Here is a 71,685-nt window from a genome sequence, read left to right as displayed (position 1 = left end):
TTTGCTGGCCCTCCTCCTCCTCTTTCTCCTCCTCCCCCTCCTCCCCTACCAGACATCACAGAACACCCTCCTCTCCTGCTCCTCCTCCTCCTCCTCCTCTAGCATACAATTGCCGGCCTTCCTCCTCCTCAACCAGACATCTCTGCCCTCCTCCTTGTCCTCCTTCTCCTCCTCCACCAGACATCGCTGGCCTCCTCCTCCACCTCTTCTAACAGACATCGCTGACCACCCCTCCTCCTCCTTCTCCTGTACCAGACATTGCTGGCCCTCTTCCTCCTCCTCCTACTCCTCTACCAGACATCGCTGGCCCTCCTCCTCCTTCTCCAATTCCTCCTCCTCTACCAGATATTCCTGAGCCTCTTCCTCCTCCTCCTCTACTATACTTTGCTGGCCCTCTTCCTCTACCGGACATCTCTGGCCCTCCTCCTCCTCCTCTCCCTCTACCAGACATCGCTGGCACTCCTCTTACTCTTCTACAAGACATCTCTGACCCTCCTCTTCCTATATCAGTCATTATTGGCCCTCCTCCTCTTATGCCGGACATCTCTGGCCCTCCTCCTCCTCCTTCTCCTCCTTCTCCTCCTCCACCAGACATCACTGGGCCTCTTCCTCCTCTACTGCCAGACATCACTGGCCCTCCTCCTCATCCTCCTCCTCCTCATCCTGTACCAGACATTGCTGGCCGTCATCCTCCTCCTCCTACTCCTCTACCAGACATCCATGCCTCTCCTCCTCCTCCTTCTCCTCTTCTTCCTCCTCCTTCTCTACTAGACATCACTGGCCCTCCACCTTCTCATCCACCTCCTCCTCTTCCTCTACCACAAAATGAGGGCCCTCGTCCTCCTCCTCCTCTACCAGACATTGCTGGCCCTCCTCCTCCTCTACCAAACAGTGCTCTCCCTCGTCCTCCTTCTCTACCAGACATTGCTGGCCTTCCTCCTACTCCTCGTCTACCAGATGTTGCTGGCCTTCCTCCTCCCCTCCCTCGTCTACCAGACATCACTGCCTCTCCTCCTCCTCCTGCTCCTCCTTCTCTACCAGACATTCAGGGCACTCCTCCTCCTCCTCCTCTACCACACATTGCTGGCCCTCCTCTTCCTCCTTCTCCTCTTCCTCCTTTGTGAGACATTGCTGGCCTTCCTGCTCCTCCTCCTCTTTCTCCTCCTCCTCTTTCTCCTCCTCCTCCTGATCATCATCAACATCCTCCTCCTTCTCTACCAGACATCGCTGGCCTTCCTCCTCCTCCTCCTTCTCATGGAGTCCATGCAGGAGGGTCAGTGATGTCTGGTGGAAGAGGAGGAGGAGGGGGAAGAGGGCCAATAATGTCTGGTACAAGAGGAAGAGGATTAGGAGGAGGAGGATGGTCAGTGATATCTGGTAGAAGAGGAGGAGGAGCACCAGCGAAGTCTGGTTTAGGAGGAGGAGGAAGCGGAGGAGGAGGGCCAGAGGTGTCTGGTAGAGGAGGAGGAGGGGCAGCAGTGTATGGTAGAGGAGGAGGAGGAGATGGAGGAGGATGGCCAGTGATGTCTTGTAGAGGAGGAGGAGGAGGAAGAGGAGGGCCAGCAATATCCAGGAGAGGAGGAAAAGGAGGGTTAGCGATGTCTGGTAAAGGAGTAGGATGAGGAGGAAGAGGGCCAGCCATGTCTTGTACAGGAGGAGGAGGAAGAAGAGGAGGAGGAGGTGGAAGATCAGCGATGTCAGGTAGAAGAGGAGGAGGAGGGCAAGTGATGTCTGGTAGAGGAGGAGGAGGAAGGCCAGGAATGTATGGTAGAGGAGGAGAAGGAAGAGGGCCAGCGATATCTGTTAGAGTAGGAGGAGGAGGGTCAGCGAGGTTTGGTACAGGAGTAGGAGGAGGAAGAAGAGGGCCATCAATGTCTAGTGCAGGAGGAAGAGGGGGAGCATGAGGGTCAGTGATGTCTGGTAAAAGAGGAGGAGGGCCAGCGAAGTCTGGTGGAATAGGAGGAGGAGGATGAGGAGGAGGGCCAGGGATGTCTGGTAGAGGAGGAGGAGGGCCAGCAATGTATGGTAGAGAAGGAGGAGGAGGAGGAGGAGGAGGAGGAGGAAGGCCAGCGATGTCTGGTAGTGAAGGAGGAGGATGTGCATGAGGAAGTGAATGGCCACCAACGTCTGGTAGAGGAGGAGGAGAGACAGCAATATCTGCTAGAGGAGGAGGAGGACGGCCAATAATGTCTGGTAGAGGAGGAGGAGGAGGAGGAGGGCCATCAATGTCTGGTAGAAGAGGAAGAGGAGGGCCAGTGATGTCTTGTAGAGGAGGAGGATGAGGATGAGGATGAGGAGGGCCAGCAGTGTCTGGTAGAGGAGGAGGAGCAGGAAGGCACGTAAATTTTGGTTGAGGAGGAGGAGGAGGACCAGCAATGTCTGGTAGAGAAGCAAGAGGAGTAGGAGAGACAGTGATATCTGGTAGAGGAAGAAGACCAAGGGGAAGGCCAGGAACATGTGGTAGAGGAGGAGTAGGATGAAGGCCAGCAAGGTCTTGTCAAGGAGGAGGAGGAGGGCCAGCTATGTCTGGTAAAGGAGGAGGAGGGCCAGCAATGTCTGGTAGAGGAGGAGTAGTACGAGGGCCCTCATTGTCTGGTAGAGGAAGAGGGAGAGGAGGAGGAGGACTAGGAGGAGGAGGAGGTGGAGGGCCAGCGATGTCTGGTAGAGGAGGAGGAGGACGAGGACGGGGAGGGTCAGCAATGTCTGGTAGAAGAGCAGGAGCTGGGCCCGCGATGTCTGATGAAGGAGGACGAGGGCCAGAGATGTCTGGAAGAGGAGGAGGAGAGCCAGCAATGACTGGTAGAGGAGGAGGAGGAGGGTCAGCGATGTCTGGCAGAGGAGAAGGAGGAGGACGACGGGGGCCAGGAATGTCTTGTACAGGAGGAGGAGGAGGAGGAGGAGGGTCTTTGGTGTCTGGTAGAAGAGGAGGAGCAGGGCCAGCGATGTCTGTTAGAGGAGGAGGGGGAGTAGTAGGAGGAGGAGGGCCAGAGATGTCCAGTAGAGGAACAGCAGGAGGGCCAGCAATGTTTGTTAGAGGAAGAGCAGGAGGAGGAGGAGGAGGAGGAGGAGGAGGGAGGAGGAGGACGAGGCAGAGGAGCCCTAGCAATGTCCGTTAGCAGAGGAGTTGAAAAATGGAGAGGATTGTCCCCACTGTCTGGTCGAAGAGGACGAGGAGGGACAGCAATGTCTCGTAGAGGTGGAGGAGGGTGAGGAGGAGGAAGAGGAGGAGGGCCGGCAATGTATGGTAGAGGAGGAGGAGGGTCACTGATGTCTGGTAGAGGAGGAGGAGGGGTAAGAAGTCCAGCAATGTCTGGTCCAGGAGGAGGAGGAGGGTCAGTGATGTCTGATAGAAAAGAGGAGGTAGGCCAGCGGCATCTGTTAGGGGAGTAGGAGGAAGAGAAGGAGGAGGAGGACTAGGAGGAGAAAGAGGAGGAGGAGAAGTGCCAGCGATGTCTGGGGGAGAAGGAGTAGGATGAAGATGATGAGGAAGGCCAGCAATGTCTGGTAGATGGGGGGGGGACCAGCAATGTCTGGTAGAGAAGGAGGAGGAGGAGGGCCAGCAATGTCTGGTACAGGAAGGGTAGGAGGCTGAGGAGGGCCAGCAATGTCTAGTTGAAGAGGAGGAGTTGGGCCTCCAATGTGTGGTAGAGAAGGAGGAGAGGAGGAAGAGGAGGAGGACGGACAGAAATTGCTGGTAGAAGAGGAAGAGGGCTAGCAATGTATGGTAGAGGGGGAAGAGAAGGAGGAGGAGGGCCCACAATGTCTGGTAGAGGAGGAGAAGGAGGTGGAGAAGGAGGACGAGGGTCAGCAATGTCTGGTAGAAGAGGACGAGGAGGGCCAGCAATGTCTGGTAGAGGAGGAGGAGGGTCAGTGATGTCTTGTTGAGGAGCTGGAGGAGGTGGAAGAGGGCCAGCAATGTCTGGTACAGGAGGAGGAGGAGGAAGAGGAAGGTCAATGATGTCTGGTAGAAGAGGAGGAGGAGGGCCAGCGATGTGTGCTAGAGAAGGAGAAGAAAAAGGAGGAGGAAGAGGATGAGAAGGAGGGCCAGAGAGGTCCACTAGAGGAGGAGGAGGAAGGCCAGCTAAGTATGGTAGAGGAGGAGGAGGAGGGGGACACACAATGTCTTGTAGAGGAGGAGGAGGAGGTGGTGGAGAAGGAGGAAGAGGGTCAACAATGTCTGGTAGAAGAGGAGGAGGAGGGCCAGTGATGTCTGTTAGAGGAGAATGAGGAGGAGGAGGAGGAGGAGGGGAGCCAGGGATGTCTGGCAGAGGTGTAAATGGAGGGCCATCAATGTATGGTAGAGGAGAAGGAGGAGGAGGCAGAGGGTCGGCGATGTCTGGTAGAGGAGGAGGAGGACCAGCGATGTCTGGTAGAGAAGAAGGAGGAAAAGGGCAAGGGATGTCTGGTAGAGGAGGAGGTGGAAATCCAGCTATGTATGGTAGAGGAGGCGGAGGAGGAAGAGGGCCAGAGATGTCTGTAAGAGTAGGAGGAGTATGGTCAGAGAGGTCTGGTAGAGGAGTAGGAGGAGGAAGAAGAAAGCCAGCAATGTCTAGTACAGGAAGAAGAGGAGGAGCAGCAGGGCCAGCAATGTCTGGTAGAAGAGGAGGAGGACCAGCGATGTCTGGTAGAGAAGAAGGAGGAAAAGGGCAAGGGATGTCTGGTAGAGGAGGAGGTGGAAGGCCAGCAATGTATGGTAGAGGATGAGGAGGAGGAGGAAGAGGGCCAGAGATGTCTGTAAGAGTAGGAGGAGTAGGGTCAGAGAATTCTGGTAGAGGAGTAGGAGGAGGAGGAAGAAGGCCAGCAATGTCTAGTACAGGAAGAAGAGGAGGAGCACCAGGGTCAGTGATGTCTGGTAGAAGAGGAGGAGGAGGGCCAGCGAAGTCTGGTGGAGGAGGAGGAGGAGGATGAGGAGGAAGGCCAGAGATGTCTGGTAGAGGAGGAGGAAGGCCATCAGTGTCTGTTAGAGGAGAAGGAGGATGAGTGCCCTGAATATCTGGTAGAAGAGGAGGAGGATTAGTAGCAGGAGGAGGAGGAGGAGGGCCAGTGATGTCTGGTAGAGAAGGAGGAGGAAAACAAGGGGGAGGAGGAGGAGGAATGCCAGCGATGTCTGGTAGAAAAGGAACAGGATGAGGATGAGGAGCTGGAAGGCCAGAATTGTCTGGTAGAGGAGGAGGAGGAAAACAAGGGGGAGGAGGAGGAGGAATGCCAGCGATGTCTGGTAGAAAAGGAACAGGATGAGGATGAGGAGCTGGAAGGCCAGAATTGTCTGGTAGAGGAGGAGGAATTGGAGGAGAGCCAGCAATGTCTGGTAGAGGAGGAGGTGGGCCAGCAATGTCTGGTAGAGGAGAAGGAGGAGGAGGAGAAGGGCTAGCGACGTCTGGAAGAGAAGGAAGAGGATGAGGAGGAGTAGGAGGAAGGCCAGAGATGTCTGGTAGAGAATGAGGAGGAGGAGCATGATGATGATGAGCAGGAGGAGGTGAAGGAGAAGGAGTTGGTGGAGCAGGAAGGCCAGCAATGTCTGGTAGAGGAAGAGAAGGAGGAGGAGGAGGAGCAGGGCCAGCGATGTCTGCTAGAGGAGTAGGACGAGGAGGAAAAGTGCCAGCCATATCTGGTGCAGGAGGAGGTGGAGGAGGAGTGTCAGCAATGTCTCATAGAGGAGGAGGAGGAGGGTCAGCAATGCCTGGTAAAAGAGGGGGAGGAGGGCCAGGGGTGTCTGGTAGAGAAGCAGAAGGAGGAGGAAGAGGGCCAGCAATGTCTGGTACAGGAGGAGGAGGAGGGGGAGGGTCAGTGATGTCTGGTAGAAGAGGAAGAGGAGGGCTAGCGATGTGTGTTATAGAAGGAGAGCAGGAGGAGGAGGAGGAGGAGGAGGAGGAACAAGGCCAGAGATGCCCAGTGAAGGAGGAGGAGGCCCAGCAAAGTATGTTAGATGAGGAGAGGGAGGAGGGGAAGGAGCAGGAGGAAGGCCAGCGATGTCTGGAAGAACAGGAGGAAGAGGGCCAGCAATGTATGTTAGAGGAGGAGGAGGAAGAGGGCCCTTAATGTCTGGTAGAGGAGGAGGAGTGCCAATGATGTCTGGTAGAACAGGAAGAGGAGGAGGATGGCCAGCAACATCTGGTGGAGGAGGAGGAGAAGCAAGGCCAGCAAAGTCTGGTAGAGGAGTAGGAGGGGGGCAGGAATTTCTGGTAGACCAGGAGGAGGGCCAGCAATGTCTGGCAGAGGAGGAGGACAAGTGCCCTGAATGTCTCATAGAGTAGGAGGAGGAGGAGTAGCAGGAGGAGGATCAAGAGGGCCAGTGATGTCTGGGAGAGAAGGAGGAGGAGGAGGAGGAGGAAGGCCAGCGATGTCTGGTAGTGAAGGAGGAGGATGAGGATGAGGAGGTGGATGGCCATCAATGTCTGATAGAGGAGGAGGAGGACCAGCAATGCCTGGTAGAAGAGGAAGAGGAGGGCCAGCGATGTCTTGTAGAGAAGGAGGAGGATGAGGATGAGGACGAGGAAGGCCAGCAATGTCTGGTAGAGCAGGAGGACGAGGAGGGCCAGCAACGTCTGGTAGAGGAGGAGGAGGAGGAGCAGGAGGGCACGCAAATTTTGGTTGAGGAGGAGGAGGAGGGCCAGTGATGTGTGGTAGAGAAGGAGGAGGAGGAGGAAGAGGAGGAGGATTAGAGCCAGAATTGTCTGGGAGAGGAGGAGGAGGTGGGCCAGCAATGTCTGGTAGAGGAGGACAAGGTGGAGAAAGAGGAGGAGGGTCAGCAATGTCTCGTAGAAGAGGACGAGGTGTGCCAGTGATGTATGGTAGAGGAGGAGGAGGAGGAAGAGGAGTAGGAGAAAGAGGAGGGCCAGTGATGACTGCTACAGAAGGGGCAGGAAGAGAAGGAGAAGGAGGAGGAGGAGGAGAGTCATAGATGTCTGGAAGAGGACGAGGTGGAGGAGGAAGAAGTCCAACAATGTCTGGTACAGGAGGGGGAAGAGGAAGAGGAGGAGGGTCAGTGATGTCTGGGAGAAGAGGAGGAGGAGGGCCAGTGATGTCTTGTGCAGGAGGAAGAGGAGGAGGAAGAGGAGGAGGAGGAGGAGGGCCAGAGATGTCCGGTAGAGGAGTAGGAGGAAGAGGAAGAGGGCCAACAATGTCTCATACAGGAGGAAGAGGAGGGGGAGGGCCAGCGATGTCTTTTAGAGGAGGAGCAGGAGGAGTAGGAGGAGGAGGAGGTGTCCCTCCTCTTCCTCTTCCAGACATCTCTGGCTCTCCTCCTCCTCCTGCTCCTCCACCTGACATCGCTGGCCCTCCCTCTCCTCTTCTACCAGACATCGCTAACCCTCCTCCTCCTCCTCCTCCTCTTCCTGTACCAGACATTGCTGGCCATCTTCCTCCTCCTCCTCTACCAGACATCCATGACTTTCCTCCTCCACCTCCTTCTCCTCCGCTTCCTCCTACTTCACTACCAGACATCACTGGCCCTCATCCTCCTCCTCCTCGACCAGACATTGCTGGCCTTACTGCTCCTCCTCCTTCTCCTCCTCCTCCTCCTGCTCATTCCCATCCTCCTCCTCCTCCTCCTTCTCTACCAGACCTCGCTAGCCTTCCTCCTTCTCCTCTTTCTCATTCTCCTCCTTCTCTACCAGACAACACAAGTGCTTCTCCTCTTCTTTCTCCTCCTCTACCAGACATTGCTGGCTTTGCTCTTCTGCCTCCTCCTTCTCTGAGATATTGCTGGCCTTCCTCCTCCTCCTCCTCCTCCTCCTCTACCAGACATCACTGGCCTTCCTCCTCCTCCTCCTCTACCAGATGTTGCTGGCCCTCCTCCTCCTCTTTCTCCTCCTCCCCCTCCTCCCCTACCAGACATCACAGAACACCCTCCTCCTCCTGCTCCTCCTCCTCCTCCTCCTCTAGCATACATTGCCGGCCTTCCTCCTCCTCAACCAGACATCTCTGGCCCTCCTCCTTGTCCTCCTTCTCCTCCTCCACCAGACATCGCTGGCCCTCCTCCTCCACCTCTTCTAACAGACATCGCTGACCCTCCTCCTCCTCCTCCTTCTCCTGTACCAGACATTGCTGGCCCTCTTCCTCCTCCTCCTACTCCTCTACCAGACATCGCTGGCCCTCCTCCTCCTCCAATTCCTCCTCCTCTACCAGATATTCCTGAGCCTCTTCCTCCTCCTCCTCCTCCTCTACTATACTTTGCTGGCCCTCTTCCTCTACCGGGCATCTCTGGCCCTCCTCCTCCTCCTCTCCCTCTACCAGACATCGCTGGCACTCCTCTTACTCTTCTACAAGACATCTCTGACCCTCCTCTTCCTATATCAGTCATTGTTGACCCTCCTCCTCTTATGCCGGACATCTCTGGCCCTCCTCCTCCTCCTTCTCCTCCTTCTCCTCCTCCACCAGACATCACTGGGCCTCTTCCTCCTCTACTGCCAGACATCACTGGCCCTCCTCCTCATCCTCCTCCTCCTCCTCCTCCTGTACCAGACATTGCTGGCCGTCATCCTCCTCCTCCTACTCCTCTACCAGACATCCATGCCTCTCCTCCTCCTCCTTCTCCTCTTCTTCCTCCTCCTTCTCTACTAGACATCACTGGCCCTCCACCTTCTCATCCACCTCCTCCTCTTCCTCTACCACAAAATGAGGGCCCTCGTCCTCCTCCTCCTCTACCAGACATTGCTGGCCCTCCTCCTCCTCTACCAAACAGTGCTCTCCCTCGTCCTCCTTCTCTACCAGACATTGCTGGCCTTCCTCCTACTCCTCATCTACCAGATGTTGCTGGCCTTCCTCCTCCCCTCCCTCGTCTACCAGACATCACTGCCTCTCCTCCTCCTCCTGCTCCTCCTTCTCTACCAGACATTCAGGGCACTCCTCCTCCTCCTCCTCTACCACACATTGCTGGCCCTCCTCTTCCTCCTTCTCCTCTTCCTCCTTTGTGAGACATTGCTGGCCTTCCTGCTCCTCCTCCTCTTTCTCCTCCTCCTCTTTCTCCTCCTCCTCCTGATCATCATCAACATCCTCCTTCTTCTCTACCAGACATCGCTGGCCTTCCTCCTCCTCCTCCTTCTCATGGAGTCCATGCAGGAGGGTCAGTGATGTCTGGTGGAAGAGGAGGAGGAGGGGGAAGAGGGCCAATAATGTCTGGTACAGGAGGAAGAGGATTAGGAGGAGGAGGATGGTCAGTGATATCTGGTAGAAGAGGAGGAGGAGCACCAGCGAAGTCTGGTTTAGGAGGAGGAGGAAGCGGAGGAGGAGGGCCAGAGGTGTCTGGTAGAGGAGGAGGAGGAGGAGGGGCAGCAGTGTATGGTAGAGGAGGAGGAGGAGATGGAGGAGGAGGATGGCCAGTGATGTCTTGTAGAGGAGGAGGAGGAGGAAGAGGAGGGCCAGCAATATCCAGGAGAGGAGGAAAAGGAGGGTTAGTGATGTCTGGTAAAGGAGTAGGATGAGGAGGAAGAGGGCCAGCCATGTCTTGTACAGGAGGAGGAGGAAGAAGAGGAGGAGGAGGTGGAAGATCAGTGATGTCAGGTAGAAGAGGAGGAGGAGGGCCAGTGAAGTCTGGTAGAGGAGGAGGAGGAGGGCAAGTGATGTCTGGTAGAGGAGGAGGACGAAGGCCAGCAATGTATAGTAGAGGAGGAGAAGGAAGAGGGCCAGCGATGTCTGTTAGAGTAGGAGGAGGAGGGTCAGCGAGGTTTGGTACAGGAGTAGGAGGAGGAAGAAGAGGGCCATCAATGTCTAGTGCAGGAGGAAGAGGGGGAGCATGAGGGTCAGTGATGTCTGGTAAAAGAGGAGGAGGAGGGCCAGCGAAGTCTGGTGGAATAGGAGGAGGAGGAGGATGAGGAGGAGGGCCAGGGATGTCTGGTAGAGGAGGAGGAGGGCCAGCAATGTATGGTAGAGAAGGAGGAGGAGGAGGAGGAGGAAGGCCAGCGATGTCTGGTAGTGAAGGAGGATGTGCATGAGGAAGTGAATGGCCACCAATGTCTGGTAGAGGAGGAGGAGAGACAGCAATATCTGCTAGAGGAGGAGGAGGACGGCCAATAATGTCTGGTAGAGGAGGAGGAGGAGGAGGAGGGCCATCAATGTCTGGTAGAAGAGGAAGAGGAGGGCCAGTGATGTCTTGTAGTGAAGGAGGAGGAGGAGGAGGAGGAGGGCCAGCAGTGTCTGGTAGAGGAGGAGGAGCAGGAAGGCACGTAAATTTTGGTTGAGGAGGAGGAGGAGGACCAGCAATGTCTGGTAAAGAAGCAAGAGGAGGAGGAGAGACAGTGATATCTGGTAGAGGAAGAAGAGCAAGGGGAAGGCCAGGAACATGTGGTAGAGGAGGAGTAGGATGAAGGCCAGCAAGGTCTTGTCAAGGAGGAGGAGGAGGGCCAGCTATGTCTGGTAAAGGAGGAGGAGGGCCAGCAATGTCTGGTAGAGGAGGAGTAGTACGAGGGCCCTCATTGTCTGGTAGAGGAAGAGGGAGAGGAGGAGGAGGACTAGGAGGAGGAGGAGGTGGAGGGCCAGCGATGTCTGGTAGAGGAGGAGGAGGACGAGGACGGGGAGGGTCAGCAATGTCTGGTAGAAGAGCAGGAGCTGGGCCCGCGATGTCTGATGAAGGAGGACGAGGGCCAGAGATGTCTGGAAGAGGAGGAGGAGAGCCAGCAATGACTGGTAGAGGAGGAGGAGGAGGGTCAGCGATGTCTGGCAGAGGAGAAGGAGGAGGACGACGGGGGCCAGGAATGTCTTGTACAGGAGGAGGAGGAGGAGGAGGAGGGTCTTTGGTGTCTGGTAGAAGAGGAGGAGCAGGGCCAGCGATGTCTGTTAGAGGAGGAGGGGGAGTAGGAGGAGGAGGAGGGCCAGAGATGTCCAGTAGAGGAACAGCAGGAGGGCCAGCAATGTTTGTTAGAGGAAGAGCAGGAGGAGGAGGAGGAGGAGGAGGGAGGAGGAGGAGGACGAGGCAGAGGAGCCCTAGCAATGTCCGTTAGCAGAGGAGTTGAAAAATGGAGAGGATTGTCCCCACTGTCTGGTCGAAGAGGACGAGGAGGGACAGCAATGTCTCGTAGAGGTGGAGGAGGGTGAGGAGGAGGAAGAGGAGGAGGGCCGGCAATGTATGGTAGAGGAGGAGGAGGGTCACTGATGTCTGGTAGAGGAGGAGGAGGAGTAAGAAGTCCAGCAATGTCTGGTCCAGGAGGAGGAGGAGGGTCAGTGATGTCTGATAGAAAAGAGGAGGTAGGCCAGCGGCATCTGTTAGGGGAGTAGGAGGAAGAGAAGGAGGAGGAGGACTAGGAGGAGGAAGAGGAGGAGAAGTGCCAGCGATGTCTGGGAGAGAAGGAGTAGGATGAAGATGATGAGGAAGGCCAGCAATGTCTGGTAGATGGGGGGGGACCAGCAATGTCTGGTAGAGAAGGAGGAGGAGGAGGGCCAGCAATGTCTGGTACAGGAAGGGTAGGAGGCTGAGGAGGGCCAGCAATGTCTAGTTGAAGAGGAGGAGTTGGGCCTCCAATGTGTGGTAGAGAAGGAGGAGAGGAGGAAGAGGAGGACGGACAGAAATTGCTGGTAGAAGAGGAAGAGGGCTAGCAATGTATGGTAGAGGGGGAAGAGAAGGAGGAGGAGGGCCCACAATGTCTGGTAGAGGAGGAGGAGGTGAAGGAGGACGAGGGTCAGCAATGTCTGGTAGAAGAGGACGAGGAGGGCCAGCAATGTCTGGTAGAGGAGGAGGAGGGTCAGTGATGTCTTGTTGAGGAGCTGGAGGAGGTGGAAGAGGGCCAGCAATGTCTGGTACAGGAGGAGGAGGAGGAAGAGGAAGGTCAATGATGTCTGGTAGAAGAGGAGGAGGAGGGCCAGTGATGTGTGCTAGAGAAGGAGGAGGAGAAAAAGGAGAAGGAGGAAGAGGATGAGAAGGAGGGCCAGAGAGGTCCACTAGAGGAGGAGGAGGAAGGCCAGCTAAGTATGGCAGAGGAGGAGGAGGAGGGGGACACACAATGTCTTGTAGAGGAGGAGGAGGAGGTGGTGGAGGAAGAGGGTCAACAATGTCTGGTAGAAGAGGAGGAGGAGGGCCAGTGATGTCTGTTAGAGGAGAATGAGGAGGAGGAGGAGGATGCGGAGGGGAGCCAGGGATGTCTGGCAGAGGTGTAGATGGAGGGCCATCAATGTATGGTAGAGGAGAAGGAGGAGGAGGCAGAGGGTCGGCGATGTCTGGTAGAGGAGGAGGAGGAGAGTTAGTGTTGTCTGGTAGATGAGTAGGAGGAGGAGGAGGAAGAGGGCCAGCAATGTCTGGTACAGGAGGAGGAGGAGGGAAAGAGGGTCAGTGATGTCTTGTAGAAGAGGAGGAGGAGGGCCAGAGATGTCTTTTAGAGGAGGAGGAATGCCAGCAATGTTTGGTAGAGGAGGAGGAGGAGGAGGAGGGCCAGCAATGTTTGGTAGATGAAGAGGAGGAAGCAGAAAAGGAGGGCCAGTGATGTCTGGTATGGGAACATGAGGAGGACGAAGAGGGCCAGTGATGTCTTGTAGAGGAGGAGGAGGAGGGCCAGCGATGTCTGGTAGAGGAGAAGGAGGAGGAGGGCAATGGATGTCTGGTAGAGGAGGAGGTGGAAATCCAGCTATGTATGGTAGAGGAGGCGGAGGAGGAAGAGGGCCAGAGATGTCTGTAAGAGTAGGAGGAGTATGGTCAGAGAGGTCTGGTAGAGGAGTAGGAGGAGGAAGAAGAAGGCCAGCAATGTCTAGTACAGGAGGAAGAGGAGGAGCAGCAGGGCCAGCAATGTCTGGTAGAAGAGGAGGAGGACCAGCGATGTCTGGTAGAGAAGGAGGAAAAGGGCAAGGGATGTCTGGTAGAGGAGGAGGTGGAAGGCCAGCAATGTATGGTAGAGGATGAGGAGGAGGAGGAAGAGGGCCAGAGATGTCTGTAAGAGTAGGAGGAGTAGGGTCAGAGAGTTCTGGTAGAGGAGTAGGAGGAGGAGGAAGAAGGCCAGCAATGTCTAGTACAGGAGGAAGAGGAGGAGCACCAGGGTCAGTGATGTCTGGTAGAAGAGGAGGAGGAGGGCCAGCGAAGTCTGGTGGAGGAGGAGGAGGAGGAGGATGAGGAGGAAGGCCAGAGATGTCTGGTAGAGGAGGAGGAAGGCCATCAGTGTCTGTTAGAGGAGAAGGAGGATGAGTGCCCTGAATATCTGGTAGAAGAGGAGGAGGATTAGTAGCAGGAGGAGGAGGAGGAGGGCCAGTGATGTCTGGTAGAGAAAGAGGAGGAAAACAAGGGGGAGGAGGAGGAGGAATGCCAGCGATGTCTGGTAGAAAAGGAACAGGATGAGGATGAGGAGCTGGAAGGCCAGAATTGTCTGGTAGAGGAGGAGGAATTGGAGGAGAGCCAGCAATGTCTGGTAGAGGAGGAGGTGGGCCAGCAACGTCTGGTAGAGGAGGAGGAGGCGGAGGAGAAGGACTAGCGACGTCTGGAAGAGAAGGAAGAGGATGAGGAGGAGGAGTAGGAGGAAGGCCAGAGATGTCTGGTAGAGAATGAGGAGGAGGAGCATGATGATGATGAGCAGGAGGAGGTGAAGGAGAAGGAGTTGGTGGAGCAGGAAGGCCAGCAATGTCTGGTAGAGGAAGAGAAGGAGGAGGAGGAGGAGCAGGGCCAGCGATGTCTGCTAGAGGAGTAGGATGAGGAGGAAAAGTGCCAGCCATATCTGGTGCAGGAGGAGGTGGAGGAGGAGGAGTGTCAGCAATGTCTCATAGAGGAGGAGGAGGAGGGTCAGCAATGCCTGGTAAAAGAGGAGGAGGAGGGCCAGGGGTGTCTGGTAGAGAAGCAGAAGGAGGAGGAAGAGGGCCAGCAATGTCTGGTACAGGAGGAGGAGGAGGGGGAGGGTTAGTGATGTCTGGTAGAAGAGGAAGAGGAGGGCTAGCGATGTGTGTTATAGAAGGAGAGCAGGAGGAGGAGGAGGAGGAGGAGGAGGAGGAGGAGGAGGAACAAGGCCAGAGATGCCCAGTGAAGGAGGAGGAGGCCCAGCAAAGTATGTTAGATGAGGAGAGGGCGGAGGGGGAGGAGCAGGAGGAAGGCCAGCGATGTCTGGAAGAACAGGAGGAAGAGGGCCAGCTATGTATGTTAGAGGAGGAGGAGGAAGAGGGCCCTTAATGTCTGGTAGAGGAGGAGGAGTGCCAATGATGTCTGGTAGAGCAGGAAGAGGAGGAGGATGGCCAGCAACATCTGGTGGAGGAGGAGGAGAAGCAAGGCCAGCAAAGTCTGGTAGAGGAGTAGGAGGGGGGCAGGAATTTCTGGTAGACTAGGAGGAGGGCCAGCAATGTCTGGCAGAGGAGGAGGACAAGTGCCCTGAATGTCTCATAGAGTAGTAGGAGGAGGAGTAGCAGGAGGAGGATCAAGAGGGCCAGTGATGTCTGGGAGAGAAGGAGGAGGAGGAAGGCCAGCGATGTCTGGTAGTGAAGGAGGAGGAGGAGGAGGAGGAGGTGGATGGCCATCAATGTCTGATAGAGGAGGAGGAGGACCAGCAATGCCTGGTAGAAGAGGAAGAGGAGGGCCAGCGATGTCTTGTAGAGAAGGAGGAGGATGAGAATGAGGACGAGGAAGGCCAGCAATGTTGGGTAGAGGAGGAGGAGGAGGAGGACCCACAAAGTATGGTAGAGGAGAATTAGGAGGAGGGCCAGCAATGTCTGGCAGAGGAGGAGAAGGAGGAAGAGGAGGAGGAAAGCCAGCAATGTCTGGTAGAGGATGAGGAGGAGGAGGAGAAGGGTTGGCGATGTCTGGTAGAGAAGGAAGAGGATGAGGAGGAAGAGTAGGAGGAAGGCCAGAGATGTCTGGTAGAGAATGAGGAGCATGATGATGATGAGCAAGAGATGGAGGCGTAGGAGAAGGAGTTGGTGGAGCAGAAAGGCCAGCAATGTTTGGTAGAGAAGGAGGAGGAGGAGGAGCAGGGCCAGCGATGTCTGCTAGATGAGTAGGACGAGGAGGAAAAGTGCCAGCCATATCTGGTGCAGGAGGAGGAGGAGGAGGACTGTCAGCGATATCTGGTAGAGGAGGAGGAGGAGGGTCAGCAATGTCTGGTAAAAGAGGAGGAGGAGGGCCAGGGATGTCTGGTACAGGAGCAGAAGGAGGAGGAAGAGGGCCAGCAATGTCTGGTACAGGAGGAGGGGGAGAGGGAGGGTCAGCGATGTCTGGTAGAAGAGGAGGAGGAGGGTCAGCAATGTGTGGTACAAGAGGAGGAGGAGTGCCAGCGATGTCTGGTACAGGAGGAGGAGGAGGAAGAGAAGGAGGAGAAGGATGGACAGTGATGTATGGTAGAGGAGGAGGAGAAGGAAGAGAAAGAGGGGGAAGAGGAGGAGGAGAAGGAGGAGGCGGAGGGTGAGCGATTTCTGGTGAATGTGGAGAAGGAGTGTCAGTGATGTTTGCTAGAGGAGTAGGAGGAAGAGGAAGAGGGCCAGCAATGTCTCGTACAGGAGGAAGAGGAGGAGGAGGGCCAGCGATGTCTTTTAGCGGAGGAGCAGGAGGTGTCCCTCCTCTTCCTCTTCCAGACATCTCTGGCTCTCCTCCTCCTCCTCCTGCTCCTCCACCTGACATCGTTGGCCCTCCCTGTCCTCTTCTACCAGACATCGCTAACCCTGCTCCACCTCCTCCTCCTCCTCCTCTTCCTGTACCAGACATTGCTGGCCATCTTCCTCCTCCTCCTAATCCTCTACCAGACATCCATGACTCTCCTCCTCCACCTCCTTCTCCTCCTCTTCCTCCTACTTCTCTACCAGACATCACTGGCCCTCCTCCTCCTTCTCCTCTACCAGACATTGAGGGCCTCGTCCTCCTGCTCCTCGACCAGACATGGCTGGCCCTCTGCCTCCTCCTCCTCCTCCTTTACCAGACATTGCTGGCCCTCCTCCTCCTCCTCCTTTAGCAGACATGTCTGGCCCTCCTCCTCCTCGTACTCCTCCTCCTTCTACACTTCTACCAGACATCATTGACCCACCTCCTCCTCTACCAGAAATCACAGGCACTCCTCTTATTCCTCATTCTCCTCCTCTTACAGTCATCGCTGGCCCTCCTCCTCCTCTACCAGACATCGCTGGCCCTCTTCCTCCTCTTCTACTGGACATCACTGACCCTCCTCCTCCTCTTCTACCAGACATTGCTGGCCCTCTTCCTCCTCCTCCTACTTCTCTACCAGACATCACTGACCCTTCCTCTTCCTCCTCCACCAGACATCACTGGCCCTCCTCCTCCTCTTCTACAACACAGTGCTGACCCTCTTCCTCCTCCTCCTCCTCTTTACTAGACATTGCTAGACGTCTTGTCTTCCTCCTACTACTCCTCTACAAGATATCCATGCCTCTCTTCTTTTTCCTTGTTCTACTCCTCCTCTTACTCCTCCTTCTCTACCAGACACCACTGGCCCTCTTTCTCCTCCTCCTCCTTCTCCTCCTCCTCTACCAGACACTGAGGGAGGCGGAGGAGGGTTAGTGATGTCTGGTAGAGGAGTACGAGGAGGAGGAAGAGGGACAGCAAGCTCTAGTGCAGGAGGAGGAGGAGAAGGAGGGTCAGCAATGTCTCATAAACGAGGAGGCAGAGGGGCAGTGATGTCTGGTTAGGGAGGAGGAAAATAGGAGGAGGAGGTTGAGGAGGAGGGACAGAGATGTCTGCAAGAGGAGGAGGTGGGACAGCAATGTCTGATAGAGAAGGAGGAGGAGGAAGAGGATGGCCAGCGATGTCCGGTAGAGGAGGAAGAGGAGGGTCAGCAATATACGGTAGATGAGGAGGAGGACGAGGGACAGGGAGGTCTGGTAGAGGAGGAGGAGGTTTGTCAGCAATGTCTGGTAGAGGAGCAGGAGGAGCAGGAATAGGGCCAGCAATCTCTGCTACAGGAGGAGGTGGAGGAGGAGGAGGAAGAGGAGGAGGGTCAGTGATGCCTGGTAGAAGAGCAGGAGGAGGACCTGCAATGTCTGGTAGAGGAGGAGGGGGAAGAAGTGGAGGAAGAGGAGGACCAGAGATGTGTGGTATAGGAGAAGGAGGAGGAAGAGGAGGAGAAGGAGGGCCAGCAATGTCTGCTAGAAGAGGAGAATGAGGGTCAGTGATTTCTGATAGGGCAGTAGGAGGAGGAGGAAGAGGGCTAGCAATGTCTGGTACAGGAGGAGGTGGAGGAGGAGGAGGGTCACTGAAGTCTGGTAGAAGAGGAGGAGGAGGGCCAGCGATGTTTGGTGGAGGACGAGGATGGCCAGCAATGTATTGTAGAGGAAGAGGAGAAGGAGTGTCAGCAATGTCTGGCAGAGGAGGAAGAGGAGGAGAAGGAGGAGGATGCAGAGGGCCAGCGATGTCTGGTAGAGGAGGAGGAAGAGGATCAGGAATGTATGCTAGAGGTAGAAGAGGAGGAGGAGGGCCAGTGTTCTTTGGTAGAGGAGGAGGAGGAGGGTCAGTGATGTCTGGTAGAGGAGGAGGAGGGCCAGCAAGGTATTTTAGAGGAAGAGGAGGAGGAGGGCCAGCAATGTCTGGCAGAGGAGGAAGAGGATGAGAAGGAGGAGGACGTGGAGTGCCAGCGATGTCTGGTAGAGGAGGAGGAATAGGATCAGTAATGTTTGGCAGAGGTAGAGGGCCAGCGATGTTTGGTAGAGGAGGAGGAGGGTCAGTGATGTCTGGTACAAGAGGAGGAGTAGGAGGAGTAGGAGGGTCCGTGATGTCTAGCAGAATAGGAGGAGGAGGGAAAGCAATGTGTGGTGCAGGAGGAGGAGGAAGAGGAAGAGGAGGAGGTGGAGGGCCAGAAATGTCTGGTAGAAGAGGAGGAGCAGTACTAGCAATGTATGGTAGAGGAGGAGGAGTTGGAGAAGTGGGAGGAGTGTCAGCAATATCTGGTAGAAAAGGAGGAGGAGGGCCAGCGATGTCTGGTAGAGGAGTAGGAGGAGGGCAAGAGATGTCTTCCAGAGCAGGAGAAGGGTCAGTGATGTAGGGCAGAGGAGGAGGAAGAAGGTCATCAATTTCTGGTAGATGAGGAGGAGGAGGTGGAGGGCAAGCAATGTCTGGTATGGGAGGAAGGGGAGGAGGAGAAAGAGGATGAGGAGAGCCAGCAATGACTGGTAGAAGAGAAGGAGTAGGAGGAGGAGTAGGAAGGCCAGTGATGTCTGGTAGAGGAGGAGGAGGACAAAGGCCTGTTATATCTCGTAGAGAAGGCGGAGGAGGAGAAGGAAAGGCAGCAATGTCTGGTAGAGGAGGAGGAGGAGGAGAAGAGCTAGCGATGTCTCCTAGAGAAGGAGGAGGATGAGAATGAGGAGGAGGAGGAGGAAGAAGACCAGTCATGTCTGCTAGAGAAGGAGGAGGAGGAGGAGGATGAGCAGGAAGAGGAGGTGTACGAAAAGGAAGAGGTGGAGCAGGAAGGCCAGCAATGTCCTGTAGAGGAGGAGTAGGATGAGAAGGAGGAGGAGAGGGAAGAGTAATAGGAGGAGAAGGAGGAGGAATGCAAGCAATGTCTGGTAGAGGAGGAGGACGGTCAGTGATGTCTGGTAGAGGAGGAGGAGGGCCAGCCATGTCTGACAGAGGAGGAGGAGGAGGAAGAGGAGGAGGAGTGCCAGTGATGTCTGGTACAGGAGCAGGAGGAGGGCCAGCAATGTATGGTAGAGGAAGAAGATTAGGAGGAGGAGGAGGAGGAGGAGGAGGGAGGAGGAGGAGGAGGAGGAGGGTGGTGGGACAGTGATGTCTGGTAGAGGAGGAGGAGGGTCAGCAATGTGTGGTAGAGGAGTAGGAGGAGGAAGAAGAGAGCCAGAAATGTCTGGTACAGAAGGAGGAGGACGAGGATGAGGAGGTGGATGGTCAGTGATGTCTGGTAGAAGAGGAGGAAGAGGTTGAGCATTGTCTGCTAGAGGAGGAGCAGGAGGAAGAGGAGGAGGAGGAGGAGGAGTTCCAGAGATGTTTGGTAGAGGAGGAGGGCCAGCAATGTTTGGTAGAGGAGGAGAACTAGGGCCAACAATATCTGGTAGAGGAGGAGGAGGAGGAGAAGGAGGAGGAGGAGGAGGGCCAGCCTTGTATGGTAGAGGATTAGGAGGAGGAGGAGGAGGAGGAGGAGGAGGAGGAGGAGGAATGCCTGCGATGTCTCGTAGAGGAGGAGCAGGAGGGTCAGCGATGTCTTGTACAAAAGGAGGAGGAAGAGGGCTAGAAATGTGTGGTACAGGAGAAGGAGGAGGACGTCAGTGATGTCTCGTAGAAGAGGAGGAGGAGAGCCACAGATATGTGGTAGAAACCGATGAGGAGGAGTAAGGGGAGGAGGAGGAGGAGGAACAGAGATGTCCAGTACAGAAGGAAGAGGAGTGCCAGCAATGTATGGTAGATGAGGTGGAGGACCAGGGCCCTGAATGTCTGGTAGAAGAGGAGGATAAGAAGCTGGAGGAGGAGAAAGAGCTGTAGGAGGAGGAGGGTCAGCAATGTCTGGTAGAAGAGGAGGAGGAGGGCCAGCGATGTCTGGTATAGGAGCAGGAGGAGGGGCAGAAATGTATGGTAGAGGAGGAGGAGTAGGAGGAGGAGGAGGGACAGCAATGTCTGGTAGAGGAATAGCAGGTGGAAGAAGAGGGCCAGCAATGTCTGTTACAGAAGGACGTGGAGGAGGAGGTGGGTCACTGATGTCTGGGATAATAGGAGGAGGAGGAGGGCCAGCGATGTCTGGTAGAGGAGGAGGAGGAGGGCCAGCGATGTCTGGTAGAGGAGTAGGAGGTGGAGAAGGAGAAGGAGGGTCAGTCTGGAGCAGTTGTCTCCTGCCCAACAAGGGTCAAGGGCAGAGGCACATGGACTATAGCTATGAAAGCCCACCAGTAGCCCCTGCACTGCACACAGGTGGCGGTATTGAAGTCTCGACCTCTGAAACAGGAGCTGGGCTGTAAGAGGGTCCCATGAGTGACCTCCCTGGCAGGACACATGGCTCCTGCTAAATTCTGGCTCTGAAACATTAGAGCCACTACTCCACGACCGACCTAGGAGACGACACCGCTCAGGCGCAAAGAAGCTGGCACCCGTGCGGCTCCTACTCACCCCCCAGGCTCAGCTCCCCCTCCGTTTCCGCCCAAGTCGCAGCCGCCCGCAGCCACCGCGGCTCTCAGCTCCGAGACACTGGGCAAAAGGTCCCGTGCTCCCACCACAAACGGACGGCTCCCTGCCTAGCGCGCTAGGGGCACACGCAGGCGCAGGGGGGCGCGCACGAGTCGGCGCCAGGAGCCCTGGGAGTTGTGGTCCAGGAGTCTGCATCTTTGCTGGGCGTCACCTCCATCAGCCAGCAGCAGGTGCTCCGGCCTTTCTCGCTGCTTCCTCTGTCTCAAGGACTCGTCTTCCACTCCTGGATGATGGAGGAGCGTTTCCACGAAAGACCTGGACCGCCCCCCCCCTCCTTCTTGGCATTTCCCACCAGCGTTCTTCAAGTGTGGAAACGGTGGGTCACTCCTGTAATCTCAGTACTTTGGGAAGCTGAGGCAGGAGGATCTCAACGTCAGCTCAGCTGGGGCAACTCAGTGACTGCGTAACACCCTGTCTCCTGATACATCTACATACATATGCATGTATAGAGGCTGTGTGTATATATAGATAGATATATAGATATATCTATATATATACATTTATGTGTACACGTATATATACATTTGGACACAAGGTGTCTCTCTCTCTCTTTCTCCCTCTCTCTCTCTGTACATACACACATAGGCTGGGGATGTAGCTCGGTGCAGAGGCCCTGGGTTAAATTCCAAATATTGAAAAACAATTATTTCAAAGTGAGGTACTGGGACCAGTAGCTTCAGCATCATGTAGGAACTTGATAAAACTGCACATTCTCCTACCTACCAAGGCTATTTTGTTTTTCTTTTGTTGTTTCTTTCTTTTGGCGGCACTGGGAAAGGAACCCAGGACCTCACATTGCCTAGGGAAGAACTGTACCACTGAGCTACACCTCTAGGTCTACTTGGTTTGACCGTATTCAAAGCTCTGAAGGGGGCCAGGGATCCACCTCAGTGGTTCCGCTGCTTACCTCACAAGCAGAAGGTCCCGAGTTCCACTGCCAGTACCAAAACAAACAAACAAACAACAACAACAAACTCTGAAGGTGGGGCCCACCAATCTACAATGTTTTGCAGGCACCTCAAGTGATTCTGACTTGGAGAACTTGACTAAGCTTCCCCCTGCCCGCTCCAAGGAGCTTATGAGTCCTATGGCAGTACTGTTATTACATACATACATACATACATACATACCTGTGTGCCCCTAGGTAAACTGCAGGAAAACCAGGAATTTACATCCCAGCCAAAACCTGTCCTCTCACTCTATACCATGTCCAACAACATCTCTAGCCTGCGTCCAAGACACCCACAACTCAAGGTCATGAAAAAACCCAGGATGCTCCAGGGCCGGGGATTTCGCTCAGTGGCTCCGTCGCTTGCCCTGCAAGCTCAAGACCCCGAGTTCGATGCCCGGTACCAAATACGAACCAACCAACCAACAAACAAAACACCCCAGGACTCTCTACTTCCCTCAAGCTGGTTCTCCTCCAATGGGCTTTATGATCACCATTCTGAAGGACAGTCTCTGCACTTATACACATGGACCCCAGGCAGAACTACCACGGCAGGACCTTGAGTCACATCTGAGGGAGCAAGGATCAAACAAAACCAACTCGGGCCAGGGAATTAGCTCAGTGGTGCCGCTGCCTCCCTCGCAAGCGCAAGGTCCTGAGTTCAATCCCCGGTACTGGAGGGAAAGAAACATGTGAGGCCAACAAAATGAATTCCAAGACCTTGCCTGGTTCAGGAGGAGGATCAACTGGTTAAAGAAATGATTCCAGTTTTCGATTCACAAGGCTAGAGCTTGAACAAAGTAAATTTAAACGAAGTAGAAAGATAAATAGTAAGAACAGAAATTACTGATGTAGAAGGATAAAAATCAGCAGCACTCACCAAGAACTCCCAAAGCTGGTTCTTCAAAAAGATTAATAAAATAAGCGATCGCTAAGCACGTCTGGCCAATAAACACTAGTGTGGAAAAAGGTAACATCACAGATACGTGACTTTCTTTTCCTCCAACGAACTATACAAAGCATTGTGCTACCATAGGTTGAAATTCAATGACACTAATGGCTTTCTACGACAATGAAAAGTACCAAACTGACTTTGAAGAGATCGAAAATCTGAAAAACATCAATGGTCATGGAAGAAAGCTAAACGGCAGTTAACTTTCCAAAAGCAGCAGCAGGGCAGGGGGTGCGACTCGGTGGTAGAAAACTTGCCTCACTTGGCCTAGGCTCTGGACTCAATCCTCGGCACCGCAAGACAGAAACCAGACAAAACACCGGCAGTCTGCAGTCAGGTTCTGCCAAACGTCCAGAAGCAGATTATCCTTCTGTTGTAGAGCGCACAAAATGATGACAAGTCTCCCGATTTAATCACCAAGGAGAGCATAATTCTAACGAGGAGCTCACAAAAGTACGGGAGGAAAATGAACTATACAATCTCACTCATAAATATGGATACCAATGCTCTAAACAATCAGGTAGCACACGGAAACTATCAAACTAACCAAAACTGCCTTTGAAAGTGTCCCGGGATTTGAGAGAGAGAGGAAAGAACAACACAACCTAGCAATGTAGTCGCTTATGTTAATTCTAACAAGCAAACCTACATGGTCATATCGATGCAAGCTGTACAAATGCATTTGGCAGAAATAAACACTTTAAAACGGTTAGGGACTATGGATGAGTACAAACTCGACGCGATGGAACATACAGGACTTAGTGAGTATAGAAAGGAAAGTATTTTCCTAGAACCAATCTCAACACGAAGATGTCCTACTTAACCTTCAAAGTCAACAACATAGAGAGGGTGACCAGTGGACAAGCAAAAATAAGGATAACATGAGAGAGACAGAGATATGCTGCTGCGAGCAAACAATAAAATTATCTACCTGGTAGAGTCAAACCAATCAACTGGAAAAACGACCATGAAAACTGAGTCCGAGTTTGGTGTGGAAGAGGCTCTGCTTCTCATCTACCAAACGAAACGTGCTTGCTTCTGGAGTTACTCGTGCCGAGCTCTTTTCTGTAGAGGAAGTCAACAGGATTGACAGATTTGTGCCCCACCCTCCTTCCCCACCTTAAACGTCGAAAGGACACACTGTTCGAAAGTGCGTAACCAAATCTTCCAAAACCAAAAATCATTCTGAAGGGCTGCACTGTGACTCGACTCAAAAACGCTTTCTCTCTGGCCTCAGCCACGGCAGTTACTAATGGCATAAACACGTCAGCCAGTCCAACGTAATTCGGCCCCTAGAGGCCAAGGAAGTGCACCTTCAACAAGCACTGTTCCATTGCAACGCGCACACTGCCTGGCCTCTAAATTTGCGTGCTGTCAAATGGAGCCCCCACAAAATCAAAAGAAGACACTCAGAGCCAAACTCGCTTTTTACCAAGGGAATACGCATGGACAACTACTTTTGTTGGAAAGGCACTTGGGAAAGGGGGTTGTGGCTGTTGCCCTCACGACAGGCTCCGCATCAGCGGGACACCCGCAAACACCCCGAAGGGGCTCACGGGTGGACCGCGGCTGTGGCACCGCGCCCTTCCCGGTCACCGAGCTCCCAGGACGCGACGATGGCCAAGGGCTTGTCGGTCCCTGACACCGCACAGCGCCCCGCGGGCGGCACCAAGGAGGGTGCGGAAGGCTCCCCGGGCCCAGGAGCCCGGGCGGTGCGCCCACGCGCCTGCCCACCGCGGCGGCGGCGGCGGAAGCCCGACTGACCCCCGCCCCGCGCCCGGCCACAGCCCCCGGCCGGCGCCTGGCCCCGGCTCTCGGGCTCCTGCGCCAACCCCGCCCGCGGGGGCCCGAGAGGAGGGGGCGGCCGCCTGCCGAGGCCACCTGCGGCACAGACCTCTCGGCTCGAGGGCCGGGCCAGGCGGGGCAGGATATCTCTCCCGCACACCGGGGACAGGACCCGGGGCGCTAAGGAGCAGCTGGGCAACAGCGGGGGCGACCGCGGCGCGTCTTCCCAGAGGGGCGTCCCGCCTCCCTGCACCCGGACTCCCGCGCTCGCTCGCACGCCCGGCCTAGGAGACGACGCCGCTGAGGCGCAGAGAACCTGGCGCCCCGTGCGGCTCCTACTCACCCGCCAGGCTCAGCTCCCCCCTCCGTTTCCGCCCACGTCGCAGCCGCCCGCAGCCACCGCGGCTCTCAGCTCCGAGACGCTGGGCAAAAGGTCCCGTGCTCCCACCGACGGACGGCTCCCCACCTAGCGCGCTCGGGGCGCACGCAGGCGCAGGGGGGCGCGCGCGAGTCGGCGCCAGGAGCCCTGGGAGTTGTGGTCCAGGAGTCTGCATCTTTGCTGGGCGTCACCTCCATCGGCCAGCAGCAGGTGCTCTGGCCTTTCTCGCTGCTTCCTCTGTCTCCTCAAGGACTCGTCTTCCACTCCTGGATGATGGAGGAGCGTTTCCACGAAAGACCTGGACCGCCCCCCCCCTTCTTGGCATTCCCCACCAGCGTTCTTCAAGTGTGGAAACGGTGGGTCACTCCTGTAATCTCAGTGCTTTGGGAAGCTGAGGCAGGAGGATCTCAACTTCAGCTCAGCTGGGGCAACTCAGTGATTGCGTATCACCCTGTCTCCCGATACATCTACATACATATGCATGTATAGAGGCTGTGTGTATATATAGATAGATATATAGATATATCTATATATATACATTTATGTGTACACGTATATATACATTTGGACACAAGGTGTCTCTCTCTCTTTCTCCCTCTCTCTCTCTGTACATACACACATAGGCTGGGGATGTAGCTCGGTGCAGAGGCCCTGGGTTAAATTCCAAATATTGAAAAACAATTATTTCAAAGTGAGGTACTGGGACCAGTAGCTTCAGCATCATGTAGGAACTTGATAAAACTGCACATTCTCCTACCTACCAAGGCTATTTTGTTTTTCTTTTGTTGTTTCTTTCTTTTGGCGGCACTGGGAAAGGAACCCAGGACCTCACATTGCCTAGGGAAGAACTGTACCACTGAGCTACACCTCTAGGTCTACTTGGTTTGACCGTATTCAAAGCTCTGAAGGGGGCCAGGGATCCACCTCAGTGGTTCCGCTGCTTACCTCACAAGCAGAAGGTCCCGAGTTCCACTGCCAGTACCAAAACAAACAAACAAACAACAACAACAAACTCTGAAGGTGGGGCCCACCAATCTACAATGTTTTGCAGGCACCTCAAGTGATTCTGACTTGGAGAACTACTTTCTATAAGATTTCTTGGAAAATGTAATGTTAAGTGAAATAAATCAGAAACACAAGTTTGAATACCGTCTGATATCTTCCATTTGAGTAAGGTGAAGTTGTAATAAAGGACTGATAGAAGGAAACAAGAAGACAGAGCTTTGACAAATGGGAAGGAGTCCAAGAGATCAAAGGCATGCGGTTGTGGTGGGGGCGGACTAAAAGATCTGTCATGTATCTGTACCAAAAAGCCACACTGAGGGCAAACTTTGTAAATACCCACACTGACTGTAAACATTAACAAAAATAATAACAATAATAATGAAAATGAGGAAAGACAATAGAGGGAGGGAGGTGGGTGAGAACGGAAATAAAAAAGAATCAAGATGTGTTATGTCCATGTACCTACTCCCTAAAATGTATGTAAACTTCATGTACTACAAACATGTACTAATAAAATAAAATTTTAAAAAAGAATAATTCAGCAAAAAAGTTCCTTAATTCCATATGCCATTAGCTTACACTTTGGAAATTTCCAACTTTTTAAACTCTACACTCACAACATGAGGCAAATTCAGGACCCAGTGCACCACACAGATGGGAGTAGTGTCTATAGTCCATGCAGGCTGCATAAGAATTCTTCAGAGAAGTCCATGGTCGGCAAGAAGGGCTGTGTGCACTTTCAAGGACCCCAACAAAACTCATCACATTTAACCATAGTGTGAAACAACCTGATAACAAGTAACAAGTGTGCCTGAAATTTACTCAGTTATGGAGGCTATGGCAAACTGAGTCAGATTTGACCTACAGTGCTCGTGCCAGGGTTGCAGGAAGAAGAAGGAGGTACAGAGCATACACTGGGACTGGGGGAAGGAAACATTAAAGAGAATGGTGGCAGGGGTGCTCAGGAGCAAGTCAGCAAGTGACTAGATTATCAGGCCAGAAGAGGTAGGTGGAGTGGGAACCCATAGAAGGAAAGGGGGAAGAAGTGGAAGAGGGAGAAGAGGGGACTACCCACTTCTTACAGTGCCAACACTTGCCTCCTGCACAGGCTGGTGACCAGCTCCACGGAGTGCCCTGAGCAGGCAGATTGGGAGGGAGGTCAGGCCTCTCCCTCTGCTGCACACACCTGTCTTACCCAGGGCCAGAGCCACCTCCTTGGGTCCTGGTAGGTGCTGCTGATCAAGGTGGGACACTCAGCCCAACCTAACCTTGCTGAGCTGGACCACCCTGAGCCCACTGAGGCAGAGCCCAAAGGTGGGGACTGAGCACTGTGAGCCTGTGGGGGAGCGGAAGAGGCCTTTTACACAGAGAAATATTCCAGGTGCTGGAGTTGCCCTGGAGCACTGAGGCATGCAGCAGTCAGTGGTTGAGGCAGAGTGGGGAAGCCTTCTTGGGGTGGATTTATGCCCAGAACTATCTCTGACAGACACTGCAAAGTTTTTGGCCCTGGAAGGAACATGAACCATTGACGATCATTTCTCCTCTGCTGTTTCAGGTGCCGGTCTAAGCTCAAGTCCCACCTGCAGAGCTTGTGCCAGCTCCACCTCCAGTGCCCTCAGCAGCTCCAAGACCAAAGGGAGAAATAGCCAGGAACCCCATCTTCATGAGCTCCAGAGCTGGGGCTGTGGTTGGCTGCTGCTGGCTCCATAGCAGGTGTCAGCTCCTGAAATCCACCTGGGGCCAGGTCCTGCCAAACACTTGCCCTTCCCTCCCTTCTCCTTGTGTTTCTTTCCAATCTCATTTTCACCCTTACGCCTATAATCCTTTTAAATATTATGGCACAAGTTCATTTTAAATAAAAAGTAAGGTTTCATTTGTTTTAACATGATTGTTTCAGTGGTATTAAGCACATTTGTACAACCTTCACCTCTGCCCAATTCCAGAACATTTTCCACAGTTTTGTATCCTACAACTCAGTAGCATCTGCTGTTGAACACTGGATAGTGTCCAACTTTTCACACCCATGACAGGGCTGATGGAACATCTGCATCCATAAATCTCACGGTTTAAGGTGGGTCACTACATATGGAATTTCCAGGATATCTGGTGCTCCTGAAAGCTGTTGGAAGGTCAGGGTATGAAACCTGAAATTAGAGGACAGCTTCAAACCACCTCAGGTTCCTCCAGCAGTGACCACTACTCCCAACACTGAGCCTTAAAATAGTATGCAAATGAACAAAGGTACTCACAGAAAATTTATTTTGTAGGGTTGCATATATTTGAAATCTCTCTAGCTGGGCACAGTGGTGCATGCCTGTAATCCTAGTACTCAGGAGGCTGAGACAGGAGGATTGCTGCAAGTTCAAGGCCAGCCTGGGGTACATAGTGAGTTCAAAGCCAGACTGAACTCCATAGCAAGACCCTGTCTCAAAAATAAATAAATAAATAAGAAAAGAAAAAAGAAAAAGAAATCTCTAGAATACATCAATAGCAATATACAGAAAAAGATGAGTGCTTACTAAGCTAGGAATTTCAGATTGGTAACAAACGGGAAGTGACTCCCAATGGGTACAGGGTACATCCTTTGGTGATACTGACCCACGCTGAATCACAAGGAAATAGAACACATGGACAGATCAATAAAGAATAAAGACATTCAGTAGTGCTGTCTCCTGCTTCGCAAGCACAATGTCCCAAGTTCGATCCCCAGTACAAAAAAAAGAAGAATAAAGACATTGAGTCAATAATCAAAACTGCTCAAAAAGTAAAACAAAACAGGACAAGATGGATTCCCAGTGAATTCTATCAAATATTTAATAAAGAATAATCACCAATCCTTCTTCGGCTCTTCCAGAAAATTAAAAAGAAGGATCTACTTCCAAACTCATTTTAAGAAGACAAAAATCATCATGATCCCAGAGCCAGACAAAAGAAAGGGAGGGAGGGAAAGATGGAGAGAGGGAATTGGGGAGGAAGGAAGATGGACTTAGAGTCCAATATCCCTGGTAAACTTAGACAGAAAAACGCTCAGAGAAATACCAGTGAACCAAGTACAATGGCACATTCAAAGGACTAAACACCACAATCGAGACTAATCTCAGAGATGCAAGAATGCTTTAATGTCCACAAATGATTCAATGTGATAAACCACATTCACAGAATGAAGGACAAACTTCCTACTATCTCAGTAGATTTGGGAGAAAACATTTGAAAAACCTCCACATCCTTTCATGATAAAATTATCCAAACTCTAGATATAGAAAGAAGGGACCTCAACAGGGTAAAGATCATGTACGACAAGCCCACAACATTATGCTCCATGGGTGAAAAGCTGAAATCTTTTCTTCTAAAGTCAGGAACAAGACTAGGAGGCCCACCTTGCAACTTCTATTCCATACAGTACTGGAAGTCCTACCTAGAGGAATTAGTCATGAGAAAGAAATCAAAGGCATCCAAATCAGAAAGGAAGCAGTAAAAGTTGTCTCTGTGTCCAGGTGACATGGTCTTACATATAGAACACCCTAAAGACTCCACTAAAACATTCTTAGAACTGGGCTGGGGATTTAGCTCAGTGGCACCATGCCTGCCTAGCAAGTGCAAGGTCCTGAGTTTGATCCCCAGTACCAAAAAAAAAAAAAAAAGTTAGACCTAATTAACAAATTCAGTCAAGTTGCAGGACAGAAAAATCCACATTTCAAAGTCAATTGCTTCTTTATACAATTAAACTATACAAAGAATGAAGACTATAAATAAATTTATAATAGCACCTCCAACAATGAAGTATTTAGGAATAAACAATCAAATGTATTTAACTAAAGCAAATTTATCTGTGCCATGAAATGAATGAAAGACACAAATAGAAGGAAAGATGCACCATGACATTGGATTAGAAGAATTAATATTGGTAAAATGTCCATGCTATTTAAAGCAACCAGCAAAATCAATGGCATTCCTATTAAAATATCAATGACATTTTCCTAGAAATAGAAAAAAAAATCCTAAAATCCATATGGGACCTCAAAAGACTACCAATAGCTTCCCGTCTTCTGAAAGAAAAGTAAAGCTAAAGGCATCACTGAACCTGATTTCAAAGTATATCATACAGTGAAAGCAATCAAAATAGTATTATACTGCAACATGAGACACTCAAAACAGATTAGAGATACCATAGAAATAGGAACAGAACAGGGAGTCCAGATAGAAACCAATGCATATGTAGTTAATGAGATTTTGTCAAAGGCACCAAAATGCACACTAGGAAAAGTACAGTCAGTCTCTTCGGTGTGTGCTGCAGGGACAACTAAGTATCTACATGCAAACAAAAGCAATTGGACCTTTTTCTTATTCCACACACTAAAGTCAACTAAAATGGATTAAAGGCTTAAGCATAAGAACTGAAAGGGAAATAGCTTTAAAATAATAGGAATGAGGGAGATTAGGTAGAAAATTCCTTGACACTGGATATGACTCCAAAAGCACATACAAAACTAAATTAAATTAAATTAAAACAAATAAGTGATATTCCACAAAACTGAAGAGTTTCTGCACATCAAGACAAATAGTCAACAACCCTGGTATTATGATGTATGCCTGGCATGGTGACCTGCTATCTCAGCACTCTGGGAAGCTAAGGCAGGAACATCACAGTGTCACACCCAGCCTGGGCAACTTCGTGAATTATGTAGACACTGTCTCCAAATAAAAAGGGCTGGGGATATTGCAGTGTAAAGGCCCTGAGTTCAACACCCTATACCATACTACACAGACACACACACAACAACAACAACAAACATAAAGTTAACAAAATAAAAAGGTAGAATGTTTGCGATACATTTATCTCCTAGGAGTCTAAGATGAAAAATAAGAAAGGAACTAATACAACTTAATAATCAAAAGAAAAATACACCAATTTTAAAAATTGTTAAAGGACCTAAAAAGAAAATTTTCCCAAAGAACTGCAAGTGGCCAGCAGGCAAGTATTTCCCTGTTTTGATACTATAATGACGTACCTCAGGCTGGTAACTTTACAAAGGAAAGAGCTTCATTCAGCTCAGAGTCCTAAAAGTTCTTGAGAATGGGGCTAGCATTGGCTTGGCTCTGGTGAGGACATGTCACAATTGCAGAAGCACATGTGAGAGAGAAAGATCACAAGACAGGAAGCTAAAGAGGGTGTCCCAGCCAAATCTCCTAAACATGAATCCTTGGGGGAATGCTCTATAACCATATACAAATCACAACAAGGTAGATGAAAAAGTGCTCAGCATCACTGTCATTCAGAAAATGTAAGTCAAATCACAATGAGATACCACCTTGTAGCTGTTAGGATGATGATTCTCAAAAAGTCAAGTGATAACAAGTGTTGGCAAGGGTTGGCAAGGGTTGGAGAAAATAGAACTTTTATACTGTTAGTAGGGATATAAGTTTGGACAGCCTCTATGGAAATCAGTATGTTCTTTCTTTCTCTTTCTTTCTTTCTTTCTTTCTTTCTTTCTTTCTTTCTTTCTTTCTTTCTTTCTTTCTTGTTGTTGTTTGAGACAGGGTCTCTCTATGTAGCTCAGGCTGGCCTTGAACTCACTATGTAGAACAGGCTGGCCTCAAACTCATGGTGATCTTCCTGCCTCAGCCTCCTGAGTGGTGGGACTACAAGTGTCTACCACCGTGCCTGGTGTAGCATGATGTTTTCTTAAAAAAAAAATAGGTTGAGGTTGTGGCTCAATGGCAGAGCATTTGTCTAATATGTGCAAAGCCCTGGGTTGTTTGATCCTTAGCAACACACACACACACACACACACACACACACACACACAAAGAACCACTATATGATCCCATCCCACTTCCTACTATATAGTCAGAGGAATAGAAATCAGAATCAGAAAGTTCATAGTAAATAAGATATTGGGTCAATTCAGGTGTGGCTCAACAAATGAATGGAAAAGGAAAATGTGAGGGATACAGAGAATACTATTCAGACTATAAAAAGGAAGAAATCTATCCATTTGTGATAGCATGGTAGATCTAGAGGACACAATGCTGTCATATAAGCCAGACACAGAAAAAGGTATAGTACATGTTCTCAAGCCAGGTTTGGTGGCACATGCTTGTAGTTCCAGTACTCAAGAGGCTAAGGCAGGATAATTGCCATAAATTCGAGGCCAGCCTGGACTACATAGTGAGTTCAAGGCCAGTCTAAACTATATAGAGAGATCCTGTCTCAAAAAAACCACCCAGAAAATTGGTAACTATGTTATTACTAGCTAGTATCATATACCTAAAATTTGCTGAGCGTGTCCCTCTGAAATTTGCTCATCACACACTCCAAAAATGATAGCTATATAAGGTAATGGATATTTATCTAGATTAATTGTGGTAATCATTTCATAATATATATGTATATCAAAATCTCAAGTTGTACACATTTAATACCTACAATTTTTTGTCAGGAAAAGAGATTGCAAAAGGCCAATACTAATATTGTTCTTTAGTTTAGCAAAATAACAATTTTCAGAATTACTATGAACTATGTTCACTTCTGCTATTTAGAATACAATTATATCATATGATTCACATCTGTTCTTTTAGAAGATCAGTTTTTTTAGGTATCCCCAGAAAAAAGGTAAAACTCACCAGTATGCTTATTTCTCAAAAAACATACTTGGCTGAGGCCATCTGACTTTAAAATCACAAGTCATAACATGTCTCTTTTTTCCACATAATTTTGTTTTGCAAATTACAGCTGGTCATTAAGTTTTAGTTCCATAAGGGCTGGAGATTTAGCTCAGTGGCACCATGCCTGCCTCACAAGCTCAAGGTCCTGAGTTTGATCCCTGATACCAGAAAAAAAAATTTTCAGTTCCATAGATTCTAGTATTTCCCACATGTGGAACTGACCAAGGGGAACCCTCAGAGACCATCAGGACCAGCAGCTCTGCTGAAAGAGGAAGGCTCTCTCAGGTTTCTGCTGCACAGCCGGCTGTCTGCCTTCAAGTAAATGATGAATAGTTACAGTCTGGGCTGCTCAAAGCCCAGCCAAGATGGGTTTGGAGTCCTGCTTCTCAGAAATAAAACAGATAATCAGACCTTCCCACATGCTTTCTCTGTCCTCAGTGTCACAGGAGGAGACTTGTTCATTTCAAATTACTGTGCTCCAATAATGTTAGTCATCATTCACAAGAACTAAAAGGAAATCTACAACTAGTAGTAAGAAAATCTCAAACCCATATTTAATTGCTCAGTATAGTACTTAATTAGATTTTTTGACTACCTAATATTTACAAAAGCACTGGCCTGGAATCTGGAGATATGAGTGAGCTAACATTCTGACCATTTTCTAGAAGTTTCTGAATGGATTGGGGACCATTAAGGACACTAAGAAAGACACATCCTTCTCTGGGCCTTAAAAAATTTGAGGAAAATTTGGTTCTCTCACAGCTTGCCTATCTGTGACTGGCAGGGTCCATGTTGGAGCTGAGGACTAATATGGGAAAACAACTCCCCATGTTACCATGTATACCCTTTATCATCTTTATTGTAAAATATATATAATATAAAATTTACAATTTTACCAACTTGTACAGATTGTGTACAATTTGGTGGCATTAAGTACATTCACGTTGTATAACCAAAACCACCATCTACCTCCAGAGCTCTTTCGGCTTCCCAAACTGAAACTCTGAGTCCCTTAAACACTAGTTTCCCATTCCTTCTCCTCCAGCCCCTGGCAGCCACCATCCTAGCTTCTGTGTCTATGAATCTGATGGCCCTGCGTACCTCACAGGACAAGAATTGTATAGTATTGGTCTTTTTACAACTGGCTTAATGTCTTTAAGGTTCATCCTGGTTTTTTAGTAAGGCTGAATCATGTTTTATTGTACAGATATATTGTATTTTATTTACCCATTCACCTGTCATGGACACTTGGGCAGCCTTCACTTTGTGGCTGCTGTGAACATTGCTGCTATGAACACAGGAGTACAAGCATCTCTCCAATACCCAGCTTTCAGTTCCTTTGGATATGTTCCCAGAAGTGGAACTGCTGCATCATCTAGTAATTATTTAATTTTAAAGGAATAACTACACTATTTTCCAGGACAGCTTTACTGTTTTACATTCCCACCAAGAGTACACAAGGGCTCCAATTTCTCTATGTTCTGATCAACACTTGCTATTTTCAAACAGGTATTATTTTTTCTTTGCAATTCTGGGGATGGAACTCAGGGCCTCGCCCATACTAGGCAAGTGTTCTACCACTGCGCTAACTCCAAGCCCTAGATTAATTTAATGACTTTTAACCCCACAGAGAAGCAATAGGTCTCAGGGTCCACTGTCAGAGCAACACTCGTCCTCTTTCCCCACTCACCTGGGGAGCTGGTCCTTCCCGGGATGAATGCTGGCCAAGAGTGGGATCTTCCTGATCACCGTCTGCCCACAATCCACCTTCAGCCAGGAGACGCCAGGTGGGAGAATCCCCTGAGCCTCTTACGTGCATTAGGGTCAGGAGAAATCCCCTGGCCCAGCTGAGTCCATGCAATGGCAGATGCTGTGGTGAGAAAGGGTCACCCAGAGGGCTTCTCAGTCCCCCTCCCCCCTCCTCCCCTCCTGTGCCTCCTCCCCCTCCCCTGGGGTCTATGCAGGAAATCAGGCAAAGGGCTCAAGGAAATCCAGGCTTAAGGAGGTGGAGGTTCCCTTTTGTGGAGGCAGGGGAGTAAAGCTCTCTCCCTCTCTTCAGCCCTGAGGACACTGCCCTGCGTTCCTAATAACAGAGGAGCTTCCAGCTCTGCTCACCCCCAGAACTTCTGCCAAGGTCCTCGCCCAACATCCACTTTGAACAGGATCAGTTAGGTCTTCAGAGCGAGGGCGTCCACTGCCTGCTGAGCTGGGGAAGAAGTCTGACAGGGGCGGCCCCTGAGCTCCCTGGGACCCTGCCTCTTTCCCAGCAAGCCCAGCTTTCCATCCTTTTCTCTGGACCAAGGCTTGCCTCAGCTGCGCAAGGCAATGGAGGAACCCTGGGGCGAGAGAGCAGGTAGCCCGGGGTAGGGGGGTTGGAGGTGAAGGACCTGCCTCTCCACACTGGTCCCCTTAGGAAGGGAGGTAGGCTTTTCTTAGATTTTCTTAAGACCATCAAAGGGGTCCAAGAAGAAATTGCCTTACCGTGCCCTGCGGCGCTCCGCAACCGGTCTTTGCTCGGGGGCTTCTGCCGGCTTGAGTAGGACCCTCGTGCTGTGCTTCCCCTGAAGGGAGCACCGGCCTGGGGACAGATGAGCAGGGATCAGGCTCAAGCTTCTCCAAGGCAGACAGGCACTGAGGTACGGACATGTGTTGGGGAGTGGTTGCCACTGACAGTGAAAGGAATGTTTTCATTTACAAACACGGAGGTTAAAATGGGCATTTATTCTATACTTGGAAAAGCTTCAGCTGAGCTAATGTGTTTATGCAGGATAAGATGTAGGTTCTTTGTCAGGCAAGAGGAAGCTGCTTGGACTTGGTTTTGCAAAATCGACCCACTCCTTATCCCTGTATAGATCAGCCACACTGGCACCCTGTCAAGGAAATGAACGTTTCTTTTCAACATGTTTCTTTTCAACAAGGCCAGATGCTGTTTCTAGGAACAGAGGCATCAAGCCTGACCCAGAAGTGAAAATCTAACTTTGCTTAGTTTTAATATACCCATCCATCGCTTTAAAAAGGTACACATTCTGACAAATGTGCAGATAGGTGACTTGGTCATTGTGTGAAGGTAACAGAATGTACATAAACAAACTAAGACATCAAGATGCTGGCAATGTCAGGTGACATAATCTTATGGGACCACCATCATACATGCAGTCCATCATTGGCTGGCATGTAGCACATGACTGTAGAAGCAAAACCACCACCATTTTGTGAGGTCTGTTAAGTACCAGGCATTGTGCAAAGAGCACCTTCTCTACAAACTGTATTAGAAGGTACTGTTTTCATCTTCTTCACTGGAAAAAATTTAAGACTTGGGAAATTGAGACTTGTCCAAGACCACACAGCAAGATTAAACTAAAAATAGAGCAGTTCATTTCTCAAAGGAGCAGAAAAACTAAGTTGTTCCCTTAAAATGACCCAAGAGAACTGGAAAAACATTTGTGCTCTGTAATTTACTAACAGTTTAATGCATTTTGCTTAAAAGCAAAAGTTGTTCTTCAGTGCTGTATTTCTGACACTGCTTCTTGCTTCTAGGTTAACTGGATCCATTGGACACCTCAGGTAGGGCAGGAAAGCTTCTTCCATGGACTCCTACAGATGTATCTCTGTTCTCTGCACCCTGGGCCTCTGTCCTTCTCTGAGTCTCAGTACAAATAAATAGCAAGCTATTTCCCAGATCCAGTTCTACCCACTGCCTGCTGTTGTATGGTCTGCAAATAATAATAGTTTGTACACTTCTAAGTGGAAGAAAACATTTAAAGTAGTATTTCATGTTAGATGAAAAACTGGATGAAATTAACATTTTAATATCTACAACTATATTTATGTATGTGCTTTGTATATGTACATATGCACTGTCCTGCAGGTGCTTTTCTCAGTACAATGGCAGAGACAAGAAGTTGCAAGAGATCCCATGGCCTGTCAAGCCCATAATATTTACTGTTTGGCACAGAAAATGCAAAGTGCTGATCACTGGTGCTATGGTTTATATCTAAAAGTCAAAGTTCCCCCTAAAGCCTCATGCTCAGAGGTGGGGCTACATGAAGGTGATTGAATTATGGGGGTTGTATAGCTGATTTGCTGTTAGGAGGCCTGGTCTGATCAGAAGATGCTGGTACCTGAGGGGAGGAGTGTTTCTTCCTTCCTGGCTCCTCCCTTCGCTCTTTGCTTCCCTGCTGACTTGAAGTGAGCAGTTTTCCTCTCTCCAGACTACCATGTGGTTTCTATGTTTGAACCTGCCAAACATGAACTGAAACTTCTAAAATGTGAGCCAAAATCAACCCTTCCTCCTTTAAGTTGTGGGTAGCAGGTATTTTGCCCCAGTGATAAGAAAAGTAACTAAGACACTTATCTACACAACTGGTACCATCTTACCCCTTTATCAAAGAAAACTGTGTCCTTAACCAATAAGCTGCTGACTTCTGACAAGATGCTTATGTACTAAGAATTCTATTCCTCAATCACATCTCACTTCATTTCCTAAGCTGACATTCTCCTGTCACCCTACTAGCTCCTTTGCTACCAAGTTAAAATATATGACCTCAAGTTCAATGTGTTGAAGAAACGTTCTTTGCATTTTCAGTGCAAAGAAAGGTAAATGTCTCAAAAAAAACCAATGGTGACAAAAGAAGCAGTACATAGTGATGAAGGGGAGAAACAAAGTCATTGCTGACCCCAGGCTTGGTCCCAAGCCTTCAGGTGTCACTTCAGCTCCTTCTCTTGACACCAGCTGTTATAGACTCAGGGCTCCAACAGCTGTACACTTAACCCTCAGAAGACCACTCAGTGGCAGCTCTGTTCCTATCTCCCCCTCGTTACAAATAGGAAAATGAAGCCTGGGGAGGTCAAGTGAAGCCCAGATCATAAAGCTGATGCACATGGGTGATGGCATAGGAACATGTGCCAAGGCCACGAGGACACCAAGCCCACTTGGATCCTGAACCAGGAGACTCAGAATGTCACTGTCAGTCCCTGGCCTTTCCATGCTGCTTCTCATTAGTGAACAGTGGTTAGGTGAACACATGGGATAATGACACATTAGAAGGGAAGTGACCTTCCTCACTATCTCCTAACATTTTCCCCCTCCTTAACATCCTACATCCGTTGTATTTGCTGCAAATACCAACCCTAGATGGTCTATATGCCCTGTGCAGGTTTTTCCTAACACTTAAAAAGCCTTAAGAAATTATACAGTTACATATAGAATGAAAAATAACAATGAAAATAAGAGCATTATGGAATACAAAATTAAATATATACTCGCCACACAGTATTTTCCACTTTCCAGATCTGAGTAAGGAGAGGGAAGGAAAACTTGTTATTCCATTGCACACAAATATAACTTTACCTTCTTATAAATGCCGTGAATGCATTCATATCTTCTCTTTTGTGCATTTTCATATTTAAGTTTAGAAAAGTTCTCCCCAGGGTTTCTGTTTTCTTTTTCAGAATGTAAAAGGTTTAAGAGCTGGGGATTTAGCTCAGTGGCACCGTGCCTGCCTCTCAAGTGAAAGGTCTTAATTTTGATCCCCGTACCAAAAATTAAAAAAAATAAAAATAATAAAGAAACACAATGTAAAAGGTTAAAAAAAAAAAGAAACTCATCTTCAAGATATTCTGGGTTTCCCTAGAAACTACAAATTTATTTTTCAACTATAATTTAAGACATTCTGTATGAAACTGTCTTCCCTGTCTGCTCCTATAGGAATTCCTACACCAGCCAATGGGATTGTTTCCCAACGATAGGTTCTAGGTGGGAAAGCTTACAAGTGGGGCAGCCAATTGTCTAAGCCCTTCTCACTGGGAGAAGCAGGGTCATTTCTACAACCTCCTACTCCTAGACTCTGGTCCCAGACCCAGGTGGGCTGCACAGAGCTGCTACCCTCACCTGCTTCTCCAACTCTGGCTGCCTCTCGTCCATCAGGAGACATCTGGGCACCAAACGATACCAAACTTTTTTCTTTCCCCTGTTAGTCCATTACATCATCAAAAATAAAGTATTAGAAGAGAGGAATGAGCACTGGGCCTTCTGAGGATGAGTTGGTGCAAGGCTCTGAGCTGTGCTCAGTGCTCCCATCCCAGACAGATGGGTCCAAACACCCCACTTGTGGCTTCTCTCAGAGAAATGACTGTGTCTTGCTTTTTCCATCTGTAAAATGAACAAGGATTGGTGTGAGAAGCAAAGGAAGTAGTATTAGACTGATAGAAACATTTCATAGAAACAGCCAAACTGACCTACAAGGCAACCCAAAGGCAACCTGAAGCCTGGGTGTGAGTTGTTAGTTTTTCCCACACCTGGAATGAAATACCCAATACCACCTACTTAAAGGAAAAATTTATACTGGGTCAGTTTCAGTATATTCAGTCTGTGGTCAACATGCTTTAGACAGAAAGGGTATAGTGGAAGGGCCTGGGGGGAAAAGCTGTTCATATAATAACAGCCAGGAAGGAAAAAGCTAACTAAGAAGGAAGAATTAGGGAGAATACACCCTTTAGGCTGAGCCCCAAGTAACTCACCTCCAACCCAGCCCCACCTCCTGACAGCAAATTTAGCCATGAACTCATCAGTGGATGAATACAGCTCTCTCATGATCCAATTATCTTCCAAACTCCCCACCTCTGAACATGAGACTTTTGGAGTCATTTTAGACGTAAGCCACAGGAGTGGGGAAGCTGTGGAAAGGAGGCTTTTCTGCAAGAACTGAATCCTTTCAGGTGCTGTCCAGCCAGAGTGAACATGGCTCCAGGAAGCCCTAAGCCAGAGCCTTGCCCCATACAAATACAATAGTTTTTCTCATCCTCCTTGGAGAAAACAAGAACCTGAGGACCTTCAGAGTGGCAACCATTTATAGCAGTCACATTTGCAGGTGCCTTTACTTCCTTGTTTACTAAATCCTATTCTCTCTTCAGTTCTATGAGATGGGAACTCTTCTCCCAACTTGACAGATGAGAAGTAAACTTGCCCAGGATACACAGCTGTAGGGAGAGAGGTGGAGTTGAAGGCAAGGGGACTCCTAAGTCGTACCACCAAACTGAGTTACAAAAACCCCAAAGGAGATGCAGAACAGTTTGTGCTGGCAGCTCCTAATGATCTAAGCTGTGTAAGAGCTAGACTGTTTAGCAAGGTTGCAGGCTGCATGGAGCCATCCCCAGGCCATATGGCTAAGGTGGCCTTGCCCTACATCAAACACGTGTGCAGACTACATAAAGCTTCCAGGGCACACTATGCCTGCAGCCTCCTGGTCTAAGGTTGTCAGATCTACTCAGGCAATTGAGAGCTGTCAAAACAGGATGTGTTCACTAATAGACATCTTCATAGCACATTATAAATGGGCCGAGAGGGTTTCTCTAAGGGCAAACTAGGTAATTCTACCCGTACAGCACACCAGACCCAGCCTCACTGAGGATCATGGGCAGAGGCTCCACAGGGCTGTTTGTTGCTCTATGACCAAGTCTCCTGCACAGCCTCTGCTGCGCACTGCGTAAGGTCATAATAGCAGTAAGAATTCAGCAGCTGTTACTTTCTGTTGCTGAATCCACACCGATCCCTTACCAGTTTGGCTTCCCCTCACACAATCGTGTGATTTTTGGGTAGATGGTCATAGTTTTCCTGTGTGTAGTGCTTTTATAGGGCAGCCAATTCTAACAGTTTTGTGATTCATCTTGACTCTCCCTCAAAGACAGTATTCTCACAAGAGCTTTGATAAACAAGGGACTGTTAGGGACTGGCCACCAAACCTGCATGGCCACAGATGGAAAGGTCCAGGACTCAGAAGTAAATGGTTGAAGGTCAACTAGAGGTAGGCTAAGATGCACACATTAAGTGTGACTAGACCAAGTTCTCTGAGCAGTAGCTGCTCCCTGCCAAGAAATCCTCCTGTACAAACTCCAATAAATTTTACTTTATTCCAGAAAGAACACTGTGTATAGAAGCTCTGAGGGAGCATACATCAAGTGTGAAGCTTCCCACCAAAGCTTATGTTCAACCACTATCACCTGAAGGGTTTTTCAGTATGAGCCCATGCCCTCATACCCAGTATGTCCAAATTAATTTCCTCTTCATCATCCCTGGAGACTGAGTCTGCTCAGCCTAATAGCTCTTCCCAAGCTCTTATGCCCGACTCTACTATGGGATAGAACAGCTTCTCTTGGAGGGGACCTGGGAGCATGGGATTTTGGGACACAAGTGATTTATCAGTTTTCATTGTCTCTTTCAACTGCACTGATCAAAACTAGATGTCATCTTTTTTTTTTTTTTTTTGGTAACGGGGATTGAACTCAGGACCTTGTGCTTGCAAGGCAGGTAGCTCCTGAGCTAAATACCCGGCCCTGGATGAAATCATTTTTAAAAACACTGCTCCTAAGTGAGGAAAGAAGCAACTGCACATGGCCAGCTGAGTAACAGGAGGAAGCCTCAGCAGAGGGATGAGCTGGATGGACAGAGCCATCCTTCCAGATCTAATGCAGGTATAACATGGCTGCCACAAAATTCCACCACCATACAGAAGGGAGGCTTGGGGACCCAGATGCATGGGTTTTGAGGACCCACTTCCTGCCCTCATGTCTCCTGCATCCAGCTTTTTACTCTTGGAGACTGAGGTACCCCATCCCTAATAACAACAGCCTCTTCCCAAGTTCCTATATCTGATTCCTGGTTGGTCTGGCTATTGCTTTCAGTGGAGGCGAGCGTGAGGCTGTGGGGGGAATAATATGTCAAGAACACATCTTCAAGTCCAGTACAGGTAACAGTTAAAGCAAATGCTTATAGCAGAATACCCACTTAGCAAATTTACTGATAATTCTTCTGTTTACATTTAAATGGTCAGTAATTTTCTAGGTTATGACTTGAGTATAGGTGCCAACACACAAATGTGTGGAGAGATCCATTTCCATTTTTTGAAATATATGATATGAAATTTAAAAAACACTCATGGAAACATAAAGCACTTGTTTATTATTGCTGTAACCACGGCAAAAATCTCTTGAAACAATCAGCCTTGATAAGGGAAATAGAATCAGAAACAGTACTCAGAAATTTGCAGTTCATTCTCTGCTGAGACTTCACTATTTCACACATACCATCTACCACAAGACCTTTATTACACAGGAGGAAAAAGAGAGCTTGGAAGTTATCAAGTGTGGCTTGACCACTTGCCTAGCCCTTGACTTCAGACCAATCACCCCTTTGAACCCATTTCATCCTGTTTTTAGAAAACATGGGAAAGGGGCTATAACAAACCTGCCTACACTGAGGATCAATTAAGAGAACATGGATGGAATTGCAGTAAACTCTAAAAGTTATACAAAATACAGTATCACTAATGCAAGGCGGGGAGGATTCATCATGGAATTCTAAGTTTGTGGAAGCCTGCATGACAGTCACCCAGAATCCTGAATCCTGGGGGAGGACGAGGGAGAAAGGATATTAATAATCAAGTCTCCAGGCTCACTAAAGAAGTATCTGGCTTGACAAGCCATGTAATATGAACCCAACTATAACCTAGAAACACTGTCAGTTTTATTTTACCTTAATATACATTTGCACAGGCAATAACAAAAAGGCTAACACAACAATTCAGTGAGTTTTACCTAGTTTCAAGACTAACGCATGCAGTTACAAATTGAGAGGTAGAAACACTGTATTAAAGACCTTAAAAAATACAAACATTATATAAACAAATGTTAAAATTAACTGTAGGAGTTTCATACAGATAAATAAGGTTAAAATTACATTATTTTGTCAAAGTAAAGGAAAACCATGTTTGTTTGTTTGTTTCCATCAGTACCTTAATGCCCAAAGAGCAAAGCCAAAGAGCTTCTCTGTGCAACTGTCAGAGTTCAGATTATTTTAGGTAAAAGGATTAGAATAAAAGGATTAAAACTGTTAAAACGGTTTATTCAAGTATTCAAGCAGGTAAAAAAAAGAAACCAAATAATATACAATGTAGGAACCATTCCCAGAGGGATGTTAACTGCCTGCATTCTCTATGACTAGATATTTGGTGAACTGTCAGGATTAACACTGAAAAATACACATTAGGCTGGAGACAGCTGCACATTGTCCTAAGAGAAAACACACTTTCTTTTTCAGTAACTTCATGTAGAAACTCCACATCACTAACAAGTCTTTAATAACCACTTTGTTTCGATCCAATGGAAATTCTCAAGAATATCTCTGCATTCATGATAGTTTTTCTAATACTGCCCAAATAAACCTAGCCCTTAATACACCTAAGGTTGGGGCCGGGGATTTAGCTCAGTGGTTTCGCCACCTGCTATGCAAGTGCAAAGCCCCGAGTTCGATCCCCGGTACCAAAAAAAAAAAAAAATACACCTAAGGTCACAGGCATCAATGCACATTTTGCATGCACAATAAAAAATTCAAACAAAACCAAACAATTAGCAACTCAAAATACTATTGAGATCTGTTGGTGTCAATAAACAGGTAAAAACAATGCAAAGGTTCACATGAACACAAGTTTCGACCATCTGAAAGTTCAATAGAGATTATATATGAATTCTGGAAAAGGTATATGTATATAATCAAGTAAAATATTTTAAACAAGTCCATTGTGCCTCCATTAGTTTTAAACTGCAAAATCCAATACACAGTTGTTCTAATAAATTAGTGCAATATGAAAAATTTTGGAAGATTAACGTGTCCATATTAGATCAAATGGGAGATTTCAAAATTTCCTCCAACAGGATCTTTTGCTTCTTCTTAAACTATTTTCTCCTGAGCTGTCTGAAGATACATGCTCTGATTCAGACAAACTCATGCCAAATATCAAACTGCCTGGTGAGATGTAGATTCTTTGCTTGTATACACCTCCGCGAACATGAAATTTTACACATTGCTCTGTGAACTGGGCAGAACGCCACTCGCTTTCTTTCATGTTTAATTATCTGTAAGAATAACTGTACTCATAAATCCAGTTCTAAGAGTACATTTATTGTACAGGTTCAACCTGGGAGCCAAGTGGAATACTTTTACTTCTGCTTCTACAAAGAAAAAAGGGAAAGGGGAGTGACTTCTTCAGTAAGGCAGATTTTCTACAATGTAGCTTTTGGATTGTTTTCCTTCTTGAAATTGCTGCTTATTCTTTGGTAGTCACAAGTTAAGAAACTATAGTTTTCTGGGGATGGGTGACAAGACTGAGCAGTAATTCCAAACATATCACCACCTCACGCTCGCACACAGGCCACAGGCGAGCTGGCTGCTCACACAGTCCCAGTGCTGCAGCAGAGTGCTGACAGTCTTCTTTCAATACTAGATTTATCTAGAAATAGAGTAATAAAAAATTAAATTCATAATAAAAACCATTTATGTTTTCAAAACCAAAGACAGAAGAACTAAGGAGAAAAAAATCACAAACTCTACCGACATCATCAGCTCTATACTATCTTTGCCCCAAAGATAACAGAATGTGAATACCTTTTCCTCTTTCTGGCTGGTAGCAGATTCCATATGATTACTAGTAAGTGCTAAACAGACCAACATGTCAAATAGAGAACCTTTAGATTTTAACAGTTAGCTTAGCTTGCTTACAAAAGTGTAAATAATTTTACAATAGTCATCCTCTTGTGGCTATACTAAATGTGACATGACTAGGTACACCCTAAGACATCCACCACCTGTTCCTCCTCAAAAACAAGATTACTGGGCTTGTATTTGATAAGTAGTAATACCATCCTGGTATGCTATCAGTCTCCACCTGCTATCTACACCAAATCTGCAGTACATAGGATCTTTATAGGAGTTTTTAGGAACTTAGCCCATGAGAGCAATTTAATAAATCTCCATACAATGCAACCAAACCAGACATGCTCTCCAGCAGAGAAATGTCGCCATGGAGAAAGACAGAAAGAAGATAGGCTGTTGATCTTCCTTTGCTGCAAGTAGCAAGAAATTAGAATCACTTACATGAGAATTGAAAAATCCCTTTATAAACACAACTTTGCTATGTATATATAGTTTTGAAAGTACTAACACCTAGGAGGTTGTTTTGGAAATGGCCCCTGGGATCAGAAAAATCACTTGCTAAAATGTGAGTGTTCTATTACTAATTAGTAAACACTGCACACACTCACCAGAGGTTTAAATTAAAACAATCTACATGGGCTTTTTTTTAATGGCTGCTGGCAGCAGCATTAGACTGAGACGTAATTTAAAAAAAAAAATTTATGCCAGAAGTGCATAGTACATTATTTGCTATATTCTTGATACAATGTGAAATCTCATTGCTGTGTGGAACACTGATGTCCCAGAAGTAATCCACGCTGCCCTTGAGCAAAGTGATTGCTCAGAAGAGAGCAAGGTACATGCTGACTCTGGTGGGAATGAGCTGCCAAGAGAAATGAACTGTCCTGCGCTCATGTTGATGCTTCTGTAAATAGTGCTAATGTGTAGTCTTTTTCTGCTGCTGACGAATTTCACACAGGAACAGACACCCTGATGAGCTCAGTCACTATGTTTGTGAATACAAAAACATACCAGGAATTAATCCTACATTAAGCAGAAAGGAAAACCCAGGTCTTTGAAGTAGTACTGGGCTTCTGTGTGATACATGTGCCTTTTTCAGCGCTCCCACCTCCTGCCCTGACATTTCTGGAGCACCTGTGAAAACCGTATAACCCAGGTTCTGTGTCTGATTAACTTTGTCATATCTGGCCAGGCCAGTAGATTCCTCATCTGTACGGTTGGGAGACCATAGCAGGTGGTTCCTTAGCAGTTAGGTCTTATTTCAGGTGTGGTGGCTTGTATGAACTGAAATGGTGATTGAAAATTTTACACACTCAAAATTGAATCATGAATTACAGAGACTGGAAACTCCAGTTTCCTTCAATAACTTGATGTTGCCACACTTCTGAGTTTGGAAATTATTAAGTCAAACAGTTTAAAAATTCTACATAGGTTCCGCCACTTCCCTCGCAAGCGCAAGGTCCCGAGTTCAATCCCTGGTACCAAAAAATAAAAAATTCTACATATACTTTATATGTACAGAAGCATTTTTCTTAGCACCCAACATTTTTTGTAACTACATATTAATTTATTACCGGAATAAGTTGTACTGGTGTGCTAAATAAAATCAGATAATTCAAAAAAAAAAGAAATAGAAATAAATATTCACCTTCACAGATTTCAGAAAAGCACATTTTAACATTTTAATTAAAGAAACATCTTTCAAAATTTTAGTGGCTTCCAGAAAGATGACAGAATAGTAAGCATCACAGAAACAGCCCCTCCAATATTTGGAATCCAGACACTGAAATATACCAACCTGGGTAAGAGAAGGAAGAGGGCAGTGGGTCCCCAGGACCCACCAAAGATCTTAAGTGAGAATTAAGAGCCCGCAGAGAGTGAAGAGAGGGACCACAACATAAAAAAGAGAGGTGGCAAGTGGTGCTCTCTCGCTGAGCCCTGGCTGGAGGTATGGGAGGGGCAGCTTAAACTTGCAGAGGCAAGGTGACTACTTGTGAACCCAGAGGCCTCCACAAAGAAATGCACCAGTGGAACAGAGCAGTGGACGCTGCAGACTGCAGTGGCTGGTAGGTAATTTGGGTTCAGATGCACCCCAAGAGAGAGCGACTGGCTGGAAGCCATTTTAGAAAAGAATCAACTGAACTCAGAACCTAGAGCAACTGTAGGTTGGCTCCATCTAGCAGCTCCAAATGTTTGGGTGAGGTGCAACAGGAGTTCAAGCCAGCAAGCGGTCAGGCAGCTGAGTTTAAGCTGGCAGGAGTCACTCAAGAAAGTTGTGGACTGAAAAACTCTGGTCCCAGCCTCACAGCCAGAAACCAGAAGCACCCTGAACTTCGTGGAAATAAAGGCTCAGGTTTCCTGGGATTATTCACCACTGTCATAATTCTACAGCTGGCATACTGGGATCAATCAACATAAATTTGGGCTCTGTCTGTCCCCTCTGTCAACAGTGACAGGAGAGACACGCCCTGAGGTGGCCATTTTTTTCTGCTTTAATTGCTTTTTAAAATATTTTTCTCTTGCTCTTGATTGTTTGTTCTTGTTTTTATATGAGTGAAAACATTGTTTCTAGTTTTTCTTCTGTTTCTTCATTTCTTTCCCTCCTGTCTTCACCACTTCCCAAAGCTTGTGTACTCTTCCTTTGTCCTCCAGCCTTACTTTTAATCTCTTTCTCTTCTTCTGTTTCTCTATTTTTTCCCCTAAACCCTTGGAAATTTTCTCCCATGAGGGTAAAAATCACCATATTGAAGGGATACGATTTTCTGCTTTGTTTTTAGATTTGGTTATATAATTACAAATCCTATTCAAATGCTTAATGGTGGCAAATTAACAGTTACCACAGTTTGTAATTTTCTAGGGGGTGTTTAATGCCATTTTTATTACTGATTGTACTACTTAACCAAAGTGACAAAACTGTGCTAACTAGTTGTTCTTCCTTGTATGCCAAAACTGAGATTGCCTGAGGGTCATAAACAATACTACAGACTAGAGCCAAAGAACCAGGAGCTAGGCCAAATATGCAGGAATTTCTCATCCCCAATGAAATGAAGAAGTAGGATCTTGCAACAGACTCACACTCAAAAGATGGCTACACCTAGAAATCATCTCTAAGAAGTAGTCATTTCCTAAGGGTTCTCAATACTAGCAATAAAGATACCTACCATAAACAATTTAAACCATCAACACAGGAATTAAACTTAAAAAAAAATAGAAAATGAGGAGACACAGAAGCAAGATGCAAACTGAGATTTCCAGCTCACCAAAGGCAAACCCAGGGAGCAATGAAGTGGAACAATTTGAAAGGCACCTACCTGGACTCTTTGAAGTGGTTATAGCAGAAGACAAAGCAAATGAATAAGGCTCTATAAAAAGTCAAATCAGAAATAATTTCTCAAATAACTTCAGAGATGATGACCACAATGAAGGGCATGACTAGTAAATCTAGAGAAGATACAGATTTTTTAAAAATAGAAGAGCTTAGGAAAATAATGGAAATCATGAATTCCCAACACAGGAAAGAAATGGAATCCATGAAACATATTCAATCAGATATCCAGGAGATTAAAAATTCTACTGAAAGTATACACAGCAGAATGAACCAATATAAGGACAGAATATCAGATCTAGAAGATAGGATTGCAGTTACTGAGGGAATCGTGAAAAATCAATCCGACACCTGATAGATGATGCAAAGAAGAAAAAGATTGATCAGAGTCAATGAAAAAGCAGGAGACAGAGAAATGACATAAAAAACCTGTCCATAGGAGTAATGGCAGAAATCTACACCAAGGCACATAATAGTCAGGATTCCAGAAATTCAACACAAGAATAGAATATTAAAAGCAGTTACATGAGGTCCTGGGAGCAGTTTGGAGCCCCACCCTCATCTGGAGCTTCTCTCTGCTGGTCGGCCAAGCAGCCTGAGGCTCCTCGGCTGTGTTCCGGTTCCTGTCCATGGCAAGGTGAGGTCTCGGGAGCAGCTTGGAGCCCCGCCTTCATCCGGTGCTCTGCTTAGCTGTGCAGGTGCCTGCAAGGCCCAATTCCACCACCACCCCCACCTTACAGCTCTTCTGCTACCTGGTCTCTCACTATAGAGGCACAGGGGATTATACATCACATAGTTAAATGTGATAGATTAATAACTACCACAAATTGTCATTTTCTAAGCTGTTCTTGATGCTATGGTATTGCTGACTGTAACATATGGCCTAACATGTTGTGATTGATCTAATCAGTTTTCCTTCCTGGTATAAGGAAAATAAAATAGCCTCAGAGACATTAGAGCCTCAAATCCTAAACACAAGCCATATCTGGAAGACACCTCTGAAAAGCAATCATTCCACAAGGGTTTTAAACAAAAGCAACAAAGATACCTGCATTAAGCAATTTTGAAATATCAAGCCAGGAATTAAACCAAGGACAGTACCAAAAACAAAAATAAGAAGACATTTAAGCAAGGCACAAATGCAGGCTTCCATGCCACAAAAAGGAAATTCTGGGGGAAATGAAGTGGAAAAGTCAGATAATCAACCACCTGGACACCCTGAACTGATAACACAGGAAGTAACAAAGAAGATACATGAGGCTGTAGAAAAATTCAAAGCAGAAATAATCTTCCAGATAAATACAGAGGTGGTGAGCAGACTGAAAGACATGATTAGAGGCTCTAGAGCAGAAACAGACAAGAAAATAGATGAGATCAGAAATATGCTGGAAGCCATGAATGCCCAGCATAAGAAAGAAATGGAATCCATGAAACAGATTGAAACAGATATTCAGGAGATTAAAAACTCCATTGAAAGCATGCAGAGCAGACTAAGAGAATCTGAAGACAGAATATCAGACATAGAAGACAGGATCACAGTTAAGGACTATGAAAATAGAGATTTCTTAAAGATAGTAAGGGACCATGAGAAATCAATCTAACAGCTGCTAGATGATGCAAAGAAGAACAACATAAGACTGATAGGAGTCCACGAAAAAAACAGGAGAAAGTACAATTGACATAAAAAAAAAACTGTTCACAGAAGTAATAGTGGAAACGTTCCCAGACAGAGGTGGAGAATTGGACACACAGATAAGTGAGGCATATAGAACTCCACCAAGCCATGATCAAAAAAAATCTACACCTAGGCATGTAATAGTCAAGATCCCAGAAACCCAACAGAAGAACAAAATTCTACAGGCAGTTAGAGAAAAGAAACAAATCACCTACAAAGGAAAGCCCACCAGAATCACAGCAGATTTCTCACCACAAACCCTCAAATCAAGGAGAGCCTGGAGTGAAGTATTTCAAGCCCTAAAAGAAAATAACTTCCAACCTAGATTTTGTATCTGGCAAAATTATCTTTCAAAATCAATAGGTAAATGAGATACTTCCACAGCAAAGAACACCTGAGAAATTTCATGAACACCAAACCAGCGCTCCAAATAATTTTATGCAATATCCTAGAAAAAGACAATGAAGGTCACAACCCTATGAGGGCCAACAGAGTGAAGACACCATGCAAGGTAAGGCACTAAAGGGAAAGGGGGAAAAATAAGAAAAGAGCCAAAACAATAAAACATCATGGCAAGAATGAGTCAATATCTCTCAATTATAACTATCAATGTTAATGGCCTCAATTCACCAATTAAAAAAAAACATATTGACAGAATGGATTAAGAAGCAAAACCCAGCAATATGCTGTATACAAGAAACACACCTAACTCAAAAGGAAATTCATAGACTGAAAGTAAAAGGATGGAAAACAGTTATCCATGCGACAGGATCCCAAGAAAAAGCAGGGGTAGCAATCTTATTTGCAGACAAAGTAGATTTCAAACCAAAACTAATTAAGAGAGACAGATATGGTCACTACATCCTTGTGAAAGGAACAATCCAAGAGGAAGAGATGACAATCCTAAATATTTATGCACCAAATACGAATGCCTGCAACTATACAAAACAAATATTAATGGGCATGAAAAACCAAATAAGCACTAACACAATTGTAGTGAGGAACCTCAACACCCCTCTATCACAAATAGACAGATCATCTAGGAAAAAAATTAACAATGAAATTCTAGAACTGAACCAAGCTATTGAACAAATGGACTTAAGAGATGTTTATAGAGTGTTCCACCCCACAAAATCAGAATACACATTCTTTTCAGCTGTACACGGGTCATTCTCCAAAACAGATCACATGCTAGCTCATAGGGCAAATCTAAGTAAATGTAAAAGAACTGAAGTTATCCCCTGTATATTATCAGACCATAGTGCAATAAAATTGGAGATCAATAACATAAGAAACCACAAAACACCCACAAATACATGGAAATTGAATAACACTCTCCTGAACAACCAATGGGTCACAGAAGAAATTAAAGAAGAAATTAGACAGTTTCTACAAGTAAATGATAATGCCAATACAACATACAGGAATCTGTGGGACACAAAGAAAGCAGTTCTAAGTGGGAAATTCATAGCAGTGAATGCCTATATTAGGACAACGGAGAGAACTCAGTTAAATAACCTAATGCAGAACCTCAAGGTGCTAGAAAAAGAAGAGCATAACAAACCCAAACCTCATACAAGAAAGGAAATTATAAAGATCCGAGCAGAAATCAATCCAATGGAGACTAAGAGAACAATATAAAACAATGAATAGAAGAAGCTGGTTTTTTGAAAGAATAAATAAAATCGATAAACCTTTAGCCAACCTTATCAAAAAAAGGAAAGAAAAGGCTCAAATCCATGCAATTAAGAATGAAAAAGGTGAAGCCACAACAGATCCAGCAGAAATTCAGAGGATCATCAATACCTACTTTGAGAACCTGTACTCTAATAAAATGGAAAACACAGAAGAAATGGACAGATTCCTAGATACATACAAATTGCCAAAGTTAAATGAAGAAGATATAGAAATTCTAAACACCCCAATAACAATGAATGAAATTGAAAATGTAATAAAAAATTTACCAACAAAGAAAAGCCCAGGTCCTGATGGGTTCACTGCTGAATTCTACAAGACGTTTAAAGAAGAACTAATGCCATTACTCTTTAAACTCATCAAGGAAATTGAAAGGGAAGCAAGTCTTCCAAATTCTTTCCTGGAAGCAAGTGCTACTTTGATTCCAAAACTAGGGAAAGGCCCAACCCAAAAAGAGAACTACAGACCAATCTCCCTAATGAACATAGATGCAAAAATCCTCAACAAGATACTGGCAAACAGATTACAGAGTGTCATCAAGAAGATCATACTCTCTGACCAAGTCGGATTTATCCCAGGGATGCAAGGATGGTTCAACATCCATAAATCAGTAAATGTAATACACCATATTAACAGAGTCAAGGACAAAAATCATATGATCATCTCAATAGATGCAGAAAAGGCACTTGACAAAATCCAGCACCCATTCATGATAAAAATGCTACAGAAAATTGGAATAGAAGGCCTTTATCTCAACATGATTAAGGCTATCTATGAAAAACCAACAGCCAACATCATACTAAATGGGCAAAAACTGAAAACTTTCATGCTAAAATCAGGAACAAGACAAGGATGCCCACTATCACCACTCCTGTTCAATATTATTCTGGAAACATTAGCCATAGCAATTAGACAAGAGAAAAAAATAAAAGGAATAAAGATAGGAAAGGAAGAAGTGAAACTGTCATTATTTGCTGACGATATGATACTTTACATAGAGGACCCAAAAAGTCGATCAAAAGCCTTCTAGACCTACCTGACAGATTCAGTAGGGTAGCTGGATATAAGGTCAACACTCAAAAGACAACAGCCTTCTTATACGCAAATAGCAGACCCATTGAGAGAGAAATTCAGGAAATAATTCCTTTTACAGTAGCATCTAAATAAATGAAATATCTAGGAATCAACCTAACAAAGGAAGCAAAAGACCTCTACACTGAAAACTACAGCAATCTGAAGAAGGAGATCAAAGAGGATATAAGAAAATATATATAAGAAAATATAAGAAAGATATCCCTTGTTCCTGGTTAGGAAGAATCAATATAGTGAAAATGGCCATACTTCCAAACTACTATATAGATTTAATGCAATGCCAATTGAAATTCCAACAATATACTTCACAGAACTAGAGAAAACAATCCAAAAATTCATTTGGAAGCAGAAGAAACCTAGAATAGCAAAAGCAATTCTGGGCAACAGAGACATGGCTGGGGGTATCACAATACTCAACTTGAAACTATACTACAAAGCTACTGTGATTAAAAAAAAACAGCATGGTACTGGCAAAGAAACAGACCCGAGGATCAGTGGAATAGATTAGAAGATGCAGAAACAACTCCAGACATACTTAGCCACCTCATCTTTGACAAAGGAGCCAATCGCCCTCATTGGAGAAAAGATAGCCTGTTCAATAAATGGTGTTGGAAAAACTGGATTTCAACCTGCCAAAGATTAAAACTAGACCCATACCTATCACCGTGCGCTAAACTAAAATCGAAGTGGATTAAAGAGCTAAATATCAAGATAGAAACAGTAAACTTGCTGGAAGATAAGTTAGGTAGAACTCTCAATGACATTGGCATAGGAAAAGACTTTATGAACAAAACTTCAGTAGCACAGGAACTAGCACAAAGAATCAACAACTGGGACTTCATCTTATTAAAAAAATTCTGCACTGCAAGAGAAACTACCAACAGAGCTAAGAGACAACCTACAATATGGGAAGAAATTTTTAGCAGCTGTACCTCAGACAAAGGTCTACTATCTAGAATATATAAAGAATTGAAAAAAATCAGACCCCCCAAATTCAAAGACCCAATTCAAAAATGGGCATCCAAAATGAACAGACATTTCTCAGACAAAGAAGCAAAAACAGGAAATAAATATATGAAAAAATGTTCAACATCACTGGTCATTTGAGAGATGCAGATGAAAACAACACTGAGATTCCACCTCACCCCACAAAGAATGGCTGCTATCCAGAAATCAACCAATGCTGGCGGGGGTGTGGGGAGAAAGGAACCCTTCTCCATTGTTGGTGGGAATGCAGACTGGTGCAACCACTGTGGAAATCAGTATGGAGATACCTCAAAGAACTAGAACTAGAGGTCCCATTTGACCCAGCTATTCCCCTACTGGGTATCTTCCCCAAAGAATTAAAAGAGTCATACCACAGTGATATATGTGCACCTATGTTTATAGAGGTACAATTTGTAATAGCTAAGGTCTGGAAACAGCCCAAGTGCCCATCAACTGGAAACTGGATAAAGAAGAGGGTTTTTTTTTATAAAATGGAGTACTACTCAGCCATAAAGAATGAGAAACTAGAGTCATTTATGGCTAAATGGATGCATATTTAGGCCCTACTCTTAAGTGAAATAAATAGGACACATGTGTAAATACCGAATAGTATCTGTAGTGTGAGAAACTGAAAGTGTAAATAAGGATGAAAATGATTAAAATGAATAACTGATAATTTGAAATAGGAAAAGGTCCAAAGGTGGAGGGGTGGTGGGACGGGAAGGTGAAAGTGAAGAAAGAAGAGGAAAAATTATGAGAAAGAAAAAAAAATGGAAACAAAGTCTATGTAAATAGGGAAGGGCGCATAGGTAATGGGGAAAAAAATAAGAACTAAGATACATCATGTTTAGGTACAAACACCCAATGATAAATGTAAATGTATTGTATACCTAAAATGTGTCAATTAATATATAAATTTTAAAAAGGAGTTACAGAAAAGAAGCAAGTCACTTATAAAGGAAAGCCCGTAACAATTGTAGCAGACTTCTCAAGACAAACTTTTAAGTCAAGGAGAACTTGCAGTGAAGTATTTCAAGCCCTCAAAAAAACAACCTCCAGATTCCATGCTCCTAGGGCAGAGAAGGTGAGCCACATGGGTGCCAGAAGCACTCGCCTCACCCCCGTGGAAATGAGAAGACACATAAACAAGCCTTAAAAACAGACAGCCAGATCACCTAAGCAACCCCAAAGGGAAATGAGATGGAACAATCTGATACTCAACCACCTGGACTCTCTGAACTGTCAACAAAAGAGGATCTGGGAAAAATGAAATCAGAAATAATTACTCAGACAACAGCAAAGATTGTGCCCATAGTGCAAGACATGATCAATAAATCTAGAGAAGACACAGATTAAAAAAATAGAGGATCTGAGGAACATGATGGAATCCCAACATAGGAAACAAATGGAACCCATAAAACAGATGCAAACAGATTTCCAGGAGATTAAAAACTCCATCGAAAGTCTGTGCAGCAGAATGAACCATTGTGAGGACAGAATTTCAGATATAGAAGCTAAGATTGCAATTAGTGACCAGGAAAAGAAAAATTGCTTTAAAATTGTAAGAGAACACGAGAAATCAATCCAGCAGCTGCTAGACGATGCAAAGAAGAATAACATAAGACTGAGTGGAGTCAATGAAGAAAGAGGAGAGAGTTCAGATGACATCAAAAAACTGTTCACAGAAGTGATGGCAGAAAACTTCCCCAGGAGGGGAAAAGAACTTGACATACAGATAACTGAGATAACTGAGGCATATAGGACTCCAGTTAGCCATGATCAAAAAAAATCTATACATAGGCATATAATAGTTAGGATTCCAGAAATCCAACAGAAGAACAAAATTCTATAAGCAGTGAGAGAAAAGAAACAAATCACACACAAAGGAAAGCCCATCAGAATCACAGCAGACTTCTCAATGCAAACCCTCAAGGCAAGAAGAGCTTGGAGTGATGTATTTCAAGCCCTAAAGGAAAACAGCCCCCAACCCAGATTGATGTACCCTGCAAAACTTTCTTTCAAAATGGATGGAGAAATAAGATACTTTCATGATAAAGAGCACCTCAGGAACTTCATGAATACCAAACCAGCACTCCAAAAAATTTTAGACAATACCCTAGGAAAAGACAATGAGGATCACAACCCCAGGAAGCCCAGCAGAATGAATCCATTGGGAGTGACAAATTAAACACAAAGGGGGAGAATCCAACAAAAAGAAAAAGTCATGACAAAGCTTTTAAAACTTCTGACTTCATCTCCCTAATGAGTGTATAATTCAATCTTGTTATTGTACTGATTAGTATTTTTCTGATTCTAGAGTTGCACACCTTTCCTTGTGCTGTACTGGCTATTTATCATCTTCTTCTTTTTTTTTTTTTTTTTTGGTACCAGGGATTGAACTCGGGTCCTTGCACTTGTGAGGCAGGCAGTGGAACCACTGAGCTAAATCCCCCGCCTATCATCTTCCTATATCTACTTTTTAATTGGATTGTCTATTAATGAGCTCTAAGAAGTCTTTATATATTCTGGTCATAGGTTATATGCATTGTAAATATGGTCTGTTTAAGTACTACTTTTCATTTTAATGATGTCATTTAAAGTTCTAAATTTTGATGGAATCTCATTTATCAATTTTTTTCTTTTATACATCATGTTTTTTTTTATCCTAGGTAGTTCTTGCCTACCCTAAATTCATAAATACTTTCCCTTATAATTTCTTCTTAAAGTTTTACAGTTTTAGTCTTTAATATTTAGGTTCATAGATCCCTTCAAGTTATTTTCATGTATGGAAATAAAGGGTTGAGGTTAATTTTTTATATACGGATATCAGGTGTTCCAGTGCTGATTGCTGAAAACACTATTTTTTCCTCGGCTCTTGAATTGAGTTTATATTCTATAAAATGCTAAGGTTAAATAATCTTTCAAAACTCAGTGGACCATATACGTGTGGTTCTATTTCTAGATTCTCTGTTTTATTCAAATGATCTATATGTCTTTCCTTACACCAACACTGCCTTGATTACTGTAGCTTTAGAAGAAGTCTTAAAATTAGGTACTAAATGTCTTCCAACACTGTTTTTTGTTTGGCTTTTTTTTAAACTTTTCTAGGTCCTTGGTACTCCTACATAACTTTTAACTTTCAATATCCAATTCTTCATTTATAGCAAGTATACACAGACCTGAATTTTTATATATACCTTGTGTTTTCTAATCCTGCTAAATTCAGATACAAGTTCTAGGGGCTCCTAGAGATTTCTTAGTATTTTCTCTGTAGATGATCATTTCATCTACATATAAAGATTTTGCTTCTACCTTGACAATCCTATCCTAATTGTGTCATTTTATTGCCAAACTATTTTGGTTGGGCCTAGGTTTCAAAGTTTAATGGACAGATAAAGAGTAAGCATATCTACCCTTGTTCCCCACCTTAAGGAGAAAGCATTGTATCTTTTACATTCATATAAGGCGTTCTCGCTGGAAATAGGGAGTACATGTCTTTAATCTGTTGAGAAGTTTCTGTTCTACTTCTAGTCTCCTGATAGCTTTTACCATGAACAGCTGTGGAATTTAGTCCAATACTTTTTCTCCAACTAGTGACAGGATCATATGGATTTTTCCTTTCCTCTGTTAAAATGATGATTTTTGGGGGTGGATCTTCCAATGCTGAACCAACACTGCCATCCCTATAACAAAACCACTTTCTACATCCTGCCAGATCTGACTTCTAATAGTTTTTTTTGTTAAACAAATTTCTATCTATGTTCATACTTTTTCTTCTATTATCTTTATCCAGTTTTAGGATTAGCACAATGTTGATTTCCTAAAATGTGGGGAGAAGTGGTCCTTTTTTTTCTGCTTTAAATATTTGATATAATTTATCAGTTAAAATGTATACTAGCCTGCTGTTGTCATATAGGTAGGTTTTCAAGCTAGGAATATACTGTCTTTAATAGGTGCTATTCAAATTTTATATTTCTTCCAGAGTTAGTTTCATTAATTTGTCTTCCAAGGTACTTCTTAGAAGTTGTCAAATTTATTTCAAAACAGATTTTTGAAATATGCTTTCTATATCCTTTTAAATTCTGTAAAATCTGTGGTAATGTCTCCTAGGTCTTGATATTTTAATTTTAAAAATCTGTAATTGATATCGTGTAATAGGAAGTAAAGCTCTAGGGGGGCGGGGGAGGTGGGAGGGGGAGGGGAAAGGGGAACAATATGAGAAAGGGAAAAAAATGGAAACGGGATCTTTGCAAGTGGGGAGGGGTGGAGGGGGTGAGGGGAGGGCAGGGGAAGGGGAAAAAAATAAGAACCAAGATACTCATGGAATAGTATAAGATCCCAAAGATGTATGTAAATGTATTTTATACCTAAAATGTACCAATAAACTTAATGGTGGGGAAAAAAAACATATCACATTTTCTTATTGTGGAAGCTAGGAAGTTGATAAAGTACACAATAGAATAGTGGTTATCAGAGCTGGAGAAGGGTGTGTTGAGGAAGGGTTGGAGAGAGGAAGTTTAATGGGTACAGGGGTATAGGCGGGTAGGAGAAATAGCATCTAGCATTTTATAGCACAGGAGGATAACAATCATTGACAACAAATAATTGAATATCACTAGAGAGGCTTTTGAATACTCCCAAAACAAAGAAATGATTAATGTCTGAAGTAACAGATACCGTGATCTGATCATTATATATTGAATACATGTATTGCATGTCACATTGTACCCTATAAATATGTACAACTGCTATGTTTCATTTAAAATGTAAATATATAAAAATAAAATTTTTGCCTAGTAGGTTCAAAAAAAAAACCTCCAACCCAGACTGATGTACCCTACAAAACTATCTTTCAAAATTGATGGAGAAACTGGTACCTTAGAATACATAAAGCCAGATTTACCATCATGTGGTTTTGTCTCTACCACAGGTATGTAGAATATCTCCAAATACATCATTCTCTAAAAAATAACTTTATCTTATTGACTGCAAAGTATTGTTTATAAATAAAACTCATATATATGAAATATTAATTTTATTGCAGAAGTTTGGAGGTTATAATTATAGCATTTAAGTTGGAGCCTGTATTGGATAAATAAGCACTAAGCTTTTCAAATGATTTTAAAGTCATATTTATTTGCCTCTATTTTGATGATGATTTGATTTATTTTTTAAAGTAAAATCACTAAATTTGTGCAATGGTAGCAGGAAAGTTATGTGAGATGTATTGTATGATTCTGCTTTAGCCTGGGTAGACATAGTTTAAATTATAAAAACTACAGATTAAAGTACAAAGAAGTATAAGTTCATGCTGCCTACTTTGAAGAGAACATACAGTCTTCATAACTGATTAACTTTATGGCAATGATTCATAAGGGAATGACAGTAACTCAGTGGGTTAGAACACCAGAAATATTCGTGTCCATTTTCATCTAGGATATTTATTCTCTAACATTCTTGGTCCTGTTGAAACATTTCAGTATATACAAAATACTGCAATGTTAATATCCAAAAGAAAGCCATTATCATGTGTATACTGGTCATCATGATCAGTGTGATACAGTTTTTTTTTAAAATACACTATTGTTTCCTTCAAAAAAACTGACAGTGAATTAGATACTTCCAAGACAAAAAACAACTGAAGAAATTCATGATCACTAACCAGCACTCCAAAATATTCTGAAGGACATTTCAGAAAGAGATAACAAAGGCTACAACTCCAGAAATCCCAACAGAATGAATCCACCAGGAAAGCCAAGTTATTAAACAGAGATGAAAGAAAGAGAACCAACAACAGGAATATCACATGGCAAGGATACATCAATATATATCAGTTATAACCATCAATGTAAATGGTCCCAATTCACCAAAAAAAAAAAAAAAAAAAGACTGGCAGAACTGATCAAGAAACATGATCCAACAATATGTTCCATAAAAGAAACACATTTAACTAAAAAAGAAATTAATGGGCTGAAAGTCAAAAGATGGAAAACAATACTCCATACAGCAGGAACCCCAAAAAAGCAGGGGTAGCTATTCTCTTTGCAGACAAAGTGAATTTCAACCCAAGACTGATTAAGAGAGACAAAGAACTCACTACATTCTTGTTAATGGAACAATCTAAGAGGAAGAGATAACAATTATAAATATATATGCACCAAATACCAGTGCACCCAACTATATAAAACAAATATCAACACAATTGTAATGGGAGACCTCAATACCTCACTGTAACAAATATACAGATCAACTAGACCAAAAAATCAACACAGGAATATCAGAACTAAACCAAATTTTTGAACAAATGGACTTAGTAGATGTCTACACAGTATTCTACCCCACAACATCAGAATACACATTCTTCTCAGCTGAACAGGGGAAGTTCTCCAAAACAGACCATATATTAGTTCATAGAATATATTTATGTAAATACAAAGAAACTGAAATTATCCCATTCATATTATTAGACCACAGTGCAATGAAATTGGAAATCAATGACAAAAGAAACCCAAAAACCTTCATAAACACATGGAAATAAAATAACACCTTCCTGAACAGCCAATGGGTCACAGATGAAATTAAAGAAGAAATTAGACACTTTCTATAATTAAATGATAATGCCAACACAATATATCAGGACTTACGGGATGCAATGAAAGCAGTCCTAAGAGGGAAATTTATAGTGGTAAAATCCCACATCAGAAAACAGAGTGAGCTCAAATAAACAACCTAATGTCAAACCTCAAACTTCTAGAAAAAAGAAAGCAAGTCAAGCCCAAAGCTTGTATAAGGGAGGAAATTATAAAGATCAGAGCAGAAATTCATGAAATGGAGACTAAGAAAACAATATATAGAATCAATGAAATTAATAGTTGACTCTCTGAAAGATTAAATAAAATTGACAAACCCTTAGCCAACCTTGTCAAAAAAGGGAAAGGATAGACTCAAACCCATGCAATGAGGAAAGAAAAGGGTGAAATCACAATGAATCCTGAAGAAATCCAGAAAATAATCAATATCTACTTTGAGAACCTGTATTCTAATAAGAAGGAAAACAGAAGAAATGGACAGATTTCTAGATACATACCAATTATCAAAGTTGAATTAAGAAGATATAAAGATTCTAAACTGAAAATGTAATTAAAAATATAGCAACAAAGAAAAGCTCAGGCCCTGATGGTTTCACTGCTGATTTCTACAAGACATTTAGAGAAGATCTAATTCCACTACTCCACAAACTCTTTAATGAAATTAAAAGGGAAGCAATATTCCCAAAATCATTCCTGGAAGCAAGTATTACCCTGATATCAAAACCAGAGAAAGACCCAATCGAAAAAGAGAACTACAGGCCAACCTCCCGAATGAACACAGACATAAAAATCCTCAATAATATACTGGCAAACAGACTGCAACAAATCATCAAAAAGATTATACACCATGACCAAGTAGGATTCATCCCAGGAATGCAGAGATGGTTCAACATGTGCAAATCAATAAATGTAACATATCATATTAAGAGCCAAAGACAAGAACCACATGATCATTGTGATAGACGCAAAAAAATCATTTGACAAAGTCCAACACTCATTCATGATAAAAAAAAAAACCCTACAGATGGTCTTTATCTCAATCTGATGAAAACCACCCATGACAAACCAACAGCCAAGATCAAAAACTGAAAGCTTTTACTTTAAAATCAAAACTGAAAGCTTTCACTCTGAAGCCTTCACTCTAAAATCAGAAAAAAGACAAGGATATCCACTATCACCACTCTTATTCAATATAGTTCTGGAAATATTAGCCAGAGAAATTAGACAAGAGAAAACAATTTTTTAAAATAAGGAAGACTAGGAAGGGAAGAAATTCAATTATCATTCTTTGCAGATGACTTGATACTCTACAGAGAAGACCCCAAAAACTCCACCGAAAGACTTATTAATAACCAAATTCAGTGGCATAGCTGAATACAAAGTCAACACTAAAAAATCAATAGCATTTCTGTACACAAATAACAAACTCACTGAGAGAGAAATTAGGGAAATCACACCTTTCACAATAGCATCCAAAAAAATGAAATATTTAGGAATCAATCTAATGAAGGAAGAAGAAGATCTTTTACATTGAAAACTAGAGTACTCAAAAAGGAGATGAAAGAAGATATCAGAAAATAGAAAGATACTGTTCTTGGATAGGAAGAGCTAATATAGTGAAAATGGCCATACTCTCAAATTGTTACACAGATTTAATGCAATCCAGATCAAAATACCAACAGCATACCATACAAAATTAGAGAAAAAATCCAGTAATTCATTTGGAACCAGAAGAGACCTAGAATAGCAAAAGCAATTCTGGGCAACAAAGGCAAGGCAGGCAGCATCACAATCCCTGACCTGAAATTATACTACAAAAATATAGTGATAAAAATACTATGGCACTGGCAAACAAATAGACCCAAGGATCAATGGAACAGACTAGAAGGTTCAGAAGCAACTCCAAACACATTCAGCCACCTTACCTTTGACAAAGGGGCCAAACACATCCATGGGAAGAAAGATAGCCTCTTTAATAAATGGTTTTGGAAAAATTGGCTGTCCACATGCTAAAAACCAAAAGTAGATCCATATCTCTCATCATGCACTAAACTAAAGTAAAGAAGGATCAAATATCTAAATATTAAAACAGAAATACTAAATCTGCTGGAAGATAGACTAGGTAGAACTCTTGAAGGCATAGGTGTAGGCAAACACTTTATGAACAATAGGAAATAAAAGAATCCTCAATCACATAGGAAATAAAAGAATCAACAACTGGGATCTCATCTTACTAAAAAGCTTTTGCACAGCAAAAAGAACCACCAACAAAATGAAGAGACAATTCACAGAGGGGGAAAACATTTATACCAGTTGTTCCTCAGATAAAGGACTAATATCTAGAACATATAAAGAACTCAAAAAAATTAGACCCCGTAAATTTAAAGATCCAATCCAAAAATGGGCATCTGAAATGAACAGACACTTCTCAGATGAGAAAGTAGAAATGGCAAATAAATATATGAAAAAATATTCAGCATCACTAGTCATTTGAGAGATGCACATTAAAGCAACACTGAGATTCTATCTCACTCCAGGAAGAATGGCTATCATCAAGAAATCAACCAATAATAAATCCTGGCAGGGCTGTGGGTGGGACTATAGACTGGTGCAACCACTGTGGAAATCAGTGTGGAGATTCCTCAAAAAACTGAAAGCAGAGGTTCCATTTGTCCCAGTTGTTCTCCTTTTTGGTATTTTCCAAAAAGAATTAAAAGCATCATACCACAGCAATACACGCACACCCATGCTTACAGGAGCACACTTTGCAATAGCTAAATCTTGGCAAAAGACCAAATGCCCATCAACCAATGAATGAATAAAGATGTAGTGTTTTTTTTATACAATTCAGTACTATTCAGCCATAAAGAAGGATAAACTTGAGACATTTCTAGGTAAATAGATGCACCTTGAGACCATACTCTTAAGTGAAATAAATCAGACACACCTGTTGAAATATTGCATCGTTTCTCTGGTGTGAGAAGCCAAAAGTGTAAATAAGGACCAAAATGTGTAACAGATATTGTGAAACAGACAGAAAATGTTCAAATGAGAAGAGGAATAAAGGAGGGAGGAGGGGGAAAGAAAGGAAGGGAACATGAAAAAAGAGAGTAGAAGGAAAATGGAAAAAAAGCTTTTGTAAATAAAGAGGGAAAAAGGTGTTGGAGGGAGGAAAAGGGGGAAAAAAAGAAGAACCAAGATAATATCATGCACAGGTACAAGTTCCATATGACGAAAGTTATCAATATGTGTATCTAAAATATATCAATAAAGTTAATTTTTTAAAAAGATCTGTTAATAAGTTCTACTGGCAAAAATGAAAAAATTTAGTCTCATTAAAGAGGAGAGATAGGGTTGAGGATTTGAAGAAAATAATGAAGGATTAGAAAAGGAATCAAAGGAAACAGGAGAGACATCTGGCCAAATCTTAAAGGGAATCTAGACTGTGGAAAAGGTAGGTGAAGTTAAAAATCATAGCATCACCAAACAAATGGGGAGGTCAAGGAAATAAAATTGTAAATGAAGAAAGCTGCAAGGGTAAGCGATAAACAGAGACTAAGACTTGAAAGTCTTATACTTCAACATGATGACAATATTCAAGTTGTGGACATCAGTGCTGGTTATAGAAATAAAAGTAAAATAATTAGTTTTGAAAAGTATGAAGCTGGGGATTTGGCTCAGTGGTGCCACCACCTGCCTCGCAAGCACAAAGTCCCGAGTTTGATCCCCGATACCATAAAGGAAAAAAAAAAAAGGTAGTACATGAGTCATCCACTTGGACACTAAAGATAGCTAATATGATGAGCAGATTTAGGAGAGAAAGAAAAATATGGCAAATTACTTCATAAATATATAGGAAAAGCCCAAGTTATGAGAGGTCAATGTCAAAAAGTAAAGGGTCAGTAAACCTTAATATTAAGGTACCAAGGACTATGTTCCAGTGAAACCAGTTATTCTAGTGCTTACTAATTTACACATCTTATGTAATCCCATTTTTCAAAAAAAAAATTTGAACTTAAATAAATATATATATGTAATTTTCCCATATATAATATTTTCCCATCCTATCAATACAACAAAAGATAAAATGATACCAAAAAAAAAAGAATAAGTGAATCAAAAGATATTTATGGACTAAACTATTTGTTTTTGCTTTCTCATGGCCTGAAGCATGTACTATTAACTAGTAGTGCAAGCCACTAGAAGTAGAGAAAGATACTCACTGTGAAGAAAGTACATAATCAGGAAATTCATTCAAGAAATTCTCGACTCTCTTTTAACCACTTAATTCTTGTGAATATAAATATCCTTCGGGTACTTCTTTATACAATGTCAGGTAGAAGTTAGAAAGCATTTCCTTTCTCCTGTCAAAGAAACAGCCACATTACAAAGCAGTAAAGAAAATATATAAAATACCATTTTAAAATATCATCCAACCCATCAATAACCTGAAATTCATAAGAACCTTTCTTAAAAAGCTTTCAACTGATAGACTTCACCCTAGAATTCTCACCCTTTTTTTTTTTTTTTTTTTTTTTTTTTTTTGGTGCCGGGCATCAAACTTGGGTCCTTGCGCTTGCACAGCAGGCAGGAAAACCACTGAGCTAAATCCCTGGCCCTCACTTTCTTTTAAACATCATACCTCTATGGAATTTACCCTAGAGAGTAAATAGTGCTGATGACCCATTATTCTTTGGCTGTTGTCCAATTCTTCCTACTCTTAATAGAAGTCAAAACATTTTTTAGTTATTATAATAAAGTAAACATAAACATCTTTAAGTAGCCAAATAATTCCAGATTTGATCATCTTTCAGTAAAAATATCAAGGAAAGATTCATCTGATCCTAATATGTAAATAACTGAAATCACATAATGTTACTAATGGAAGAAATCGTAAGAGTCCACATAGTACAAGAGTCTTGTACAGAAACAGTAAGTGAGGCTCAGATACAGAGAAAGTGAATCTTACAATAGGATACAAGATCAATTAGGATTTGATCTAAGTCTTCCAATCTCAGGTACAATTTTCTTACATATAGTCTCTTAATTTGCACAAACTATTAGACATTTTATATGTGGAATATGTAGATAATTCTAGAGAGAAAAAACTTAAATTTGAACCCAACATTCAATATTCAAAAAACAAAATACAATGATTTAAATACCAAATAACTGAAGAAGATGTACAAGGAGGTAATGAAGTCTTGTGAATGTTATACTGGTTTGGCAACTTGCATAAAATGGTTTTTTTCCTAGTCATCTCCTTTGGCAGCCTCAAAGTGGGAAAGGTAACCTAGAGCCCAACACAAATATGTTAGTCCCTGAGATCAGCCTGTTTAATACAGCATTCTTGGACAATAAACCTCTGAAAAAATAATCATACCTCAGCTCCTCACTTAGTTATTCTGATAAAAAGTTGCTTTTTGTAATTAAATTACATTTTATGTACACTTGTTTTTCTTGAATATGCAGCTAATTATCTCCTAATTAATGTTCTTATCAATTTGTAGTAATTTCGTAGGAAACTACTGTAACCTACAGTATTGTGAGAAAATGACTCAACCACCAGACCTGGCTGTGTATACCAGCTTTAATCATATATGCAAAATTATGTGGCGAACTTAATCCTTCTTTTCCTTTTGGTTAAGAGCAGGTGTAAATTTATGTGGAGAAGGGCCAGGGATTTAGCTCAGTAGTTTTGCCGCCTGCTGTGCAAGCACAAGGACCCAAGTTCAATCCCCAGTACCAAAAAAAAAAAAAAAGAAAAGAAATGTATTCCTTTTGGGGCCAGAGATTTAGCTCAGTGGTTCTGGCACCCGAGCGCAAATGCAAGGTCCTGAGTTAGATCCCCGGTACCGAAAAAAAAAGAAATTTATGTGGAGGACCAAAATATACAGTTATTTAAATGATACAAGTAATTTTATTTTAAATTATCCTTATGACTGAGTAAAGTATCTACTTAACATTGCATGTACAAACATGATTCAAAAGAGACAAACAGCTAGCTGGATAGAAACGTACCACTTTAAGGAGATCTTTTTCAAATGGGAAGGGGAAACACAAGAGATGGAGGGGGGAGGGAAGTAAGGGGAAAACGATTTTAAAAAGAGAGAAGCAAAGAAAGAAATGGAAATAGAGCTTTTTCAAATGGGAAGGTGATCAAGAGTTGGAGGAAGCAGGGAGGGATAGAAGGGGAAGGAGACAAAAAAGAATCAAAATGTGTTATGTGTATGTATAAAATTCCTATGATAAATGCAGTTATTATGAACTGCAAACATGTAGTAATAAAAATACATAATAAAAAAATAACAAAAAAGATGAGAACTCTAATTATAGATGTCTTCAATTTTACATGGAACCTAGAGCCTTTAGTTTTCAAGACTATGCAGTTTGTGCAGAGAAAATTCTCAATCCATAAAAAATTAATAGAAATTGGTACAGAGACCTCAAGTAAAGCCAAAATCTTCAAAAATCAATGTTCTCAGCAAGAATGGGTAAGCAGGAAAAAAAAAAAACTTACCCCCAGTGAAAGAGTATGTAAAGTCTCTCTCTTTCTCAACTCCAGGCTAGAAAAAAAAAGAGAGAAGAAAAAAAATTATTTCTATTTAGAAGGAACCATATCTTAAGCACATGAGTTCTGAATTCAAATCTACACTAAATAAGTAGGCCAGAAAAAATAGAAACCAAAGAAATTCAGTGAAAGTGGTCCCATTGTGGTGGCCCATGCCTATAATCCCAGCACTGTAGGAGGCTGAGACAGGATGATTGCAAGTTTGAGCCCTGCCTGGGCAACTTACTGACATAGACCCAGTCTGAAAATAAAAAGCAAAAATGGGCTGGGGATGTAGCACAGTGTGAATGCTCTGGGTTCAATTCAGTACCACAATAAAAAGTGGTCTCCAGATTTGTAATACATGAAATACAAGAAAGAAGCAAATACAAATTCTTGTTAAATTCTCCTAAAGGAGGAGAGACTCATCATGAGATTTCCACAGACTGTAGATCAACTATCTATGAAAGAATGACAAAACATATTAAACATTCATGGACATAAGCTCATATGACTGAGAATCATACAAAACAATAAACAAAAGATCCCTCAAAGACTCAATATTAGGGGCTGGGGATTTAGCTCAGTGGTTTCGTCGCACGAGGACCTGAGTTTGATCCCTGGTACCAAAAAAAAAAAAAAAAAAGACTCAATATATTAGATTTTTCTGATACTAATCTTGAAAGAACTATGAAACACAAACAAAGAACACAACAAAAGGCAGAACTTAAGAACCACCAAATAAAATTTTAGAAGTTAAAAAATAATTACTGAAATTTGAACAGGTTAAATTAAAGATTAAATTCAGCTGCATAGAAAATAAGTAAACTATAAAATAGAAGAAAATTACAAAACATACAGAAAGAGAAATAACTTTAAAATGTAAAGCAATGTTGCTACGGTTTGAATTGGGTGGTGTCTCCCAAAGGCCCATATGATAAAGAACTGGTCCGTAGGGTGGTGCTATTGGAAGGCAGTAGAACAATGGAAAGATAAGGCCTAATGGGAGATCCTGAAGGTCATTGGGGGCATTCCTCTGAAGGAAACTATGGGAACTCATTCTCTTTTTGCCTCACTCTTTGCTTCCTGACTCATGAGGGCAGTGGTTCACTCTACCACTTGCTCCTGCCATAATGTGCTGCCTCATCAGAAGCCCAAAGAATGGAGCCACTTGATGTTGGACTGGAAGCTCCAGAAATGTAAGGCCCAAAAAAGCTTTTCTTTTTATAAATTCATTCCCTCAGGTATTTCATTATAGCGATAGAAAGCTAATGCAAATGTTAAAGAAAATAGAAGAATGATAAGGTCTAATATACATCTGATAAAAGAACCAGAAGGACAGTAAAAAGATGGAGGTAAATATTCCAAAAGGTAATAAATTCAAATTCCCCAGAATTGAAGAAAGGACATTTTTTTCTCAGATTTAGGAAGCATAACAAATATTGAGACAGAAATAAATACAAGTATAAACCTAAGTATATCATAGTGAAGGTGGTAGGTTGAATGGCAGATCCACAAAAAGATATGCACACGTCCTAATCTCTGGAATTTATGAATGTGACCTTATTTGGAGAAAAACTCTGCAGATATAATCAAGCTAAGGACCTCAAGATGAAGTATACATAACAGATATGCTTATAAGAGTAAGGAAGAGGGAGATCTGAGATAAAGACACATGAGAAGGCCATGAGAAAACCCTCATGGAGATGGAGGCAGAGACTGGGGTTATGCTGCCACAAATTAAAAAAGATCTTGTTAAAAGAGCAGAAGTGTTAACAGAGAGCACAACTTTAAAAAAACAAAAAAACTCCTTTTTTAATAGAGGAAGAAAAGTAGAACACACATAATCTTCTGAAAGGTTTCCTTGTTCTATTTTTTGGAAAGAAAAATAAAAAGGAAAATTGGTGCTCTGGCAAGCGGTTGTAGTCCCAGCTACTCCTCAGGAGACTGAGGCAAGAGTAACACTTCAGTCCAGGAGCTCAGGGCCAGACTAGAAAACATAATGAGACTGTATTTAAAAAAAAAAAAAAAGAAAAGAAAAAGAATGCTCAAGAAGAGAGGAAGAGGAAGAAGTAATATTTAAAATAGACACATTTTTGCTGGAGATGTAGCTAAGTGGTACAGTGCTTGGCTAACATATACAGGTCTTTGATTTCCAGCACCATAAAAAATTTTAAAATGAAAATGTAAAAAAAATTAAATAGTAATGTTACAATACTTGAACCAAAATGTAAAATAATGTTTGAGGACTAAGGACAACAACTGAGGTAAAAGGAAAATTTCCAAATCTTTATTTACCTCCGTTCTTTTATTATGCAGATGAACTTGCAAACTTTTCTTTCTCCTGACTTTTTTTTCTCCTGAAAACTCAGAGGATTTTTCTTCTCTACATATGAATACTGAGGCTTCATACCTAAATCACACAGAATTTAGAAAAAATCCTGAATCTTTTTCTTCTTTTCAGCTTTTAATTATGGAAACTTTCAAACATATACAAAAGTAGACAGAATAATATGATGTTCTTTTCATGTACCCATCACTCAGCTTCAACAATGGCAATCCTATTCCATCTACACCCTTATCCCTGATACTGCCTTTATTATTCTGGAATGAGTTCCAGGGTCATATAATTTTATCTGTGAAGATTTTAAATCTTTTTAAGGCTTTTTTCTTTAAAAAATATTTTAAACACCATTATAATACCAAAAAGAGACATTGCTTAATATCATCACATATATAATCAGTGTTGACATTTCCAATTTTCTTTTAAGTGTCATAAAATGTCTCAACACTATTTTTTTTTTATAGAAATAATAAGTGAAGGGCTGGGGATTTAGCTCAATGGTTCCAGCACCTGCCTTGCAAGGGCAAGGTCCCAAGTTCAATCCCCAGTACCAGAAAAAAACAAAAAACAAAAAAAAAACAAGAATTGCTTTATGGGCCAGGGATTTAGCTCAGTGGTTTCGCCGCCTGCTGCGCAAGTGCAAGGACCCGAGTTCGATCCCTGGTACAAAAAAAAAAAAAAAGTTCCAAAAAAAAATAGAAATAATAAGTGGTTATATTGATGTATTTTCTTTCTTTCCCAATTCACCGCAATAAACAGTCAAATAAAACAAAAACAAATTAAATAAGATTATAACAATCAGAACTATTTCTCAATTGTGAAATGTCAGAAATAGAAAACAAATAGTATTTTCCAAGAAGTCTACCAATGAGTGTTTCATCTTACTTTTTAGATGGTAAGATAGAATCAAAGAGGCACTCAATGGATGACTGTGAAGAAATATGACAAATTATTTAGCATATACAGTATACCTAAAATTATATATATTGTAACATATACATATTGTAACATATCAGGATTCAATAAAGTTCCCATTTCACAGTTGGTTGATATATCTTTTAAATCTCTTTTCATCCTTAGCTCCTCCTTCCTTTTTTTTGGTACCGGGGATCAAACTCAGGACCTTGCACTTGTGAGGCAGAAGCGATGCCACTGAGCTAAATTTCCAGCCCTCCTTCCATTTATTATTTATTTACTATTTATTATTACTATTAACACCACCACCACCACCACCACCACCACTACTACTACTACTATAGTATAGTGTTATTATATATTATAGTATAGTGTTATTACCAGGTCATTTGTCCTATAGATTTTCCAGTCTGAGTTTTGTGAATAGTTTCACTATGATTGTTAAGTTTCTAAAGATTTGATCACATCAGCATTCAGTTTTTCTAAGGGGAGTGCAAAACTACTTTGTTTTTGTGGTAGTGTTTCTCCAGCAAGAAGCATATGATGTCTAGTTGGTTTTCCATATCGTTTTGAAAACAGGATTTAAATATATTTGCTGTAAACTATACAATAATCACATGAATATGATTAATCTGAATCAAATTAGAAAAGAGCAGACCTATACTCTTGAAAATTGCATACTTTACTTCAGATAATCCAGAGCAGACTAAATTTCAAGGTCAACCTTAAAATTATTTTTGGACTTCTGGGACCCTGTAAACTAGGAATGATTATCAATGAATTAGATCCCAAACTTGTCTTTGAGAATTGGAATCACTGGGGAGCTTCAAAAAATATTAATACCTATGTCTTATTCCTAAACATTGTGTTTTAATTGTTTGGAGGTGTGGCCAAATATTTGGAGGGGTTTTTTTAAATACCCAAGTAACTCTAACATGCAGACAAGTTAGGAACCACTATAGTTTATTCCTATCCAGAATGCATGTACATCAACGGGACTGTAGCTCATATTTTAGAGTAATATCTTATTATCCTTTATGGTATGCAAAACTAAAAGTTCTTTAGCAAAAATATCCCCTTTTAAAGCAATCTTCTATGCAAAGACTGCTGAGGTAATACATTGGAGATAATGACTAGATCATATATATAACAGCTTTAAGTCCTGACCCAAATTGTGAAAAAAGGAAAATTTTTATCATATACCCCACTCCCCTTCCTTGGCAGACACCTTGTCTTTTTGATACTGTATCCCTTTCAAATAGAAGCCCCAAAATTCCTACCTTCATCTTACTCTTAGCCCCCCCTAAAGCTGCCCTATGATTAGTCCCCTTTATAGTCCTTCAGGCTCAAAGGCGATCACTTTCAACAATTTTGACTATGACCCACGGGCTAAAATAGATTTTCTTTTGTACAGAGGGGGGAAGGGGAACAGAGAGAGGGACAAAGGAAAGGAGGTAAAGGGCAGATGTGATGTGACAGACAGAAAGAAAAAGAAAATATAACAGAAACTATTTCACAAAACAATACTTATGTGAAAAACACTCTAATGTCTTTAATTTTATTCTAATCTATTTCCTTCAAAAAGAAAAAAACTAAGGGCTGGGGATTTAGCTCAGTGGTTCTGTCGCCTGTCTGGTAAGTGCAAGGTCCCGAGTTAGAGTCCCTGGACCAAAAAAAAAAAAAAAAAAAATTACCAAAACTACATAAACAAAAAGCAAAACCTAGTAATGACCTTCTAACTGACTTTGTCACCCATTAATGGGACACAACTTAGAGTTGACTCTTACTTTATCTCCTCTACCCTCTTCCTGCATATTCCTACTGAAATTGAGACTTTCTATTTCTGGTTAAATCATGGGTTTCACTCTACTACATGGTTTTTGAAATTTCATCTTTTAAAAAAAGAGTGTAAGTGTGCTTTAAAATTTTGAGCTGCTTCAAACATTCGACATAATAGGGATTATTTGATATAAATAATGAATAAGTCAAAATATACTAGTCCTAGGGGTCGGGGATTTAGCTCAGTGGCACTGAGCCTGCCTCACAAGCACAAGGTCCTGAGTTCGATCCCCAGTACCAAAAAATTAAAATACTAGTCCTGTATCCCATTCCTTTGGGCCATGCGTCTCCCAAGGTACTAACCTATTTTGATCCATGCAAATGAAAGGAAAAAGGACACTCCCAAAACCTTCCACTTGTTCCTAGATAACTAATTTTATTGCTGTCTTTTAGAAATAATTGCCTTGCTTTTTGTCATCTAACAAACAGAAGCAGTACTAGAAATTTTAAGTTAAATAAAATGGACACACAAACTCATGATAAGTAGAAGAGATTTCAATTTAAGTGCCTCTTCAGCTATAACACACAGGTAATTTCCAACTTTACCAACTAGTAAGGCTACTATATAGTTGGAAAAAGATAAAGTGAGATAAGCCCTGAATGTTTTCTCAAAGGCTTTTTTTTCCAATAAGCTTTCTTTTCTTCAGTCTTTTATAAATGTTAAAAATAAAAATTGAGTATTTATCCTAGCCATATATGAAATGCTAGAGCTTCTTTTATAACTAACAAAAAGCAACCAAGTGATACACAAGAAAGAGCTACCAAAATATTTAAATAGTTTAATTTCATGGAAACCACAAACCCAGGCCAAGTTGGAGAACACTTTTTGTTTCCTTCCTAAATTCTTTTTAAGACAAACTTACATATACATGGTTAATCACTTTCCTCTACTTGGAATCCTGTGACAGTTTATAGGGTTCCATGTGGCAGTGACAGAGTAAGAAAAAGTGAAAGAATGGCTACTGAAGAGTTAAACTATGTTCCTAAAAGAATGGCCACGTAGATGTATGGTCCTATACACACTGTATATTATGAGAACACATAATTTATATTTTAGGCACTCTTAAACTCGCAAAAGCGTAACTCAATAAAATAAGTTCAGAATTTTTAATGCGAGAGCTCAGGGGCTAAAAGAAACCGAGGGAGGGAAACTGCAAGCTGCTGGCGGCGGGACAAGCAGGACCAGGGCTCACAGAGACCTTACAGGTGAGTACTTGCAAATGACCAAGTGTCAGAGTACTGCTGCAGCCCCTCCCCCCAAAGAGCCTACAAGGCAGGTTCACAGCGGGGAGCATCTGGAGGCGTCCCAGCCCCACGCAAGAGCCTGCAAAGCGGAGGGCGTCCCACCGCCCCAGTAATCCCAACGATGATAAAAAGCAGCCATTAGGTAAAGACAAGTGCTAAATGACTCATTAGGTTCTGCATGGTAGAG

At 44.1% G+C, this 71,685-nt stretch overlaps 2 protein-coding genes and 1 long non-coding RNA gene across 3 annotated transcripts; 1 reads left to right on the top strand and 2 right to left on the bottom strand.

Moving 5' to 3' along the window:
- Positions 1 to 18,607: 18,607 nt before the first annotated feature.
- On the top strand, positions 18,608 to 26,973 carry LOC147820667 (uncharacterized). Its single transcript, XR_015448344.1, has 2 exons — positions 18,608 to 20,336; positions 26,646 to 26,973. It is a non-coding gene; the product is annotated as an uncharacterized LOC147820667 (long non-coding RNA).
- LOC147820668 (uncharacterized) lies at positions 20,547 to 25,177 on the bottom strand. The gene is made up of 2 exons (XM_087203850.1): positions 24,050 to 25,177; positions 20,547 to 22,986 (listed from the first exon to the last, which is right to left on the bottom strand). Exons 1-2 carry the CDS (start codon positions 24,258 to 24,260, stop codon positions 22,871 to 22,873), a joined length of 327 nt encoding a protein of 108 aa, XP_087059976.1. The 5' UTR covers positions 24,261 to 25,177; the 3' UTR covers positions 20,547 to 22,870.
- Positions 26,974 to 40,316: 13,343 nt separating the features above from the next.
- On the bottom strand, positions 40,317 to 71,124 carry Efcab13 (EF-hand calcium binding domain 13). Its single transcript, XM_087203912.1, is given in 5 exon segments — positions 40,317 to 40,452; positions 62,829 to 62,969; positions 63,771 to 63,898; positions 67,454 to 67,568; positions 71,117 to 71,124. Coding segments are annotated over 5 exon segments (528 nt in total).
- Between the last annotated feature and the right edge of the window lie 561 nt (positions 71,125 to 71,685).

The sequence above is a fragment of the Heterocephalus glaber genome, unplaced genomic scaffold (assembly GCF_053883595.1).
Source record: "Heterocephalus glaber isolate CG9 unplaced genomic scaffold, H.glaber_assembly_v1.0 deba00001813, whole genome shotgun sequence".
NCBI lineage: Eukaryota > Metazoa > Chordata > Mammalia > Rodentia > Bathyergidae > Heterocephalus > Heterocephalus glaber.
The sequence above is the reverse complement of the archived record's forward strand: the minus strand, read 5'-3'. Positions and strand labels throughout refer to the sequence as shown.

Bases quoted from the DNA above. Each gene is read 5' to 3' on its own strand.
- LOC147820668 (XM_087203850.1), bottom strand. From the start codon at position 24,260: ATGCAGACTCCTGGACCACAACTCCCAGGGCTCCTGGCGCCGACTCGC. The intron at 22,987-24,049 runs GTGAGTAGGAGC...CTTCCTCTACAG, and splicing joins GGGGGAGCTGAGCCTGGCGG to AAAAGAGCTCGGCACGAGTA.